General features: G+C 37.4%; 1 long non-coding RNA gene across 1 annotated transcript; it reads left to right on the forward strand.

Annotated features, from left to right (window-relative positions):
- The first annotated feature begins 2,269 nt into the window (after nucleotides 1-2,269).
- On the forward strand, nucleotides 2,270-58,015 carry LOC139360821 (uncharacterized). The gene is made up of 3 exons (XR_011618329.1): nucleotides 2,270-2,386; nucleotides 3,896-3,995; nucleotides 53,632-58,015. It is a non-coding gene; the product is annotated as an uncharacterized lncRNA (long non-coding RNA).
- Nucleotides 58,016-72,089: the final 14,074 nt, after the last annotated feature.

Here is a 72,089-nt window from a genome sequence, read left to right on the forward strand (position 1 = left end):
ATGAAAATACCTATTCACTGAAGTATGAAGTCAAACAAAAGAGGGGAAAGCTTAAGGAAGAGAAGATGATGAATTCGGTTGTTAATATGCTGAGATTGAAAAGCTTGTTGGACACCGTGTTTGGAGATGTTTAGTGGGATATTGGCTATTTATTCATTTATATGTGGACTATTTTTTGAAAGCTTCTTTGTGTCAGGCACTGAATACAAAATGGCCTGCATCCTTGAAAGTATTATTATGTAATGAAGGAGACAAACGGTGGACAGGTATAAACAATACATTGCTGAAAATATTATGTTATATAGGGCTGCAGCTTATTGTGGTGAGTAGTGAGAGAAACTTACATAGTGGTATCAGGGCTATAAGACGTCATCTGGCTTTAGAAATGGTCTGATCTGTTAAACATTAGTCTAATGTGCACTGCCTAAAGAAGCTGTGGCAAATTAGTTTACTAGAGACACCCAAATTAGCCAATCTGTCGAGAACAAGGGGAATATTATGGTTGGTTTGTTTCTCTCGACTTTACCAGATCTCTGGATATTGGCTAAGGGGATTGGGATGGGACCCAATCCTGGGGAGAAGTGACTGCACACAGCCAAGAAAGTTCCAAAAATTCCTATTGTCTTACTTTGGATTCTCCCAAATTAGACCCAGAGATAAGGATACATGTGTAGATAGTTTATCTGTGAGGCGATCTGAAGAAGTATGGTGAGAGACTGGGGAAATAAGAGAGGGAAAAAGGGGAAAGTCAATAAAATAGAGAGCCGGTGGTCAGTTGGGCTCAGACCAGGAGTTGGGGGGTCCTCTCAGAGCCGGCCCAGCAGGTGTCTACAACCAAAGAATGCCTGCAGGCAGGAAACACAGGATGCTGTTTATGGAGGAATTCACCTAGGAGAACTCCCAGGGACTGACAGCTTCTGCAATGCCTGTAAATACCTCCAGCAAGACTCCTGTTTCATTAAGGAAAAGGATTAAACAGAAATTATGCCAGAAATAGGAATGGTGAACACATTGGTGGTGGTGGGATTGGGATTTTGAGGGAAATTGCAGTTTGGTGAGTGTGTTGACCACAAGCATTCATTTTAGGCACACGTCTTACCTAACTCATAACAGCAAGACAAATTTCATTCTCCAGCATTCAAGGGTCTGAGTCTCTTGACTCAGTGGTCTATAATTGAATTGAGGCCAGAAACATAATTGATTTGTCTTTGTATTCTCAGTGCCTGATATATTCTCCGATACTTAATATGTGTTTGTTGAACTGAATTGTTACTGTCCTCTTGGTTAGAAAGCAGACGGGGCTATTATCTACTGACAGGAGTTGGGAAAAACTTGGGATGGCACATTTTTGTTATGACTACATACAGAGATGAATTGTCAATCGTATTTATACAAGACAGAGATCTTACCCAGAACTATGATTTGCCAATGATTAGCAAAGGATACCCAAAAGAAACCTCAGTGAATAGCACATTGATATTGAAATGCTCCAGGTCCATGAGCTGCAGCTTCCTAATCCCCTTTCCATGTCAGTATATGTTGGTGTGGAATAACAAGGACAACTCTGAGTGGTAAAAGTTAGCCCAAGAAATTAACTTAGTTTTGGGGCCTGTTGTTTCTGTATTTTGCTAGCCATATAGCCAGAAGGCCTAGGTTGCATTCTTCAGTCAGCTCATTAATATATAAACTAGTTATTTAGAAGAAACAATCCAAACAGATCAAGTATACCATGAGAAAAGAACTCCTTAGATAAGATCTGGAGGAGTTTATCTTCTAGCTAGTAAATTCTATCAGTGTTTTAATAAGGAGGTCTGGTTGAGATCAAAACCAATTAAAATATCCCTGAGGTGAAAGGCATCAAATTACAGACCCACTGTTAACCCTTTTATTCCCTACCGTGGATCCAGAATTCTGAAATACAATGTTGGCATACATAATGTTATTACATTAGAATCATTTTCCATTTTGACTGTAATTTCAGTGAAAATTGAGCTTGATAAGAGCAAAGACTTCATCTGCTTGCTTCACCAGTGCATCTCCACCAGTGCTGACAGAAGAGCTCAGCAAAAGTTTGTTGAATGAATACATTAATGAACCTAGGCATTATTTATGGTTTACCTTTGTAGTTTATCACATACTAAAATGTAAAATATCACATAACTATTTTAGTATATGCCAAAAGCCATACAAAACATCTATTATTAATTTAAACTGGAAATCAAATATTCACAGGTTGCATTTTTTTTTTTTTTTTTTTTTTGATACAGAGTTTCGCTCTTGTTACGCAGGCTGGAGTACAATGGTGCAATCTCGACTCGCTGCAACCTCCGCCTCCCGGGTTCAAGTGATTCTCCTGCCTCAGTCTCCCGAGTAGCTGGGATTACAGGTATGTGCCACCATGCCTGGCTAATTTTGTATTATTAGTAGAGACGGGGTTTCTCCATGTTGGTTAGGCTGGTCTTAAACTCCTGACCTCAGGTGATCCACCCAACCCGGCCTCCCAAAGTGCTGGGATTACAGGCATGAGCCACTCCGCCCAGCCTGCACAGATTGCATTTTAAACGAAGAAATGACGTGAAAAACAATGGAGTGGGTGAGGAAATGAAAAGGCTTTGAATTGGGACAAGAATCATGACTCTGATCATGGCTGTGTCATGCATTGATGGCATAACTTTGGGTATTTTATTTCATTTCTCTGAATCATTTGTTTCTTCATTTGGAAAAAGGAGTATTTCTGCCTTACACAAAGAGCTATTGATATTATATGAGATTATGTGACATGCTTAATAAACCATATGTAAACCATATTATTTATGTACATTCACAACTTATAATAATTATATATGTGAAAAACTGGAAGCTAGTGAATTATGGCAGAAGGAAGACAAATTTAATATATCTGGTTGGGAAAACTGGAAGGCAGTTTAGAGACTTATTAATGTAAACTCAAGCCAAACCTCAAACAATATACTGCGATGAATTTCGGTTGTAATGAAGAGTTAATATAAAGGAACATAAAATGGTTTAAAATGCCGTATTATATTTTTCCATGCTACTCAGAGTGGAGACGCATTTCTGATTATTGAAGAAATGGAGATTTTGATTACAGATCGAATTAAATGTATGACATTAAATACCTTTTGCCATTCAAAATGTAATACAACGAACACAAAAAGGAGAGGAGCAGAACAGGATAGGGGGTGCTCAATATGTGCCCAACATACCTGTTGGATAAAAATACCCACTAGTTTGAGAAGGACAAAATAATCTATGGTACATCAACACAAAAAATGATATGCAAATATTAAAATGACAAGCATGTAGATAGTGTTGATTCATGGAAATGTGTTTGTTAATTATTCGAACTAAAAAAGAATATCAAAAATTATAAAAACATTACATTAGTTAAAACTAGTAAAAATGGTTTATATATATAATATGAGACGTAACTTTGAAATTGGAGAAATAAAATATAATGTTCATAAGATTTTTTAAAGTCAATTGAATTCATAAAAATGCATTTTTACAAGCTAGCTCTAGGGAAACAAGGCTATTTCTTTTAATATATCCACAGAGTTTTTTTTTAACCTGGAAAAAAGCATTACTTAAATCTTTCGGTGTTGCTCTGGAGGCCAACTATTCAATTAAGAAACAAATATAGAGCAAATCGGAAAACTTTAAACATGTTGCAAAATGCTATGTTCCCAATAACCCAGCTTAAATCTGTATTTTCCTTTGCTTCACATTTGGAAGAAATCTGAACTATTGATTTGATTAAATAATTAAAGTTGAGTATTTTTTTTCCTCCCCAATGTAGCTAGGACTAAAAGCCCTGTTTGTATCTTGAAACTCTATTTTTGAATATGAGACAAATGGCAGAATTTTCCTTTTGCAGGGACAGTTTTGATACCATGATAACTACTTAAGAGTTCTAATGAGTCCTCCAAAATCATCCCTGGTGATCATCTCCACATATGAAGTACCACGTGTGAAAGGTAATTTAGCTGGAGCAACTATGACAAATTCTGATAACAAATGCACTGATTACTAAAATCGTACTGTGTAATTTCTTTAGAACCTATTACCGAACTGGTTCTATTATCTGCAGATAGTTCATAAGATAAATTGTCTACATTAAGTACATAGTTCTCAGAAGTTTGATGTAAAAAATAATAGTGTGATTAGAGCAAGAGAGTAATAATGGACGAAATTATGATATATTGTCAACAATTCTGATTTGCTTCCAAGGCATATATACAGACATCTCAGTAAGAAAATCTGGGGATACTTAGTACATGTTAGAAGGCACGTAAGTTGAACTATTTAGCGGAATCAGTTCTCTTTGAATTGAAGAATGTGCTGGCATTGTAGCACTATCTTAATGCCAGGGTTGGACCATCCTGAAGGATATTTTTGTGTTTACTTGGTGCCTTGTAGTGCTGTGATTGATGAGGGAGGGGAATGTCTGGCTGGCTGCAAATATTTGTCATTCATTCTTTCATCCATCTCTTCTTGCCGATGGCATTTACTGGGCCTCTGCTCTTTCTAGGCACTGAGATAAATGCTGGAGATAAATGTAAGCATGATATAGACATGGTCCTTGCCTTTGGGGAGCTCACAGTCAGGTGGGAGGGGAAAACAGATGATGTCAATGTAGTGCAATAAGACAAGTTCATGGAGGCAAGAACCAAGTGTCATGCATCCACAGAGGAGGGAACAAATATGGACTTCTCTAACAGGATGCTCTTGTACAAAAACAAGGACAGCACCATTTTCTGTACAAATCAACCAGTTTGGTCTCATGAGACTTCATTGTCCTCTTGAAATATTGTCCTCATTTGTCCCGTCCCGCGGGATCGTCAATGTAGGCCCTAGAAGAGGGAGTGGGAACTCGGGGGGACAAGAGACACGAGAAATGGAGACAAGACAGTATCCTGATCAAGTCTCGTTTATTGGTGGCAGTCTAATGCCTTATATAGACCGGCAGGGGCGGAGGTTGGGCCAGGGCGATGATGGTGGCCCTGCGGTGGGCGTGGCCAGGTAGGCCTCGGTTTCTTCGGTCGGACGTCATGTTGCGCCTGCGCCGTCGGTTGGTAATTTTCCCGGGTGCGGGATGGTGCCTGCGCTGTAAGTTGATCATTTTCCCGGGCGCGGGAAAATGGGTGATGAAGAACCAGGAAGAGCGCCATTTTGTACTGGCGTATGAGACAGCAGAACAGGGAAGAAAGTAAATCTAGGGAGGAGGCATAAAGTGGAAATGTATAGAGCTCAGGCGTCAGTCGTCAGTTATAATCGCTATGGCCGGGCCACGCAGCTCCGGACACTCATTTTGCTGTGTCAACTTAGACCCATAGTTCAAAGTCCAGGTTAGATTACATCTCTTCCTAAAGCTTCCTGTGTGGGTAAATCTTGCCTGAAGCTTGTGCTATTTTCTTGCCCCTGTCAGATTGTAGACTTTTGAAGGCAGGAACTCTCTCAGATTTGTGTTTGTTTTTCCTATAGCACTTAGTGCTCACCTGAAAAATATTAATATTCTTGGATCGTTCAAGTCATGTTTGGCCCAGATATCCACTCCTACCAGAAATAAAGAACTTCTGTTTCCAGTTGTAGGTATTAGATATTATATGTGGATTGTGAATATAGTCACTAACTTTTCTCATTCAAAAACAAAGAAATATTTGACTGTCACTGAGCCAGAATATAAAAAATTTGGTTTGCTTTATAAAATGTCGTTTTTGCCTGGGATTCATGCATAAGAATGTTGCAGTGCTCATTTTTTTTTTTCTCAGTAAATTGATTCAACAACTGAAAGCAATGGTTCATGTGTCACTTCTGATGAAATATTTTCCAGTTCCTAATTGCTTAATGAGTATTTTGCAGAATGAGTAAATGAAAGTTTTATACCATGTGAGAGGAAGTAATGAAGAGATTGTAAAGAATATATATACATGGAAAGAGAGATGTAGAAACAGAGAAGTGTATATATATATATATTAATATATATATGTAAAATTTGCTTTCTAGTAAATATATTATCTTAGTTATACACATTCATACATTATACATTTATTTGGGAAGTTAGTATAGCATTTATTCTCTCCTGGGTGCATGGACCTGCTGGCTTGTCTGAAGGGCAAGTTACCCATGTTGAGACCCGTTCCTTGGTGCAGAGTTCCACTTAACTCCTTTGATGCCAGCCCAAGAAAAACTTTCTCTTGCTCTGGCATTGCCTAATGATGTGACTCTTAGGCAATTTCTACCTTGGGAAAGATTGTGATTGTGACAAATCTGTAATGGGAGATGCCTCTGCCTTTGGTCCTCTGCAAATAATGATGACAACTGTAGTGTATTAGTTAAGGTGATGCCAGCTGCTGGAAGAGAAAGCTCCAACTTTCAGTTTCTTAACACAATAAAAATGTGTTTCTAACTCATAGTGCTCCCCAGTAGCAGGCAGTTTTACTGTTTGTGCTGCTTGGGATACCTGGGCTCCTTTCATCTGTGGCTCCATCATCTTCCATGCTTAGCTTTCAAGACCACACAGGAAAGGGAACAGGCCATGGAGGATCACATGTGGGAGGTCTTTTATGGGCCAAGCTTGGAAGTGGCATGTATCTCTTCTGCTCATATTTTATTGGATAAAAATCAGTCTATGGCCACACCTACCTGCAAGGACAGCTGAGAAATATAATTTAGCTGGGCATCTATGATGAAAAAATGGATATGGCTGTCAGCTAGCAGTTTCTGTTGGACATGACAGTACATCTTTCCAATTTAAACCCAGGGAAATCATAAACTCCTTAGCCTTTGTGAAGAGAACCTAAATTTACATCTGGAATTCTGGCTCAGCCAGATTGCTCCCTCATATTCAAAAATCATGTGATTGCACGTAAAGGGTTAACATTTGTCACCTTCTGGAAAGTGGCATGAGAGACAATCAGAACTATTTTGAAAGTCAGGCTTTCAGGAAATAGAGATTGGTTGAAAGATGCAATAGGATTTTCCTATTTCGTAACAAATACCTAAGAAGCAATTTTCTCCAGCTTGGATCAAAAGGGTGGTCGTCTATTAACTGATATTGAGTCAAGGCATATTTTTATACAGTGGTTATTTTTAGCTTATTCCTTCACTATTTTTGAATTATCTTATTCCCCTCTGGCACCCTTTCAAATGTTAACATATTGTGGTTAAGATTTACCTGATGTAAATGACGAGTTGATAGGTGCTGACGAGTAGATGGGTGCAGCACAGCAACATGGCACAAGTATACATATGTAACAAACCTGCACGTTATGCACATGTACCCTAGAACTTAAAGTATTAAAAAATAAAAAAAGATTCTTTTAAGTGACTGTTATCAATTTGTTTCTCTTTATTGTCTTGTAAACGTGGTTGCTTAGTTCCGTGCTTTATGTATATGGAAAAAGTATCAACACAGCATACCTTAGGGATACAAGGAAACCACAAGTAGGTTTTTTTCTAAGGCTCTGAAGTAAATACAAATGCATTTTGAAGTTGGATGATGTTAAATGAGGGGGAAATTGCTTTATAGGCCATTGGCCAGGGCTTTCCAATTTGATTAATACCTCACATTATTATTGTGAAACAATCATTACATACAGGCCTGATATAATGGGATTTCACTTTCTGGAAGAATGACCATGTAATTCCCATGTTCAACTCTTAAGTTTTATGAAATCAGGATCGTTGTGTAATGCCCAGTGTCAAAACCCTTTTGTGTATTTTTATTTTCAGTGTTTCGAACTTGTTTTTCCTTCTTAGTACACATATTAAAATAATTCTTCTATGACATAAAATAAACTCAAAGCAGAAGCTACATGGGAATTGCAATGTTGTGTGTGTGTGTGTGTGTGTGTGTGTGTTTTCAAAAAAACCCACAAAACATAGCAAAGATTACATTCTTAAATGTAATTGCAAGAGCCCCACCTTAGTTCTTGAACTCTGAGGAAAACATAAATAGTAAGAAATGTTAGGGAAGATGGGAGAGAGGGATGGAGAAAGTGATAGAAATAGATAAGAAGAAAGAGAGAGAGAGAGAGAGAGAGAGAGAGAAACCTAAGGCCAATTATGGCTCTATTTCTACTTCCATAGGCCTAATAGGAAGTGGCTATTTCTTCAGAGACAGCCAAGAAAGAATGGGGAAATATTGTCATCCTAACCGTTGTCCTTACCGAGAATATTTACTCAGGGTAAGTAAGAAGTTTTAGAAAATCTCCTGCTCAAAAATATCCCAAGAAGTCCTTTGATTCAAAGATCTGCTAGGATTAAGCAGGCTGGTTCATAACACCTTCTCTGACTCAAGTAAATCTCTGTATTTGGAGTTCCTAAATCATGTGATCTGTAAAAGTTTTGGTGACATGTTGGCTTGATTCTTTTAAATTAGAAATATATACCTATATAAAAGCCCCAGTCAGGAGGGAGGAAAACGCAGTAAAGAGTAAGGATAAAGGGAAGAATACAAAGCTCAGACCATCTGAAAAATGTGTTACCACCTGTCTTGTTGTTTTTTTTTTTTCCTAGTAGGTGGGGAAGCCATGGGGGAGCTACTGTGCTGGACTTAATTTTACCTACTGATGGTTATTGAAGGTACAGGAAATTTGAGAGAATAGGAATTACCATGGCATCTGAAAATTCGTTGACATGATTAGACAAGGAAAGATTTCCAAAAATCAAAGGAAAAAACCACACATATAACTTATATACAAAGCTGAAAAGGCAATATGGATAGAAGGGGATGGGAGACTCTGGAAGTGAATTTCCAATTTCATGATTGTGAATAATTCTTTCCGGGAGCGGAAGGGGGAGGGGGCATTTTAAAAAGCTAATGTGGATATCCTTAAATTTTGTCTGATGAGTGGAATTTAAAAATTGTATTCATTAAGATATTTTAATTTCAAAAACTCAAAATTTTAGACAAGTTGCAAGTTCAGTGCAAAGAATATTTTTTGTGAATATTTTGAGTAAATTGCCAATATGATGCCCCATCATCCCTGAACACTTTGTTTCCTAAAAACAAAGATATTATTCTACATATAGACTATAAAAACACCCAAATGATGAAATTCACACTAACACAGTACTATCATTTAATTCTTAGATCCCACTCATATTTCACCAATTGTCCCAAGGATATCTCTATAGCAGAAGTATCCAGTTCAGAGTCATGCAATTAATTTAATTGTCATGTGTCTTTAGTCTGATGAGTTCACATTTAAAAAGATATCTTCTAAAAGGTAAAAATAAGAATACAAGAACAAGGTCACATTCATAAGAGTGATCTGTCCCAAAAGGATAGTGTTAATGAAGATAAAATCTAGAAATGTAAGTTATCTTCTATGCAACATGAATGAGGAAGGAGTGCAGGAAGGTGACAGGATGATAACCCACGATGTGGAGAAAAGAGAGCTACGTAGCTTTGCAAATTGGAAAGGGTAAAATAGACTCCATTGGCAAGAGCAACTGCAACCTCAGCTATAAGAGAAGATAATTCCAGAGTACTTTCTGATTTTAGAAACTGTCAGATCCTGCATATTGGATGTATACCATCACTGTTTGTGTATTTTGAATAACTATAAAAAACAGCAGAGGCCAGGCATGGTGCAGCTTATGCCTGTAATCACAGCACTTTGGGAGGCTGAGGCAGGCGGATCATGCGGTCAGGAGTTCGAGACCAGCCTGGTCAACATGGCGAAACGCTGTCTCTACTAAAAATACAAAAATTAGCCAGGTGTGGTTGTGGGTGCCTGAAATCCCAGCTACTTGGGAGGCTGAGGCAGGAGAATCACTTGAAACTGGAAGGTGGAGGTTGCAGTGAATTGAGATCATGTCACTGCGCTCTGGTCTGGGCGAAAGAGCAAAACTCCATCCCAAAAAACAAACAACAACAACAACAACAACAACAACAAAAAACCAAGAAACAGCAGAAAAGTAAAAAAAACAACAACCCCAATTCTGGAATAAACATCGATCTGGAGGAAATTCCTAGTAGAATGTGTCAGAGCTCTGTCCATAGTATTAAACTATTCAACATGCTGCTTAATTATTTGTTGGAGAACATACCTATTAAATTATTGTTGACTCTGGGATAGAAGATATACTGACTGACAAAATGAAGACAGAAAACTATTTTGACAGAATGGAAGGATAGATCAAAATTAACAAGATACAATAGAAGATACAGTCAACTGAATTTTGACAAAGGTGCAAAGGCAATTTATGGAAGTAAGGATAGTGTTTTAAATGAATGGTGCTGGAACCATTGAACATCAATATGCAAAAAATAAAAATGAACCCAGACTCAAATCTTACACTTCACACAAAAATTAACTCAAAATGTATCACAGACTTAAATGTAAAATGCAAAACTATAATGTTTCTAAAAGAAAACATAGGAGAAAATCTATGTGAACTTCTATTTGGTGAAACATTTCTAGATACACCAAAAGCACGGTTCATGAAAGAAAAAAACTGCCAAGTCAGGCTTTACTAAAATTAAAAACGTTTGCTCTAACAAAAACACTGTTAAGAGAGTGAAAAGACAAATCAGCAACTGGGAGAAAATATTTGCAAATAACATACCAGATAAAGGACTTATATCTAAAAAATATAAAGAACTCTTAAAATGCAATAATAAGAAAACAAACAGCACCAATTAAAAAATGAGGAAATGATCTGAGCAGACACTTCATCGAAGAAGATAGCAAATAAGAAGGTGGCAAATAGGCACATGAAAAGATGTTTAACATCATTTGCATTATGGAATGCAAAATAAGCCCTGTTTAGGGGTTATTTAGAAAATAATTTAAGACGTCCAGGTACCCAGGATGGAATGCAGACCATGACAAAAGAATCCAACTATATCACAAATATAGGAAATAGCTTCACTGATGGGAATATGGGAAAAGGTGTGTGCCTAAATAACTTTAGAAATGACTGGAGATTGTAAAACAAAGGGCAAAAGAAACTGTATGGAAGCATTGTACTTTAGTTGATAAAGTTGTTTGCCATGGGGGGGTACAGATAATCAATTTTGATACTGCTAGACATGTATACTGGAATTGAATTATTAAGTAAATGAATGGCAGATGTTGAGAGCCAGGTTTCTTACTGTTGGAGTGGGAGGTTACAGACAAGCAAGTGGTGAAAGCTAAAATTAACTATGTGTTAAAGGATTAGATTTGGAGAAATCAGTATGAACTCACACATAGATATAGTTTGGTACATTTAGAAATATTTATAGATACGTGTATATGCACAGGTTACTATACAAACGTTTCCTTTCTCTGTTAGCTGAGAGGGTCTAGAAGATATAACACCTTGGTGGAAATGAACACAGCTAATGGCCAGCTCTTGGTTTCAAATACTGTTCTCTATTGAAAGGAACCAGGGCTCCCTGGAGAAGTGGCTGGTTCTAGGGCTGGATCAGGGAATATAAAGAATGAGTCTGTATCATTTCATAGTGCCAGAAACAAGGAGTGCTTTAAAAAATCCCATAATATGCCAACAAGTGACAACAATAACAACAACATGAATGATAGAAACATGTCAAAAGGACACGGGCCAACTAAAAGAGCTCTCAATGGCTAAAGCTGAAGTGATTTGAGCAAAATAATAAATAACATAATACTAGATTGTAACTAAAAGTAAAAAATAAATACCCATGAGCTCAAACGGATATAAATACGTGATTGAATAAATAAATAAATAAATAAAGAAGAAGAGACAGATCTCTCATGTAGAAGAATTTCAAATGATTTACATAGATACTTCCCGAGCAAGGAAGTAGGGCATAAATCCCCACCCCTTAAGTGTGGGTTGCACATCGTGACTTGCTTCCCATGAATGAAGTAGGAAGAGCAGGGACAAGCCTGCCAGATACTACCTCATCCCCAGTGATAAGTCATATTGATGACATGCACTCTTGATATGATAGAATGAAAATAGCATTTAACTTTCGTGGTCTTCCTCCCAAAAACCCATTGCTCCAATTTAATTATGAGTAAAACATCAAGCAAACTTTTAATGAGGGATTCCTACAAAAGCTCTGACCAGTACTCCTCAAAACAATCAAGGGGATTAAAAACAGGGCAAGTCTGAGAAACTGTCACAATCTAGAGTTGACTAGGGAAAGAGGATAACTAAATATAATATGGTATCCTGGGTGCGATCCTGGAATGGATAAAAAAAGGATGCTAGGGAAAAACTAAAGAAATCTGAATAAAGTATGGACTTCAGTTAGTATTTGCGTATCAATTTTGTTTCACTAGTTGTGACAGATTTACCATAGTAATGTAAAAAATGTTCACAACAGGGAAAAGAGAGTGTGGAATATACGGGACCTCTCTGTACTATCTTTGCAACTTTTCTCTATATCTAAAAACCCATTCTAAAATTTTTAGAAGCTTAATATAATAGGGATTGATAGAAAACCTCTATCCTTGGGTTAATACTAAGCTAAATACTCATTCTCTGTCACTGGATCTATTACAGAAGCTTTCTATTCAGTCTTCCTGCTTCCACTCTTGTTTCCTCTTCACAGAGTAGCCAGAGAAACTTTTTTGAAAATGTAAATCAGATAGCATCACTCTCCTGCTCAAAACCCTACGATGGCTTTCCATAATACCTGGAATAAAATCCTAATCCTATACTATGGTATACAAAGCCCTACATGATGTGGTCATTCCTTTCCTACCACTCATCTCCTATCACCCTCCGTGTATTCTCTCTTTGCTTGCCACAGTGGCCTCTTGTTCCTCAGATACTCCAGTTGTAGGGTGCACCATATGTAATTATTTTGCCTAGAAAGCTCTCTCTCTCTCTCTCTCTCTCTCTCTCTCCCCCTCCCTTATAGATTTGCATTGCTTGTTTCTTTGTATCTGTCAGGTATCTGTTCAAATGTCATCTCCTAAGAGAGATCTTCCTTTATACCTCAATTTATTGTGGCCTCTTCCTCATCCCTTTTTAAACTCCTTACCTTACTTTTTAATATCACTTATGATTGAGCATCGTAATATTTATGCATTTACTTATTTATTCACTGTCAGTTTTGTCTGTTAACACATTTTTATTTCAAAACAATCTCAAACTTTCAAAAATGTTGCATGTTCAGGGCAGGCCTTTGGCTTGTCTTATTCATTCTGTACTTCCATTGTCTACAACAGCCTGGGAAATAAGTTAGTGAATGAACAAATCAGCTAAAATGTGGTTATTTTAATTAAGCACAAGTTCTATTTAAGCCAATAGTGGGGTTATCAGACATGCTGACACATACTTAGATTCCATTACTAGAAATACAATACCTTAAATAAAGGAAAGAAAGAATAGTCCCATTTTGTCACTGTCTTGTCAACCCATTTCTAAAGCTATTTGTTCAGTCCTGATTATCACATTTTCAGATGGTCATGTACAAATTGAGTTTGTACAAATGAATGCAGTCAATTATAATATGTTTAGAAAGCATCACTTGAAGATGATTAAGGGAATTGGGCATGATTGTCCTAAAAAAGACCTAGGGAGGTCTTGATATATAGGTATCTTTAAATATTTTAGTCATTCAAATTATTTAATAACTTTGATAGCCTATTATGTGCAGGCACTGTGCTGAGTTGTGGAAATGAAATGAGTTAACACATAAAGGAGAGAAAAATTTGCTTGGAGTAGACTTCTTGCCTCTAAGAGTGGTATTGGCTCCAACTGGTGGGAGTTTTGGTTGTGCAGATTTTGATTCAGCACATGGAAACACATTTTTAGTAAGAAACACACTGTTATTAGAATATTTAAAACTCATATTAGGTTCTGTCAGACACTAGAAATACCTCAGCAGTGACTACTTGTTTATCTTTCCTAGATCTTAGAAGAAAGATTCTTTATTAGAAAAAATAAATACTGGACCAGTTGCTTCTGTATTTCTAAATATATGTCTGAAATTCTAAGATTCCTGGGGATTGCAGGTTTCACGCAGATAATAACATAAGCCATTAAATAGCATAATCCTAAAATACTACTTAGAAAAATGCCACATTCTTTTCTACTGCTTGGAGCAGAATTTTTTTTTTTTAATTGTTTCTTCTTCTTTTTTAAAAACATTTTATTTTTTTTTTCATTATACTTTAAGTTCTGGGATACATGTGCAGAATGTGCGGGTTTGTTACATAGGTATACACGTGCCATGGTGGTTTGCTGCACCCGTCAACCTGTCATCTACATGAGGTATTTCTCCTAATGCTGTCCCTCCCCTTGTCCCCCACCCCCTGACAGGCCCTGGTGTGTGATGTTCCCCTCCCTGTGTCCATGTGTTCTCATTGTTCAACTCTCACTTATGAGTGAGAGCATGTGGTGTTTGGTTTTCTGATCCTGTGTTAGTTTGCTGAGAATCATGGTTTCCAGCTTCATCCATGTCCCTGCACAGGACATGAACTCATCCTTTTTCATGGCTGCATAGTATTCTGTGGTGTATATGTGCCACATTTTCTTTAGCCAGTCTATCATTGATTGCGGTGGGGGGTAGAATTCTTAACCAATATTTTCTCTGTGTGGCACTCTGACAGCCTCAGGTGCATGCCATATTTCAGCAGAGATTAGATTAACTATTGTTAAAATTCTTTTTTTTTTGAGGCAGAGTCTCACTCTGTCGCCCAGGCTGGAGCGCAGTGGTGTGATCTCGGCTCACCGCAAGCTCCGCCTTCCGGGTTCACGCCATTCTCCTGCCTCAGCCTCCCGAGTAGCTGGGACTACAGGCGCCCACCACTGCGACCGGCTAATTTTTTTTTTTTTTTTTTTTTTTTTTTTTGTATTTTTAGTAGAGACGGGGTTTCACCGTGTTAGCCAGGATAGTCTTGATCTCCTGACTTCGTGATCCGCCCGCCTCGGCCTCCCAAAGTGCTGGGATTACAGGCGTGAGCCACTGCGCCCGGCCTGTTAAAATTCTTTATAAGGAAGTAGAGGAAGTCCAAGACTTGATTTACAGTCTGTTCTCCTTTTCAAAAAATGAGTGACAGAGAAAAAAAAGAAATATCTTTAAATACTCTATTCATGCTCTGATTAGAGCTGCAGTTCTCTCTTCAAATTGTAAAAATAACTGCAAAAGATAATAACTTGAATTAGTGTCCAATCCCTTTAACATCCACTCTTACACAATAGGGCAAAAAGTATAGGAGAAAATTCTAAGCATTTATACAGTTATGTTTTAAAGAATTTGGGGGCAGTCGGGAAGGGAAATAGGACATATGCCTGAAAAGTGTGAGTGGAAAGAGTTTGTATTTTGATGCTCATTCTTTTTATATTGATAAGGAGCTCAGCAGGAAACAGGAAGCAGGTAGCATACTCCAAGGAGTAACTGAAGATTTTTTTTTTTTTTTTAAATGAAACTGACTATTTATAGAGGGATAGGCAGGGTTAAGGGAATCAAAGGATGGTAAAGTATGCAGTGTTGGTAACAGCAAGAAGCTATTGCCACCCCTAGGCTGAAAGAGAAAGGGGAGGAAATTATGACTAGAACCAAGAAAGAACTATCACTATGCCTGAGATCCTTCCTAAGAGGGCCTGTGATCCTAGATAGATGAAGTCAGCGACTACTAAACTGCAGCCAAGCAGAGAGGAAGCAGGAGAATAAACACTCCAAACTCTCTCTTTTCTATGATCTCCTGCTCATTCTTCCCACTAGCCAAACTTACCTGGAAGCCAGAGGGTAAGGAGGCCTGGTTGATATAATCCATAAAGACCAGCATCTCGGGACACGAAGCTTCTTTGAGCCTTACTCCCCTGCTCATCTCTGCAATGGCTTCCCATTTCACTCAGAGTAACAGCAAAAGTATGCTTAATGTATAGTTATATAATATAAATATATACCATAAAATGTGGTATAAATCATCATAATAATGTCTGACTTGTGGGATTAAAATCTGTATAGAATCATAATATTGGATGATATTAGCAGAATTTTAAAAGTAAGTGGTTGGAGTTGAAGTATTTTAGAATCTTTGCATTGTTCAGGAGGAAGGTAAAAATACCGTTTAATTTTAGACATTGGAAAATTTAGTATGTTTGCTAAATTATTCAAAACGACCACTGAACAAATAGACAGACTTTAATTTCCAAAAAAGTAGAAAGACAAAAAAATGGATTGAGTTATAAGAGCACCTTAATCAACTTTTAACAAAAAATGGCAAAGGGGAGAAGGGGAGGAATTAGAGAAGCAGGAAAACTAGTAAGGAAAACGTAAAATTGTGAAATTAAAATGGACTAATCTTTTCAGTTACAAGAAATATAGGTCAAAATTGAAAAATTCAGCTAAATGATGTTATGAGAGTCATATCTAACTCAAAAATACAGAGTATTGAAAGTGAAAGAATGGAAAAACATGTGCCATGCAAATACCAACCACAAGAAAACTGATACAGTTCTATAAATAATGGCCAAAATAGATTTTAAAGTAAAAAGTATTATTAGGGATGAATAGATCTACTACATAAAATATAATATTCAAAACTGAAGAATGTACGTTGCTTTTGTAGACATTGCTAAATCAGTAGTTAGATGAACCTGTATAACCTTAAGTATGTATAGCAGAAGAGAATAACATGCTGAAATGAGCTAAGCCTCTAACTTAAGATGTTAGTAAAAGAACAGACTAAACTCAAAGAATGAAGGAAGGAAATTTATATATATATATACAATATATAAAATATATATATTCAGAATTGATTAAATAGAAAACAGAGATAGTAGTCAAAAGCCATATAGCTTATTTTTGATAAGAATAAGAAAATTTACAAACTTCTGCCGGGATTAATGAAGAAAGAAAAAGAAGGTACAAACAAGCAATAAATAGGAGACATAATTACAGATGCCCGCAAGTTTGAAATGGACAAATTGCTTGAAAAATATTATCAAAACTAAGTCAAGAAACACAACAGTCGTCCTATAACCATTGTAAATGTTGAATCATTCAACGTAAAAATTCTTCCTGCAAAGAATATGCAAGGCCTAGATGATTTACCAAACGCTGCAGTAGCTGATAAATCTAATCTTTCACAAGTAGTCCCCAGATTCTCCAACTTATTTTATGTGGCAAATATGACCTGGATACCCATACTAAATAAGGACAGAAGAAGAAAGGAAAATCACAGGGCAACCTCACTCATGAATATGGATATAAAAATCATCAACACATTGTTAGCAAATGAAACCAACAATGCACAATATTCCTATGTCATGACTAAGTTTGGCTATTTTAGGATTGTAAGGTTGTTTTGACATTGGAAACATCTAATAATGTAATTCACCACACTAACATGTAAAAGATGAAAAAACATAATCATGTCAGCAGATGCAGAAAATAGATTTAATAAAATTCAACAATTTATGATAAAAAAACTCTTAGCAAAATAGATATCAAAGTGAATTTCCTAACCTGATAAAGGGTATTACAAAATGGCAAGGCCTTATTTAGTAAACATTATCCAGACAAGACTGCCCATTTTTATGACTTCTATTTGGTATTGTCATAGGAAACTCAACCAGTGCCTAAGTTTGGCTTTAGCTGCCTAGACAGTTAAAGCAAAAGAAGCTGTAGGGATTATGGCTGGGCGCGGTGGCTCACGCCTGTGATCCCAGCACTTTGGGAGGCTGAGACGGGTGGATCACCTGAGTTCGAGATCAGCCTGGCCAACATGATGAAACCCTGTCTCTACTAAAAATACAAAAAAATTAGCCAGGCGTGGTGGTGCAGGTCTGTAATCACAGCTACTTGGGAGGCTGAGGCAGGAGAATCGTTTGAACCTGGGAGGCAGAGATTGCAGTGAGCTGAGATCATGCCACTGCACTCCAGCCTGGGCAACAAGAGCGAAACTCTGTCTCAAAACAAACAAACAAACAAGCAAACAAACAACAACAAAAACAGCTGTAGGGTTATAATCAAAGAAGCAAAACTACCATTCTCAGATGATACAATTATCTACATGGAAAGAACCCGAAATAATCTACAGACATATTACTGAAATAAACAAGAATGTTTAGCGGGGTGACAGTTGTTTTTAAATAAACTGCAACAAACAGTAAGAAAATACAATAATATGAAAGAAAAGATAACAAGTCCTTAATTTTCGAATTTAGTGAAGGAGCACAGGTGGCTAACTGCCTCGCCCAAGATCAGCCCTATAGAAACCACGAAAAAGGAAGCAAGCATACATTAGAGTAAGTAACATACAATCTGAGGAATACTCCTGGCCAAGACCGAAGGCTGTTAGTTGGGTGTTGGCAGGCTGAACCACAGTCAGCGGGTGCAGTGGTGGGTTTCTATTTTTTAGGGAAAGCTTTTAAATTCACTTCTTGCCTCTCTCTCATATTGCTTGAGAGGACTGTTGCTCACTCCATTTCCCCTGAGACAAAAATCAGCAGTAGCTAGTCATGCGTGGCCTTCGTGAGGAGGTATTGTTGCAGTACCATAGCACCGCTGGGGCATAAAGAGCTGATGAAAATAATTGCAGCTCTCCCAGAATCTCTTGGGGAAACTTCTCCACTGCTACCCTGCCAAGCCATAGCACTGATTCTTCAAAGTGGTTCTAGGAGTGGCTATAGGAGAGCCTGGTGAAGAGGCAATAGTGGTAGTTGGTGGAGAAAATGAGGGTGGTGGGGAATCACCTCACCTTTCCCTTGTTCTTTCCTTATGGAATTGCCTCTGGATACATTTGGACCTCCTAGCTATATATTCTGTGCCTTTTACCCATTCATATTTTCTATTCGTTTATGTCTCCGTATTGCTTGGTGACTTAGTTAAATCTTGATCTAACTTCCCATACGCAATTTTGTCTTTAGTATTTATTCTAAACAAATGCTCTTTACTCCTCTTTTGACTAATTTCAAAAACTATTTTTCATTTCTGGAAGTCCCAATTAGTTCCTTTTCAAATGCGCATTTTTGTCATGATATTTTATTTTGTGTTATGGCTTTGATTTTTTCTTTTATGACTTTATCATCTTATTTTATTTTATTTTTTCAACTTTTATTTTAGAACCAGAGGGTTCACGTGCATGTTTGTTACAAAGATATATGGCATGATGCTGAGGTTTGGGATACAAGTGAACCTGTTACCCGGGTAGTGAGCATGGACCCAATAGGTAGTTTTTTAGCCCTTACCTCCCTCCCTCCCTTCACCTTCTAGGAGTCCCCAGCATCTGTTGTTCCCCTATTTATGTTCATGTGTACTCAATGTTTAGGCCCACTTATAAGTGAGAACATGAAGTATTTGGTTTTCTGGTTCTGCATTAGTTTGCTTAGGATGCTAGACTCTAGCCATATCCATGTTGCTGCAAAGGACATGATTTCATTCTTTTTTATCGCTACATAGTATTCCATGGTGTGTATGTACCACATTTCTTTATCCAGTCTACCATTCATGGGCATTTAGGTTGATTCCCTGTCTCTGCTGTTGTGAATGGTGCTGCAATGAACATATATATGCATGTGTCTTTATGATAGCATGATTTCTATTCCTTTGGGTATATGCCCAATAATGGCATTGCTGGGTCGAATGGTAGTTCTGTTTTAAGTTCTTTGAGAAATCTCCAAACTGCTTTTTTCAGGGGCTGAACTAATTTACACTCCCACCAACAGTATGTAAGTATTCCCTTTTCTCGGCAACCTTGTCAGTATCTGTTATTTTTTGATTTTTTAATGATAACCATTCTGACTAGTGTGAGATAGTATCTCATTGTGGTTTTAATTTGAATTTCTCTAACGATTAGTGAGGTTGAGCATTTTTTCATATGCTTGTTGGCTGTGTGTATGTCTTGAAAAGTGTCTGTCCATGTCCTTTATCCGTTTTTTAATGGAGCTGTTTGTGTTTTGCTTGTCGATTTGTTTAAGTTCCTTATAGATTCTGAATATTAGACCTTCGTTGGTTACATAGTTTGCAAATATTTTCTTCCATTCTGTAGGCTGTCTGGTTCCTCGGCTAATAGTTTTCTTTGTTATGCAGAAGCTCTTTAGTTTAAATAGGTCTCACTTGTCAGTTTTCGTTTTTGTCACAATTGCTTTTGGAGACTTCATCATGAACTCTTTGCCAAGGCCTACATCCAGAATGGTATTTCTTGTTTTCTTCTAGGGTTTTTATAGTTTTAGGTCTTCTATTTATGTTTTTAATCCATCTCGAGTTTATTTTTGTATATGGTGAAAGGAAGGGGTCCAGTTTCACTCTTATGCATATGGCTAGCCAGTTATCCCAGCACCATTTATTAAATAGGAAGTTCTTTCCCCGTTGCTGGTTATTGTCAACTTTTTGGAAGATCAGATGGTTGTAGGTGAAGATCAAATGGTTCTACGCTTTATTTCTGGACACTTTATTCTGATCCATTGGTCTATTTGTCTGCTTTTGTACCAGTACCATGCTGTTTTGGTTACTGTAGCCTTGTAGTATAGTTTGAAGTTGGATAATGTGATGCCTCCACCTTTGTTCTTTTTGCTTAGGATTGCATGGGCTATTCAGGCTCTTTTAGTTCCATACGAATTTTAGAAAAGTTTTATCTGATTCTGTGAAAAGTGATGTTGGTAGTTTGATAGGAATAGCATTGCAGCTAGGTTGCTTTGGGCAGTATAGCCATTTTTAATTATATTTATTCTTCCTATTCATGAACATGGAATGTGTTTCCACTTGTTTGTGTCATTTCTGATTTCTTTTAGCAGTGTTTTGTAATTCCCATTACAGAGATCTTTCACCTCCTTGGTTAGATGTATTCCTAAATATTTTATTGTTCTCGTAACTCTAGTAAATGGGATTGCATTTTTGATTTGGCTCTCAACTTGAGTGTTAATGGTGTATAGAAATGTTATTAATTTTTGGACATTGATTTTTTATTCTGAATCTTTACTGAAGTTACTTATCAATTTTAGGAGTCTTTTGATGGAGTCTTTAGGGCTTTCTAAGTATAGAATCATATGGTAAGCAAAGAGAGATGATTTAACTTGTTCTTTTCCTATTTGGATGCCTTTTATTTCTTTCTCTAGCCTGATTGCTCTGGCTAGGACTTCCAGTACTATGTTGAATAGGAGTGGTGAGAGTAGACATCCTTGTATTGTTCTAGTTCTCAGGGGGAATGCTTCCAGCTTTTGCCCATTCAGTACAATGTTTGTCATGGATGGCTCTCATTATTTTGAAGAATGTTCATTCAATACCTAGTTTGTTGAGCATTTTTCTCATGAGATGTTGGATTTCATTAAAAGGTTTTACTGTGTCTATTGAGATGATCACATGGTTTTTGTTTTTAATTGTTTATGTGATGAATGACGTTGATTTGCATAGGTTGAACCAACCTTGCATCCCATAAATAAATCCTACTTGATCATAGTGAATTAACTTTTTGATGTTCTGCTGGATTGGGTTTACAAGTATTTAGTTGAGCATTTTTGTATCTATGTTCATTAGAGATATTGGCCTGTGTAGTTTTCTTTTTCCATTGTGTCTTTGCCAGATTTTGGTATCAGTAGGATGCTGGCTTTGTAGACTTAATTAGGGAGGAGTCCTTCCTCCTCGATTTTTTGGAATACTTTCAGTAGGATTGGTACCAAGTCTTCTTTGTACATGTGGTAGAATTAAGCTGTGAATACATCTGATACAGGACCTTTTTTGTTTCATAGGATTTTTATTACTGATTCAATTATGGAACTTCTTATTAGTCTGTTCAAGGTTTCAGTTTCTTCCTGATTCAATCTTGGGAGGTTGTATGTTTCCAGGAATTTATCTATATCCTCTAGATTTTCTGTTTTTCTTTTTTTTTGAGACGGAGTTTCACTCTTGTTGCCCAGGCTGGAGTGCAATGGTGTGATCTCGGTTCACTGCAACCTCTGCCTTCTGGGTTCAAGCAATTCTCCTGCCTCAGCCTCCTGAGTAGCTGGGATTACAGGTGCCCACCCCCATGCCTGGCTAATTTTTGTACTTGCAGTAGAGATGGGGTTTCACCATGTTGGCCAGGCTGGTCTCGAACTCCTGACCTCAGGTGGTCTGCCCGCCTTGGCCTCCCAAAGTGTTGGAATTACAGGCATGAACCACCGTGCCCGGCCTACCTCTAGATTTTCTAGTTTGTGTACATAGAGGTGTTCATAATCTGAGGATCTTTTGTATTTCTCTGAGATTGGTTGTAATGTCACCTTTGTCTTTTCTGATTGTGTTTATTTGAGTCTTCTCTCTTTTTTCTTTGTTATTCTAGTTATTGTTGTATTGATTTTGTTTATCCTTTCAAAAAACAAATTTTTCATTTCATTGATCTTTTGTATGGATTTTTGTATCTCGATTTCTTTTAGTGCTAGTCTCATTTTAATAATTTCTTTCTTCTGGTAGCTTTAGAGGTAGTTCTTGTTTTTCTAGTTCCTCTAGGCAAAATGTTTGGTTGCTAATTTGATATCTTTCTAACATTGATTTAGTGTTTAGCACTATAAACTTTCCTCTTAACACTGCTTTTACTGCATCCCAAAAACTTTGGTATGTTGTGCATCTGTTATCATTCATTTCAAATAATGTTTTGACTTTTGGCTTAATTTCATTTTTTACCCAAGTGTCATTCAGGAGCAAGTTGTTTAGTTTTTGAGACGAAGTCTTGCACTGTCACCCAGGCTGGAGTGCAGTGGTGCAATCTCGGCTCACTGCAGCCTCCGCCTCCCAGGTTCAAGCAATTCTCCTGCCTCAGCCTCCCATGTAGCTGGGACTACAGGCACCTGCACCATGCCTGGCTAATTTTTTTTGTATTTTTAGTAGAGATGGGGTTTCACCATGTTGGTCAGGCTGGTCTTGAACTCCCGACCTCAGGTGATCTGCCTGTCTCAGCCTCCCCAAGTGCTGGGATGACAGGCGTGAGCCACCGTGCCTGGCTAAGTTGTTTAGTTTTTAATGTAATAGTGTAGTTTTGAGAGTACTTCTTGATATTGATTTCTACTTTTAGTCCACTGTGGTCCAAGAGTATTTGTAGTGTGATTTCAGTTTTTTGAGTTTATTGAGACTTGCTTTATGGTTGAACATGTGGTCAATCTTGGAGTATGTTTCCATGTCCAGAGAAGAATGTATATTCTGTATTTGTGGGGTGAAGTATTCTGTACATGTCTGTTAGGTCCAATGGGTCAAGTGTTGAATTTAAGTCCAGAATTTCTTTGTTAGTTTTGGTGTCGATGATCTGAGCTGGTGTAGCACTCATGGTCCAGTGTTTTTTATCCCAGCACGTGGCTGTGGGGTCTGCTAAACTCACACTCCCCTAACTGAATCCTGTCTGTTACCTGCCTCAGGAGCAGGCCTGACCAGCTTGATTTGTTCTAAGCCTTCCGTACCCAGATCACTGGGCTATTCCAGGTTTTTGGGGCTGCAGGCCTCTCTTGGGTAGTAGCTGTGGCTGGATAACAGGCTGCTCCCTTCCCAGGCCAGCCTTGTGGAAGGAGGGATGCCCAGCTCCCATGCTGGCACATAAACCGAGCTCCCATGCTGGCACACATCTGAGCGTTCTTTTCTTCCACCTATGTTTTAACCTTTAATTTTTTGTAAGTCTATACTTTATACAAGTATTCTGTTGATAAATATTAATTTCAAGTCATCTAAAGCTAGAACTTGGGGTATTAAACAATGTATTCCAGTTATACTACATGGAAAAAATAACTCCTATCCAATTAAAATGGCATTGTTTGTAAAAATTTATTTTACGTACTTTATTTTTTTTTTCTGTTTGTAAACTTGACTTTGCTCCAAACAACACTGATAAAACACACATGCGTATTCGTGGCGTTCATTATTTCTAAGGTATTTATGCCTCTAGGAAAGCAGCCATGCTAAAATAATGTAGCTTGAGACTAAGGTTAGCTATGACTTAACTAAGGCCTGGATTGCTGCCAATGTATAGATTTTTATAAAATTTATATCCTCCTTTCTATTTATCTCTCAGGTGACTATGCATTAGGTTAGTAAGCAGGCTTTGGATGGCTACGGTTGTGACTCTGAATCCTATCAGTCAAGCTTTCCTGAATTGGTTGGGATTAGCAAACAATTCTAGAGTAAGAATATCACTATGTAGCTGGCATGGTTTAGCTATCTGTGTTTCATTAGTATGTAGGAAAGGGAAACAGCCCTAGAAACCAGAAAGAATATGTCAAATGGCCTGTTGTGTTCTTGTTGTTGGGGAAGGTAATCCTCATTGGCTGAAAATAGCTTATTTGGTGGGTCAGTGGTATGATGATTTCAAGGGCTTGTGTGTTTGCAATGTCTGAATAGAATAGCTCATTGATGTAGAGTTGTTTTAGCACTTGCTATTTCGTCATGGGCTTTGCTTATAATTTCTGGGATAAGTGAGAAGAGATCTGTAAATTGACACCAGCCCTAATGGCAGCTGTTAACTTTGATCCTAACGGGGAAATGATTTGGGGGTTGTGGTTCTGTTAAGAATTTTTAGCAAGTCAACATACTTTATCTTCCAAATTAGACCAACATATATTGTTCTACTATTTTAAAAAAAAAATCATAAAAAATGGCTGTCTTAATAATAGCTAGGGTTTGCTCCTCTGTGAATCAAGGGTTTTCTGTTGGTCGTTGGTTGTTCATTGGATTAAAGAGCATTGTGATCAGTTAGTAATTCCTTACTGGGATCCTGAGTCCATTCCTTTTTCTTTTACTGAATTAAGCCACTGATGCTCATAAGTAAACAATAATGCCTTTGAAGTACTTAAGTCTTACATATCGGGGAAGGAGCCCAGAATTACTGAGCATTTTCAAGTACTGATGCCTATAAACATAATTTATTTAACACAATTTAGGTCATTGACCTGTGATACTTTGACTAGTTTATATATGTTAGTATTTGTAACTTTTGTAGATTCTCTCTCATCTCATATTGTCTATCATCTTTCAAAGAAAATTTGAAATTCTTAAGAATTAACTAGACATATTAGAAGATATATGAGGGTAAAAAAGTCAGAAAAATTTTAAGTGATCATGTAGAATAACAACTAAAGGTCACTGTGATCCTTGTGTGCAGTAGGCTGCCTTTAGAGTAATACAGTTTTTGTAAAATTTTACAAAAATTGGACTCCCCCTTTGAAACACTGTACTTTGAAAGAAACTTCAAAGTCAGCATATTTTAAAAAAATCTGGATGATGACTCCTTTTCTTTCTTTCAAATCTTTTAACTTCGACAACATTTAGCATAAGGGAAATTTTGTCTTTGTTATGGCTGTTTCAAACAAATTTGAAATGCAATTTAAAAAATGGCATTTAGCAAGCAGTTGTCTTTTCAACCTTAACCATGGAGCCTCTTCCATGGATTCCACTGTATTTTATTAACTTACGTTAAAATAGGAGTGTTCTGGGTTTCACAAGGATTAAAGTTCCTATCTAATGTGCATTTAACTAAATGCACATTTACCTACATAATAGCTATTGGTCACAGTATGTATGATGGTCTTTCGGCCAGAAAACAGGGCTGCAGTTCTCATAGTAGTCCTTGAATAACGACATTACATTCAACATCTTTTCATTATTGCATTAATGAGAAAAAAAAATTGATTCCAGGTGCGTGCTACCGTCGGCGTGGAATTTGCACATTCTCCTCAAGTCTGGGTTTTCTCTGGATACTACAGTTTTCTCCCACATCACAAACACATGCATCACATGTTAGGTGTATCGGCTTGTTTAAATGGTCCTACTTTTGAGCAAGTGAGCTGTGTGTATGTGTGTGTGTTAGTGCACCTGCGATGGGATGGCATCCTGGCCAGGGTTGGTTCCTCCTTTGTGCCCTGAGCTTCTGGGAGGGGCTCTGGCAACCCATAATCCTGAACTGGAATAAGCAAGTAAATAATTATTTTGCTTTATTTATTTTTCTTAAATGTATGTATAGCTCACATGCTTACATGTACTTCATTGATATTAGAAGTGTTTTTGTCTTTATTTAGAAGTTTGGTGATATTTCTGTAACTAGAAATAAGCCATAAGAACTTAACTCTTGTTTATTACATCAATTAGCCTACGGCAAAATTGGTTTCATTATACTACATCATTTCTCTTAAAGTCACAGTTTCCAAGAACCTATCAAGGATGTTAGGTGAGGACTTGCTGTATGCTAGTTCAGATATCGTTGGGCTGGTATTAAGACTACCCCCTCAGTCAGCAGTGTGGGGCTCTTCAGGCGCAGCTCTCAGCAAGCCTTGCTGCTTGTTCCTTCAATAGGCTGCTTCAGATTCCATGCAATTGACAAGTTTGTTTTCAGAGAGGAAGGCCTTTTAACCGAAAACTGCAATCAAAACCGTTCCTTACATTGCGCAAAAACAGCATTTTAAGAGTGCAATAGTCATTCAAATTGAGGACTACATCCTGTAACCTTTTCCAGCTGGACTAAATTAAATATGTAACATCCCCAGGAGCAATTTTTGAGAACAGCACTCGGCTTTACCTTGACTACTGAATCATTAAAAGACCTGTGGAAACATTCCACATTCCTTCCATCTGACCCTTTGGCGATAAATGGCCACCTCCTGGCAACTTATACTGAAGTCTGTTTCTAAACAAATAATGTACGCCCACCTGGTCTGCCCTTAGGCACTTTGCTGGGTGCCTGAAAACACTGACATGTGTTCCTGGATTTATAAAATATCCACATTCTCCTTTGAGTCTGCTGATGCCAATTTCTTATTCTTTTATCTGCATAATAGCTTAATGTTAATGACTTGAAAACTTCAGTTCTATGGATTTAAAGAGGGGAATATAAGTTGATTGCCCTTTAATTATTGAACTTTTAAATATTCCTCTTTTGTCTGTTTCCTAAATGAGCAGAGAATCAAAATGGCATAGTTTTCAATAGTCCTGGCTTAGAGGAAAACTAATTGCAGACATTCTTTTCTTTCTAGAAACCTTCTTTATTACTTAGAGTGTAGAATTCCATATTTAATATGTATTTCTAAACATATACTCCTCAAAATGAACAAAGCAATCATGTAAATACTAGACTTGGATCAAATAAAATGCTATGAATGTAGTATATATGGATTTCAGCCTCTTTTTTGATAAAGTCTCTGATGATATTTCTGTTGTAAGAAGATGAAATATGGCCTGTCGCTAAGGACAGCAAAATGCACTGGACGTCTTGGTGGCGGTTAACAACCTCCTATTCCCTGTCTAGGTTATTGTTAGGTTCTCTAATAATCTCTGGTTTCCTGCTCTCCCGCTGACTCCTCATTTTGAGACTCTCACTGTCTTATTTCAAACAATTTCTTACTTAAAGTATTACAAATAAAAAACAAAAAGAAGTACAACATGTAAAAAATACAAAGGAGCATTATTGAACTGTAGGATGGCTCAGGATAAAGTGTATACAGTGAAACACAGAAAGAAAAAAATGGAATATAAAGATAAAAGTGTAAGAGGCACATAGGATATGGTGAAATGCGCCAACATAGATACAACTGGGGTCAGACAAGGAATAATTGATTAATTATTTTGATATGCCATTTATATTTTTAGTATTTTGTAATTTAATTTGGTATAAGATATGAGATGAGTGATGGGCTTTTTAAAAAAATCATTCGTTTTTCTAACATAATTGATTATATAATTTTTTCCTCATGATTTAAAATGCCATCTTTATAATATATAAATTTTAGAGTTTTAGAGTTTCTCTTCAGTTTCATTGACCCACGTGTATAATCTGGCAATAGTTGGATTTTTAATTAAAGTGGTTTTAGGTTTTAATATTCAGCAGAACAAGTTCATTCTTATTATTCTTCCCTATCAAGAGATTGTTAGCTTTTATTGTATATTTGTTCTCTGAAATGATCTTTAAAGTCATTTTGTCAATAATCAAATATACTGTTGGAATTTTGACTGTAATTATATTAACCTTACAGACTCATTTATGAAAAATGATAATTTTGAAACTATGAGTATTCCTTTCAAGGAACACGATACAACTTTCTATTTAGTATTCATTTGTACCCCTAAGTCAAGTGTTGTATTTCCTTTTATATACATTCTATATATTTTTGTTAAATCTCTTTCTAAGTGTTGTATATATTTTATTGCTATGTAAAATTTAATGTTATTTCCATAATTTCTAACTAGTTATTTCTGGTATATGGGAAATATACTAGTTTTTAAATGACTTGTAACTTGCTACCTTATTGAATCTCTTGTAAGTTTTGTTTTTAGATGGCTCTCTTGTAATGTGTAGAAAAATAATCATATAATTTGCAGCTAATTGCAATTTTGTCTTTGCAATATTTAAATATCTGGGGCTTTTATATATCATATGGCATTTTCTAGAACTTCTGAGACAATATGGAATAAAAGTAATAATTGTTAACTCTGTATTCTTCATAAATTCCCTCATTTGCTATTCAAAAGATTTATTAAGTACCTGCTATATTCCAGTCTATAAGGTTAATGCAATTCCAATAAAAATTTCAACAATTTTTATATATTGACAAAATGGCTTTAAAGGTCATTTCAAAGAATAAATGCACGAGACCATGGAGAAACTTCACTGATTAAAATGCACAAATCCTTGCAGTCACACATGCATTACCTTCAAATGAACATATTCCAGCAGATGGAGACCATCAACAAATAGATAAAGAAATACAGTTTTGCATAGTAATGAGTGATAAGATTATGAAGAAAATATAGTTGAGAAATGCAATAGAAAAGGACTATGGACTGGGGATGCCAGTATAAAATTGAAAAATACCTTTCAGAGGAGGAGACTTTTAAGATGAAATTTATAAGGGGAAAAGGCCATCATACAAATCTGGTGGGAGACCATTGCTAGAAAAAGAGCAGTAAGTGCAAGTACTCTGTGATAGAAGAAGCACATCATGTTCAAGGGACAAGAAGGTGACTGTGACTGGAGTGTGGTTGGTGGGCGTGAAAAAGATTGACTTTGAGGTAAGAAAAAGGTAGAATGCAGGTGCTCTACTAACTACAAAATGAAGCTACTGGAGAATTTTAAGCAAGAGAAAGATACATAATTTGGGTTTTAAGTATACTTTGGCTGCTGGTTGGAATGGGCAACAGAGGATTGAGAGTGGAAACAGGGAAACTAATTTGAAGTTTTGGCAGTTATCTGACTGAAAGGAATTGGTGGCTTGGACCAGGTAGTAAGCAATGCGAATGTGAACAATGGTCACACTCGTTAAACATTTTGGCCGTAGTGCCAATGAGACTTGCTGATCTATGGCTAGTTACAGTTAGTAGGTGGCAAATTAGGGTGAAAATAAGAAGACGTTTCGATCCCTGTCCTGAGAACTGGTTGAACAGTGGCACAATGTACTGAGAATGGGGGTGTGGGGGACTCGAGGAGGAGCAGATTTTTTTTTTTTTTTTTTTTTTTGAGACGGAGTCTCGCTCTGTCGCCCAGGCTGGAGTGCAGTGGCCGGATCTCGCTCACTGCAAGCTCCGCCTCCCGGGTTCACGCCATTCTCCTGCCTCAGCCTCCCGAGCAGCTGGGACTACAGGCGTCCGCCACCTCGCCCGGCTAGTTTTTTTGTATTTTTTAGTAGACACCGGGTTTCACCGGGTTAGCAAGGATGGTCTCGATCTCCTGACCTCGTGATCCGCCCGTCTCAGCCTCCCAAAGTGCTGGGATTACAGGCTTGAGCCACCGCGCCCGGCCAGGAGCAGATTTTAAGAGCAAAGGTCAATAGTTCTGTTTACCAGATGTTAAGCAGCAAAATCTAAAGATAGAGAAGACTATGAGTCATCAGCATACAAATGATCTTTAAGCCATAGTACTGGATGAAGTTACCTGGGAAGTGAGTAGTACAAAGAGCAGAAAGAAGTATTCCAAGACAACCTTTAGAAGTTGCGAAGATGAAGAGAAGCCAACAAAAGAAAATGAGAAAGAGAAGCTAGTGAGAAAGAAGAAAAATTAGGAGCATCTGGCACTGTGCTAGGCACTAGAGATGCGGTGGTGAGCAAAACCCAACTTAGCCCTCCTACTCTCATAAGTGCTTTATAGTCTAAATGTATTTTAAGTAATTATGGTAATGTCGCTAATATTTCACTATTAAGTATAACAATGTGGGTGGATGTCTTTAAAAAAAAAGTTAAGCATGTACCCTCCTATTTCTAATTTTACTCAATTTTATCAGATTCCCTGTCAACTTCTATCAGGCTGATAATACATTACTGGGCATCCAAAAGTTAAACCAATTTTGCATTTCTGAAAGAAACCATTTTTGGTCATGGTCAATTACTTTAAAATCCTCTCATAGACTGGCTTTGCTATTAGTTTATTTAAGATGTTTTGCTTCTGGGCTTGTATGTGATTTGGCTTCAGTTTATGTTACTATCCTTTTAAGGATTTGGAATTATGGTTTTGCAGGCTTCATTAAATAAATTAGAGGACTCATTTCTTTATGTTTTGGAGTAGTTTAAATTACACAGGGATTATTTTTTCTTTTTCTTTTTCTTTTTTTTTTTGAGACGGAGTCTTGCTCTGTCGCCCGGGCTGGAGTGCAGTGGCCGGATCTCCGCTCACTGCAAGCTCCGCCTCCCAGGTTTTCACCATTCTCCTGCCTCAGCCTCCCGTGCAGCTGGGACTACAGGCGCCCGCCACCTCGCCCAGCTAGTTTTTTGTATTTTTTAGTAGAGACGGGGTTTCACCGTGTTAGCCAGGATGGTCTGGATCTCCAGATCTCGTGATCCGCCCGTCTCGGCCTCCCAAAGTGCTGGGATTACAGGCTTGAGCCACCGCGCCCGGCCTATTTTTTCTTTTATATTTTAACAGATCGTCCCCCAATTCTCTCATAAAACATTTAGGTCCCAAACTTTTTCTTTGACGAGTATTGTTTTATTTATTTTTTTTTACCTTTGCTTGGTCTTTTTTGCTCATTCATATTTTCCTTTGAAAAATCATCCATTTAATTAAGATTTTCAAATTTATTAGAATGAATGTAGTATTAATATATTTTTAAAATCTCCATTGTTTGACTTCTCTCTTCTCTTTCAGATTTCCCAGAGGTTGGCAAGTTTACTGGTCCTTTAAAAGTATTAGCTCTTGGTTTTAATTGTCAGTTCTAGTCCTTGTTACTTTATTTTGCTTTCTAGTTAAAAAAAAAAATCCTTTCTCTTACTTTATTTTACTTTATTTTGCTGTGATATTTCTCAGTTTTTGAGTTGACTATGTAGTTCATTTCTTTTTCACATTTTTATATAGAAATAAAAATTTAAGGCTATAAATAGTCATCTGAGCAAGCCTTTTTATATTCTTTTATTTCATGTATAGGCTTACTAGTACCATTAATTTGCAAAAAGTTTGCTTATGTGGTTTTGGTTCTATTTTAATTGCAGTTACTCCAAATCAAAGTTTTACATTTTTAAGTGGCTTTAATCTCTTATTCTTTGTTATTAGTGTTCAGTTCTATAGAAGCTCTACAGCAGATTTCTTAAGGTCCTATTTAATCATTATTTTTGGTAAATATCCCATACATTTTGGAAGAAATAAAAGAATATTCCTTGTTTGTAGGGTAGGGTGTGGAATTTTTCACACTGATACTTTAAACTAATCTAATTATTTATAGTATTTAAGATCACTGTTATACTTACCATTTTTCTCCTTATTTGATATGACAATTTCTCTCTTTCTTTTCTTTTCTTTTTTTTGAGACAGGGTCTCACTCTCTTGCCCAGGCTGGAGTGCAGTGGTACAGTCATGGCTCACTGAAACCTTGACCTCCCAGGCTCAGGTCATCCTCCCACCTTGACCTCCCAAGTAGCTGGGACTACAGGTGCACCCCACCTGCCTGGCTAATTTTTTTTGTTGTTCGTTTGAGATGGAGTTTTGCTCTTGTTGCCCAGGCTGGAGTGCAATGGCGTGATCTCAGCTCACCACAACTTCTGCCTCCTGGATTCAAGCGATTTTCCTGCCTCAGCCTTCTCTAGTAGCTGGGATTACAGGCATGTGCCACCAAACCCAGCTAAGTTTGTATTTTTTTAGTAGAGATGGGGTTTCTCCATGTTGGTCAGGCTGGTCTCAAACTCCCGACCTCAGGTGATCTGCTCACCTCGGCCTCCCAAAGTGCTGGGATTACAGGCGGGAGCCACTGCACCCAGCTGATCTTCCAGTTTCTTAACGGGGTATATTGAATTCTTCCATCATAACTGTATTTTATTTTTAAAATATTCATCGTGTTGGTAACGTTTTTGCTTTATATATATTGAAATATTCAACCCTAATTTTTCAGTGGTTGACTACAAAAGGAAAACGGTGTTTAGTTTTGGTTTTTACTTTCAAGAAAAACAATGATAAACTGGATTGTGGCTCAAGAAGAGTGATCAGAGTGGTCAAAGGACTCAAAGCGATGTCACCTGGTGACTAGTAAAGAGAACTGGGAACATTTGATCTGGATGTTGAAAGTTATAGCTGTTCCACATACTATTTTGAAGAGAGATTAAAATTGTTCTGAATAACTTCAAAGAGCAGAACTAAAAAAAGGAGAAATAGTAAGCACGCTGATTTTCGCTTAGTATAAGGAGAATACTCAATTAAAATAGCTCCAAAATTGAACTGAAAGCTGCTGGAGGTAGTAAAATTCCCATCACTGAGCTGGTCCAGGAAAGGCTACATGACAACTTGCCAGGCTACTGTGGAAGAATTCAAGCATCAGCTCAAAGGTAGCATTAGATGGTTATCACTCTGTCTCTGAGGAGACCTGTGCTTTGTCATCTTGTTTCTCATTCACACTTTTTTGTATGTAAATGGTTAGATATTTTAAAAGGCTAAATGTAGCTAGGGTGGGCTGGTCAAAGCTCTGTTGCCTCATGTCTGCAACCCTTTGGGACAACACACAAGGGCAAAACTTATACAGAACGTCTCCATTTATTTAGCATGATTGGCAGAATCTGAAAACGGTGGTCACTCTAAGTGTGCAATCAAAGAATGACAACATTAAATTGGATTTTAAAGACCTTCCAAATTCCCCTCCTAATCAGGCAGCTCACAGACCTCAAAGCTATATTTTTCATTATAAAAGCCATATTCAGTTTACTTTCAAATATGCCTTTTATTTTTTTCATAGAACATTGTTCTTATAATGTCTAATATGTATTTTAATACTTAAAAATATTTTTCTATTAACGCAAAGATTTTATGGTCTATTGCTAGTTTTGTGTATCATATGAAGCTTTTCAAGATAGATCATTTCTTCCTTTTTTTTTCTTTTAAATTATCTCAACTTTTTTTTTTTTTTTTTGAGGTGGAGTTTTGCTCTTGTTGCCCAGGCTGCTGGAGTGCAATGGCACGATCTTGGCTCACTGCAACCTCCACCTCCCGGGTTCAAGCAATTCTCTTGCCTCAGCCTCCCAAGTAGCTGAGATTACAGGCATGCACTGCCATGCCCGACTAATTTTTTGTATTTAGTAGAGACAGGGTTTCACCATGTTGGTCTGACTGGTCTCTAACTCCTGAGCTCAGGTGATCCATCCTCCTCAGCCTCCCTAAGTGCTGGGATTACAGGCGTGTACCACCACGCCTGGCCTAATTATCTCAACGTCTTTAGTGGGGATTTCTTTATGGGGGAATTAATAATATGCCTGGGCTATTGAAACATAGAAATAGTGGTTTTCTGGTTGCTTCTGCTAGTCACCCCAAGGATATTACCAGCTCGGAGCTAATTTTGTTGCTATTTCAACTTGGAAAATCCACCATCACTAGGGAGGGCACATTTGGATTCAAAATCCATGTGTTACACTATCTTGAGGTTGCACTTTCTCATGAGATTTTTTTTTTTTTTAATTTAGAGACAAAAAGCTGAGGCAATTTTTTTTTTTTTTTTTTTTTTTTTGCCATTTTCCAGAGATGGTTGTGAGGGTCTTAATTAGAGATACAGCCCTTCTCAAAGGTTCTGGTTTTATGAAGAATGTCTCAACACCAAATTCTTGCCTTGCACCACCTATCCAAGCCTTCATTTCATGTCTTTTTTATGGATTAAAACCAAAGTTCCATATCAAAAATATTTAAGAAAATATTGCACATCAATAATAAAAGCTAAACAGCCCATTGTAAAAAATAGGCAAAATATTTGATCAGACACTTTACAAAAGGAGATATATTGATGGTCTATGAAATGATGCTCAACATCGTTACTCATTAGGGAAATGCAAATTAAGGTCACACCTACTAGAATGGCTAAAATTCAAAAGGCTGACAATATCAAAGGTTGATAAAGATATGAAACAACTGGAAGTCTCACTTATTGCTCGTACAATATGAAATAATATAACTACTTTAGAAAACAGTCTAGCAGTTTCTTAAAAAGGTAAATGTACACTTATACAACAACTCAGCAATCCCATTCCTTGGTATTCTTTCCAGGATAAATAAAAACATCTAGCTTTATAAAAAAAACTTTATGTGTAATAGAAAAAAAACGGGAACCACCCAAATGTTCATCAACTGGTGAATGGATAAACAAAGTATTGTGTATTCCTACAATGGAATATTACTCAGCAATAAAAAGAATGCACTACTGATGCATTCTTGATTAATGAATTTAAAAACACATACTAAGTGAAAGAAGCCAGACACAAAAGCAAAAGAAGCCAGATATGCTATATGACTCCATTTATGTAATTTTAGAAATGGAAAGCTAGGTTGTCGTGATATAAAGCAGATCAGTGGTTGTCTGGGCTGGGGATGGGAAGAGGAATTGATCAGGTGGGGGCAGATGGGCACTTTTTGGGAATTTGGAAATGTTCTATGTCTTGAATGTGATGGAGGCTAGTGTGTACATTTACCAAAATACATTGGATGGCACACCAAAATTTATACATAAATAATGGTGTACCATAATTTATATATAATTTATCATATACTTATAATTATGTAATATCTCAATTATATATTATATAACATATAATATATAATTTTATTTTATTTTATTTATTTATTTTTTTTTTGAGACGGAGTCTCGCTGTGTTTTCCAGGCTGGAGTGCAGTGGCAGGATCTCGGCTCACTGCAAGCCCCGCCTCCTGGGTTCACGCCATTCTCCTGCCTCAGCCTCCCAAGTAGCTGAGACTACAGGCGCCCGCCACCACGCCCGGCTAGTTTTTTGTATTTTTAGTAGAGACGGGGTTTCACCATGTTAGCCAGGATGGTCTCGATCTCCTGACCTCGTGATCCACCCGCCTCAGCCTCCCAAAGTGCTGGGATTACAGGCTTGAGCCACCGCGCCCGGCCATAATTTTAATTATATGTAATAAATCACATATAATTTATATTTAAATTATATCTCAATAAACTTGATTATAGATACAAAACAAAACAACATATACTTTATTTTTAATATCAGCCCCTGGGGTAGCTGCTATATTAAGTAGTGAGAATTTTGCTTTGAGGATTTGTAAGATTTCTAGTTTGCTTATAATACTTTGACTTTGAAATCCACATTTCTAGCATATAAATCTTTTTTGCTTGTGAACTGACTACATAGTTTTAAATGTTTAATCTTTGTTGAGCAGTGCTAGATGTTATGGCAAGAGCAGTTTCACATTAGCCATGTTGTAGTTCTAGAAATTGCAGAGTTCTGTGCTTTTTGTCTTTGTTTTTCTAAATGGTGAATTTATTATGGGAATTAACTTCTACTCCTGAAAAATATCCTAGCTGATGAATATTTGATGTTTGAGGAATACAGAGAAGACATTAATATTTATTCTGTGCTTATTGTGTGTTGGGCACTATTCTAGATGCCTTCATATCTGTTGGCTAGTTCAATTCTAATACCAACATTTAGACTGAGTATTTTTATCCACATTTTATATGTGAGGAAACTGAATTAATAGATTAACTTGCTTTGGTTCCTGCTGGCAGCAAATTGCAATCGGAATATAAACCAAACCTTCCACGTCTGGTTGCTTTTATTTAAGGTTGCAGAAGTATCATGCCCTTAACCTTTATCTATGGTTTTAAAAATGTAAATACAAACATAACATACAACAGATCGCTAGAACTTATTCATCCTGCATAATTAGAATTTAAACACATGGAGCAACAATTCCCTTTTTCCCATTCCCCACATCCCCTGGAAACCACCAGTCTATTCTCTGCTACTGTGAGTTTGATTATTTATGATAGTTCGTTTAAATGGAATCATGTGTATCTGTACATCTATGACTGGCTTATTTCACTTAGCATAATGTCCTACAGGTTCATCCATGTTGTGGGTAAGATTTCCTCCTTTTTAAAGGCTGAATGATATTCCATTGTATGTATGTATATACTACATTTTATTTATCCATTTATCTCACAAATATTTAAATTGTTTCCATATCCTGACTATTGTAAATAATGCTGCAATAAACTTGGGAGTGCAGATATTGCTTCAAAATCCTGATTTTGATTCTTTTGGATACATGTCCAGAAGTTGGATTGCAGGATCATATGTTCTAGTTTTTTTTTGAGAAACTTCCATACAGTTTTCCATAGTGGCTACACCATTTTACATTCCCACCAACAGTGAATAAAAGTTTCTGTTTCTCTACATTCTGGCCAACACTTATCTTTTGTTTTTCTGATAATAGCTATGCTACGAGGTGTGAGGTGATTGTGGTTTTTATTTTCACTTTCCTGATGATTAGTGATGCTTGATGCCTTTTCATTCACCTGGTGGCCATTTATACAATTTTTAATGAAAAAATGTCTACTCAAGTCCTTTGTCCATTTTAACATTGGGCATTTGTAGACTGTTAAATTATAGGAGTTTATTATATATTTTGGATATTAACTTTTTATCAGATAAATGGTTTGCAAATGTTTTCTTGCATTCCATATTCACCTTTTCACTGTGGATTATTTGCTTTGCTTTTAAGTTTGCTGTAGTCCTACTTGGCTATTTTTGATTTGTTGCCTGTGCATATTTAACAATATGGTATTGTGAACTTAAAAATTTGTTGAGGGGGTAGATCTCATATTAAGTGTTTTTATCACACACAAACACACACATGCACACACACACACACACAACGACAGGGGCACAAGTAAACTTTTCGAAGTGATGGAAATATTTATTACCTTGATTGTAGTGATGGTATCACATATGTGTATGCATATGCCCAAACTCACCAATAAAATTTGCAGATTTTTGAACATCAATTATACCTCAACAAAGCTATTTTTAAAAAGAAAATATACAAACAATGTATTTATTGTTGAAAAATCCTTTTAAAGATATTGTACATAATGTTATTTGATTTTCCTTATATCATGGCTCAGGTAAGAAAGTCATCCAAAATTGAATACCAGAAATACCTTCATCTCTTAAAAAATTTGATCATAAAATGATAATTGTATGATTTGCCCTCCTTTTTGGTGCTATGGTTTGAATGTGGCCCCCACAATTTAGGTGTGGGAAACTTAATATCCAATGCAACAGTTTTGAGAGATGGGGCCTAATAGGAGGTGTTTAGATTATGGGGGCTCTGGACTCAATTATGGATTAATGCTACTATTAGAAAAGACTTACGGGAATTGGTTCTCCCCCTTCTGCTCTTCTGCTATGTGAAGGCATAGAGTTCACTCCTGTCTTGCCCTTCCCCCTTTTGCCATGTCAGCATGCAGCAGGAAATCCTACATCAGATGCTGGCACCTTGATCTTGGACTTCACAGCCTCCAGAACTGTGAGAAATAAATGTCTATTCTTAATAAATGACCCACTCCCAGGTATTCCTTCACAGCAGAACAAAACAGACTAAGGTATTCTGGATGGGTTCTCATGGCTCCTGCCTTCAATAAAGTTCCTTGTTGGGGCTAGGTGTGGTAAGGGACAGGACTGATTTATGACTTCAGTGTTCAAGAAAAAGAGCAACTGTTGTCTATATGCCAGATAAAGGATATCTGGAAATTAAGGGACAGTCTTGAACATAACAATTCAGGTTTTTAACAGAGGATTACCATCCTTGCACTAGCTTATGGGCTAGATCCTGCAAATAACCCAGGATACATAGTACTTCGAGAGAAGGCCCTTTTGTGGCCTTTTAACCTGCTGTTAAATCCAGAGTAGCAAATGAAAATTTTAATGCACCAGACTTTTAAAGATAAAGATTATGTAACCCTCATGTCCTTTATGAGTTGATTGACTGGAAGTTTAGTACTAGATTTAATGCTCAAATTACAGTAACTATATTAGGCCAGTATATTTGCAAGAAGATAAGCAGATACCAGATCATGGATGAGCTCATGGTACTAGACTAAGTATTAGGAATTTGTCTTAAAGTTGTTGGATAACCACTGTATTATTTAAGTGAGGAACAGTATGGTAGTTTGTACTTCAAGAACTGCTCTGTGTCATTTTGGAGCTTAAATTGGGGCAGGAAGACCCAGAAGTCAGTGATACCAGTGAAAAAGTTATTGCAATTATCTTTTGTAAAGGATACAGACCTACACTATGGCACTGGCAGAGAATCATAGAGATTGTCAATGGCGAGTAATAGAGAGAGGAGTCTAGATTTTTGGCTTAAAGAGTTTGGTAGATCTAGGTGCTATGTAAGAGGATTAGGAATTACGGGCAATGGATATGGGCACCCACCCAAATACGAGTACCTAGGAATGCATTTTAAAAGTCTTCATTATGGTGACACATGCTCTAAAGAAGAAAGAAAAACGTTTCTTAAACTTTAATGTGTATACTTAAGAACTGGAGATCTTGCTTCTGTGACTTGTAATTCAGTAGGTCTGTATTTCTAACACTCTCTCAAGTGATGCTGATACTACCGGTCCTCAGAACTCACTTTGTGTACCTACGCCGTTTCCATCTCCTGTACTCTGAATGTTTAATGTATACTTTTGCCTCTCTGGTTCTCTTATGTTTGCTTGGTTCCATAGTTTGGTTTTCACTTCTCTCTTCTTGGTTCCTTTAATCAACAGCTCATTTTAGATGGCACTTTATAGTTTCACAATGGAATCTGACTTTCAATATTATCCTTTTGCTGAAGCTATAGATTTGGGAGTTGTGCACATATGTTGTAACAGATTCTGTAATTGTCCTACCTATGTGTGTATGGGCTTTATCAGCATAGGGCAGACTTGCAATTGCATTTTTATGACTAAATATTTTTCCTAGTGTCACAGCCTTCTCTACCCATGTACGTATGTACCTAGAGGAGGCAGGTTAGCAGCCATTGACCAATGGCTGACTGAAATTGGTGTATTAATACATGAGCTTCCTCACCTATCAAGTTGGGTAACTCTGAGGCATGTCTTCTGTATAGTTTACCAGACTTCCCCAGTGAATTTTAGCTCTCTTTACCCACAGTGGTAACTTGCTTGGAAATTCACCCTTTATAGGCTACTTGCCCTTCCCTATATTATTTTTCAACTCCTCTTTTGGTGTTTCCCAGGATCATCTCCCAAATACAGTGGTTTTGTGAGGAACCCAAACATTTCTGGTCATTAACACTGAGTGTGTATGTGAAATCCATGGGGAAGAGTGTGTAGAGTGAAAGAGAATGTGTATGAGGATGGAATCATTAGAAATAAGGTCTATATCTGTGTGTCAAATAAAACAAGTTCAAAGAAGCAGTGGCCAGAGAGGTAGAATAGAAACCAGAGTAGACCTACCTTCCAAACTAGTTCTTTCTCCTGAGCTCTGGACCTATATATCCACCTGCCTTCTGGGCAACTTAGCTTGAACATGAGGGTCTCTATGAAGAAACTTGAGGCTCATCCTTTACTTTTTTCCTCTCTGTTACTACTCACATTCAGCAGACCACTAAACACCACAAAAACCTCTTGCTTCTGCATCCTGAATAGCTGCGAAATCTAGCCATCTACTTCTCTTTGTGCTTTACTGACACCATTCTAGTTCAAGCTGCCATCATCTCATGCCTACAATGGCCTCCCCATATTTTCCTCTGCCTCTGATTTTGATCCCTTTAATCAGTACTCCACAAGGCAGTCACACCGATCACATGTCTCTGTGTTGAAAGTGGTTCAAGATACTCCGTTATTCTTCAAATGAGTTCCAAGCTCTTTAGCATGACAAATGTATTCAGACCTCTGTCCTCTTCTCTCACTACTTTGCCCCTGATTCTTTTTTTTTTTTCTTGAGGTGGAGTCTCTCTCTGTCACCAAGGCTGGAGTGCAGTGGCGCGATCTCGGCTCACTGCAAGCTCTGTCTCCCAGGTTCACGCCATTCTCCTGCCTCAGCCTCCCGAGTAGCTGGGACTACAGGCACCCGCCACCATGCCCAGCTAAGTTTTGGTATTTTCAGTAGAGACAGGGTTTCACCATGTTAGCCAGGATGGTCTCGATCTCCTGACCTCGTGATCCGCCCGCCTCAGCCTCCCAAAGTGCTGGGATTACAGGTGTGAGCCACCGTGCTCGGCCCTGACTTTTAAGCTCTAGCCATCCTGAGCTGCTTGAAGTTCTCCAAATTCTCCGGTCTTTCTTGCTTCTGGGATCATGTATATACTAATATATCTCGGGAACTCCATTTCCCTAAATCCTTCCCCTGGATGACGACTAATTCTTCCAGACTCAACTTGAATGCAATCTCCTATGGGAGCTTTTCCTAACCCCCAAAGTCTGGGGCTGGAGCCCCTATTATTGCAATATTTTCTCACTGTTTTATGACATTACCACTCTGAATTATAATTATCTGGTAATTACTCTGTTTTGCCACTAGATTGTAAACTCCTTTGAGCTTTGAGATGGTTTTAAAAATTATTATTAATTATTGTATTCCCACTGCTTGGAATAACATAAGTGCACAGTATTTTTTTTAGTTAATGAAAGGAATGACTCAGCAGCTTCAAGTGCTTGAGTAAGTGTTCCAACAAGATGGAAAATAACTGAAGATGATTTTTGCAATGAGGAAGTTATCAATGTCTTCAACAAGATCAGCTATACTTCAATATGTGGTATACATAGTATTTGTGTTGCTTTGGAGGTCAGCTTTCCATCGTAAGTTAACAGAAAACATGGAATTTTAGGAAAAAACATTAGGAATGTGGGAGATGTTTAAGAAATACTCCAAGTATTCATTATATTCCAATTACAGTTCAATTTGGGGTGAATGATAATGTTAAGCTTTTGTGCACTGATGGTTTATTTTGCAAACGTGTATTATTATCCTTTAGCAGATGATCAAAAACTAGGAATAAGTTAAGTCAGACAATCCTCCTCTCTTACATTACACTACTAGTAATGTAACTGGGGATATACCTTCATACTTAATACAGTGTGAGAACTCTTAGTTGGTGTCACAACATCACCAAAAGGCAAAAAGGTTTTGCTTGAGGGGCCATTAGCAGATTTTAACTTTTGAAAATGTCGTGTGTGGGAAGGGAGCAACCTTAGCCCAATCATTTTAGGAACATGGCACAGAAGCTTAGGGAATTTTCCCTTCCTGTCTATGGAGGTTTTCCAGCTTGCTGATATACAAGATGAAAAAGGCCTCTGGAGTATGAATTATTACAAGTGTGAAGTGTCAAAAATGTGCTCTATTTCAAGTATGCCTGAGGTATTCTTCTTACAAATTTTACAGGCACTGATACATTTTATTCATGAAGTGCTTCTCACCAGAATGCTTAGAGCATATCACATGAGTGATAAAAATGTTGGGAATATAATGAAAAGGTTGTAAATTATATACAGAAAGGAACTATGGCTTTTGAAAAGTTCTGAATCTGCATGCCTCTCCCTGTTTTTAAAAGAACTAAAATGAATTAGAAACAAAGATGCACATTGAGCAATTGTATCTCTCATTTAGATTATCTTGATAATGAGTTTTATAAAGAACAACTTCTGCTGCTCTAGAGCAAGTTTGAGTAGAAATGTATTTCTTAGGGACATTATTACATTGAAATGAGACAAAATTACAACTAGACTCAAAGTAGTAATACTTTTAAATGCCAATTATAAAGGCTTTTGAATAGATATGATATTAAAGATCACTAGGAATTTTAACTAGATGCAATTTATAATGCATTATATGTAACATAATGCTATGATGTTTAGTGTATCTCCTTAGTATACATGATGATATCTCTTTACAAGTGAAAAACAATTTGTTAATTTATTCATTCAACAAGTATTAATTGAGTATATATTATATGTAGGCACAGTTGTGGCTATGAGGTTTATAATGGAAAACAAGACAAAATCCTTGTCCTCAAGGAATTTATATTGGAGGCAAAAGGATGTAAACAAATGGATATAGTATATAATGTAATATCAGATTATGATAGGTATTTTGGAGAAAAATAAAGCCTAAGAAGGAGATAGAAAATAACAAGGGGGAAGGTTGTGGATATTGTGTGGTTAAAAAGGTCAGGGAATCACTTTATGCCCCAAATAAGTCAAAACATCCACAATTCCAAGTGATGAGTCAAACAAAGGAAGTATATTTAGAGGAAACCAGAAATTACTACTTTGGTAGGATTTATGATTGACAGCATTTTTAGAGTCGGTATTTTTTTTTATTTCCTTTTTCTTTCTTTTCTTATTTTTCCCTCCCTCCCTCCCTTCCTTCCCTCCCTTCTTTTTTGTTTTTGTGAGACAGAGTCTTGCTCTGTCTCTCAGGCTGGAGTGCAATGGCGCATTCTGGGGTCACTGCAACCTCTCTTCCCAGGTTCGAGCGATTCTTCTGCCTCAGCCTCTCTAGTAGCTGGGGTTACAGGCACCTGCCACCACGCCAGGCTAATTTTTGTATTTTTAGCAGAGACAGGGTTTCACCATGTTGGCCAGGCTGGTCCCGAACTCCTGACTTCAGGCAATCCACCCGACTTGGTCTCCCAAAGTGCTGGGATTGCAGGTGTGAGCCACCGCGCCTAGCTACTTTTTTGTTTTCAACTTTTATTTTAGGTTCAGAAGATACATATGCAGGTTTGTTACATGGGTAAATTGCATGTCACTAGGGTTTGGTGTACAGATGATTTTATCACCAGGTAGTCAGCATAGTACCCAATAGGTAATTTTTCAACCCTCACCCTCCTCCCACTGTGTACCCTCAAGTAGGCCCCAGTGTCTATTGTTTTCATCTTTGTATCCATGTGTATTCAGTTTTTAGCTCTTACTTATAAAGTAAGAATATGCAGTATTTGATTTTCTGTTCCTGTGTTAATTCACTTAGGATGATGGCCTCCAGCTGCATGTATGTTGCTGCAAAGGCTATTATCTCGTTCTTTTTCTGGTTGTGTAGTATTCCATGGTATATATGTACCACAGTTTCCTTATCCAGCTCACTGTTCATGGGCATCTAGGTGGTTTCCATGTCTTTACTATTGTGAATAGTGCCATGATGAACATAGGAATGCATGTGTGTTTTGGTAAAATGATTGATTATATTCCTTTGGGTTTATGCCCAGTAGTGGGATTATTAAGTTGAATGGTAGTTCTTTTTTAAATTCTTTCAGAAATCACCAAACTTCTTTCAACAGTGGCTGAACTAATTTCCATTCCCACCAGCATTCCATTCCCATAAGCCTTCCCGTTTCTCTGCAACCTTGCCAGCATCTGTTACTTTTTTTTCAAGCTTTTTAGTGATAGTCATTCTGCCTGGTGTGAGATGGTATCTCATTGTGGTTTTGATTTGTATTTCTCTAATGATTAGTGATGTTGAGCATTTTTTCATATACTTGTTAGACATGTATATGTCTTCATTTGAGAAGTATCTGTTCATATCCCTTGCCCATTTTTTAATGGGGTTGTTGGTTTTTTGGTTGTTAATTGGTTTAAGTTTTTATAGATGGTGGATATTAGACCTTTGTCAGATGCATAGTTTGCAAATATTTTCTCTCATTCTGTGGATCGTCTGTTTACTCTGTTGATAGTTTCTTTTGCTGTGCAGAAGCTCTTTAATTAGGTCCCACTCGTCAATTTTTGTTTTTGTTGCAATTGTTTTTGGAGACTTTGTCGTGAAATCTTGGCCAGGGTGTATGTCCAGAATGATATTTCCTGGATTTTCTTCTAGAGTGTTTTAGTCTGAGCTCTTGCATTTAACTCTTTAATCCATCTTGAGTTGATTTTTGTATGTGGTGAAAGGTCCGGTTTCAGTCTTTTGCATATGGCTAGCCAGTTATTCCAGCACCATTTACTGAATAGGAAGTCCTTTCCCCATTGATTTTGTTGACTTTGTCAAAGGTCAGATGGTTGTAGGTGTGAAGCTTTATTTCTGGATTCTCTAACCGTTCCTTTGGTCTATGTGTCTTTTGTTGTACTAGTATCATGCCGTTTTGGTTATTGTAGCCTTACAGTTTGAAGTCAGGTAATGTGAAGCCTCCAGCTTTGTTCTTTTTGCATAGGATTGATTTGGCTATTCAGGCTCTTTTTTGGTTCCATATGAATTTTAGAAAGGTTATTTCTAATTCTGTGAAAAATTATGTTGGTAGTTTGAAAAGAATAGCGTTGAATCTGTAAATGGCTTTGGGCAGTATGGCCATTGTAACAAAATCGATTTTTCCAATCCTTGAGCATGGAATGTGTTTCCATTTGTCTGTGTCATCTGTGATTTCTTTCAGCAGTGTTTTGTAATTCTCATTGTAGTAGAGATCTTTCACCTCTCTGGCTAACTGCACTTCTAGGTATTTTATTCTTTTGTGACTTTTGTGAATGGGATTGCATTTTTGATTTGGCTCTCAGCTTGGATGTTATTGCTGTATAGAAATGCTACTGGGGCTGGGCATGGTGGCTTACACCTATAATCCCAGCACTTTGGGAGGCCAAAGTGGGAGGATCACTTGAGCTCAGGAGTTCGAGACCAGCCTGGCCAACATAGTGAGTCCTCATCTCTATAAATACATACATACATACAAACATACATACATAGAAATGTTACTGATTTTTGTAAATTGATTTTTATGCTGAAACTTTGCTGAAGTTGTTTATCAGTTCTAGGAGCCTTTGGGCAGAGAAAAAGGGGTTTCTAGGTATGGAATCATATCATCTGCAAATAGCGATAGATTGACTTCCTCTCTCCTATTTGGATGACTTTTCTTTCTCTTTCCTGATTGCTCTGGCTAGTTCTTCCACTACTATCTTGAATAGGAGTGGTGAGAGTGGACATCCTTGTCTTTTTATGGTTCTCAGGGGGAATGCTTCCAGCTTTTGCCCATTCATTGAGATGTTGGCTGTGAGTCCGTCATAGATGGCTTTTATTATTTTGTGGTATGTTCCACTGATGCCTAGTTTGTTGAGGGTTTTTAGCATGAAGGGATGTTGAATTTTATTGAAGCTTTTCCTGCATCTATTGAGATGAGCATGTGGGTTTTGGTGGTGTTGTTGTTGTTGTTCTATTTATGTGATGGATCACATTTATTGATTTTTACGTGTTGAGCCAACCTTGCCTCCTTGGAATAAAGCCTACTTGATCATGGTGAATTAGCTTTCTGATGTGCTGCTGGGTTGGATTTGCTAGTATTTTGTGGAGGATTTTTGCATCTGTGCTCATCAAGGACGTTGACCTGAAATTTTCTTTTTTTGTTGTGTATCTTCCAGGTTTTGGTATCAGAATCATGCTGTTCTCATAGAATGAGTTAGGAAGGAGTCCGTCCTCTAGTTTTTGAAATAGTTTCAATAGGATTAGTACCAGGTCCTCTTTGTACATGTGGTAGAATTCACCTGTAAATATATATCATGGAGGACTTTTTTTGGTTGGTAGGTTTTTTATTACTGATTCAGTTATGGAACTCGTTATTGGTCTGTTCAGGGTTTAAATTTCCTGCTGGTTCAATCTTTGGAGGTTGTGTGTTTTCATGAATTTATCTACTTCTAGGTTTTCTAGTTTGTATGCATAGAAGTATTCATAACAGTCTCTGAGGGTTTTTTTGTGGTTCTGTGGGATCAGTGATAATGTCCTCTTTTTCATTTCTGATTGGATTTTTTGCTCTTCTCTCTTTTCTTCTTTATTAATCTAGGTATTGGTCTATCAATCTTTTCTGTTCTTTCAGCTAAACAACTTTTGGTTTAGTTGATCTTTTGTATGGATTTTCTTGTCTCAATTTCATTCAGTTCAGCTCGATTTTGGTTATTTCTTTCCTTCTGTTAGCTTTGAGGTTGGTTTGCACTTGTTTTTCTTGTTCCCCCAGGTGTTGTTAATTTTAAATCTTTAGGTTGTGATTTTAAAATTTAGATTAGTTTAAAATCTTTAGGTTGTTATTTTAAATTTTAGGTTAGTTTAAAATCTCTAGGTTGTTAATTTAAAATCTTTCTAAATTTTTAATGTAGGCATTTAACATCATAAACTTTCCTCTTAACACTGCTTTTGCTGTGTCCCAGAGATTCTGGTACATTGTGTCTTTGTTTTCAGTAGGTTCTATGAATTTTTAAAAATTTCTGCCTTGATTTCATTCTTTTTCCAAAAGTCATTTATTTATTTTTATTTTTAATTTTTCTTGAGACAGAAACTCGCTCTGTCACTCAGGCTGGAGTGCAGTGGTGCTATCTCGGCTCACTGCAAGCTCCGCCTCCCAGGTTCATGCCATTCTCCTGCCTCAGCCTCCGGAGTAGCTGGGACTACAGGCATCCACCACCACGCCCGGCTAATTTTTTTTATTTTTAGTAGGGATGGGGTTTCACCATGTTAGCCAGGATGGTCTCGATCTCCTGACCTCGTGATCCGCCCGCCTCGGCCTCCCAAAGTGCTGGGATTACAGTCATGAGCCACTGCACCTGGCCCCAAATATCATTTATTATTTTTCATTTTCACATTGAAAATCAGGCTCTTCAGCCTCAAAGAATGTGTCTATATAAAATTAAATGAGCATTGACCGCGAGCTGCACTTTTTTTCTAAATGGGAAAAGGTTAAGGATGGTGAATTTTGTTTAATTTTCATATAATTATGTGATTTTGAGAGTTCTTCTTGGAATTGAGTTCTATTTTTATTGTGTTGGGGCCATTATTGTGGTTGATGTGATTTCAGTGTTTTGAAATTGTTGAGAATTGCTTTATGACTGAGCATATGGTCAATCATAGAGTCTGTGCCATGTGCAGATGAGAAGAATGTATATTCTGTTGTTGTTGGGTGGAGTGTTCTGTAGATGTCTATTAGGTCAATTTGGTCAAATGTTGAGTCTAGATCCCAAATATCTTTGTTAGTTTTCTGCCTGGATAATCTGTCTAACACTGTCAGCGGGGTGTTGTAGTGTTCCACTATTATTGTGTTGTCATCTAACTCTCTTTGTGGGTCTCTAAGAACTTGTTTTATGAATCTGGATGCTCCAGTGTTGGGTGCATATACCTTTAGGATAGTTAAGTTTTCTTGTTGAATTGAACCCTTTATCATCATGTAATGCCTTTCTTTGTCTTTTTTGATTGTTGTTCGTTTAAAGTGTGTTTTGTCTGAAATAAGAATAGAAACCCCTGATCTTTTTTTGTTTTCCATTTGGTTGATACATCTTTCTCCATCCCTTTACTTTGAGCCTATGGGTGTCATTGCATGTGACATGGATCTCTTGAAGACAACTGTGATGATTAATATTAGGGGTCAACTTGATTGAAATTAGGGATACCTTGATGGCTTGTAAAGTATTGTTTCTGCATGTGTTTGTGACGCTATAGCTAGAGGAGACTGACATTTGATTCAGTGGACTAGGAGAGGAAAACCCACCCTCAATGTGGGTGGGCACCATCCATTCAGCTGCCAGGGCAGCTTGAACAAAGCAGGTGGAAGAAGGTGGGATAAGTTTATTTACTGAGTCTTCTGGCTCTCTTTCTTCTTCCCGTGCTGGATGCTTGATTCCACTGTTCCTCCTCCTGCCCTTGGACATCAGAATGTAAGTTCTTCAGCCTTTAGACTCTGGGACTTGTACCAGCAGCTTCCCAGGTACTTTCAGGCTTTTGGGCATAGGTCAAAGGCTACACTGTTGGCTTCCCCGGTTTTTAAGCTTTCGAAACTGAATGAGCCACTGATGGCTTCTTTCTTTTCCCCTGTTGTGGGACTTTGCCTTGTAATTGTGTGAGCCAATTCTCCCTAATAAACTCCCTTTTATATATACATATATCATTTTTGTTCTGTCCCTCTGAAGAACCCTGACTAATAACACCTATAGTTGAGTCTTGCTTTTTTTATCCTACTTGCCACTCTGTATCTTTTAAGTGGAGGTGTTTAGCCCATTTACATTCAGGCTTAATATTGATATGTGAGTATTTGATCCTGTCATCATGTTGTTAGCTGGCTGTTATATAGACTTGATTGTATAGTTGCTTTGTAGTATCAGTGGGCTGTGTACTTACGTGTGTTTTTATGGTGGCAGGTACCAGTCTTTCATTTCCATGTTTAGCACTACCTTAAGAACCTCTGGTAAGACAGGTCTGGTGGAAACAAAGTCCCTTAGCATTTGCTTGTGTGAAAAGGATTTTATTTCTCCTTCACTTATGAAGGTTAGTTTGGCTGGATATAAAATTCTTGGTTAGAATTTCTTTTCTTTAACCCTTTTCCCATATACCCCAAGAATACTTGCAGGAAGCTGCAGCATTTACTCTGAGATAAATTTGCCACAAAATATCCCACTTTTATTATTATTTTTGCATTGCTCTAGTATATCAACTAAGAAACAAAAGACATTATTGTGTTTGTAGCATTCTGTTTATAGTCTTGGTATTTGCATTTACAAAATATAGTAATTCTTGATCACTGAGAATGTCTCATTTTAGAAAACGTAGCATTCCTGTGCATGATGTTAACATTGTTCTCAAATAGTTATTGGCCAAAGATTAATTTGATGAATCTGATTTTCCTGAAATAGATGATTCTAATAATTCAGATGATTCTGATGTTAGTTGTGTTTAGAAATAACTCCAAGAACAGTTTTTATATTTTATTTTCACATTGAAAATCAGTCAGATTTGCTTCAGCCTCAAAGAGTGTGTATTTAATATTAAATGAGCATTGGCAGTAAGCTGCACTTTTTTTTTTTTCCCTAAGTGGTAAAAAGGTTAAGGATGCTGAATATAGGCCCCCAATCTCTTCTGGATTATAAGGTTTCTGCTGAAAGGTCAACTGTTAATGTCATTCTCTTTTTATGTGACCTGTGTGTTCTCTCTGGCTGCTTTTAAGATTTTTTTCTTTCATGTTGACTTTTGAGCTGTGTATCTGGGGATGGTCATCTTGTATAGTATCTTGCAAGGGTTCTCAATTTTCTGAATTTGCATGTTGACTTCTCTAGCAAGCTTAGGAAAAGTTTTGTGGACAATATCCTCAATTAAGTTTTCCAAATGTCTTTCTCTCTCTCCATCTCTTTTAGGAATGCCAGTGACTTGTAGGTTTGCTTTCTTTAAATAATACCATATTTCTTGGAAGTTTTGTTCATTTAAAAAATTCTCACCGGGTGCGGTGGCTCATGTCTGTAATCCTAGCACTTTGGGAGGCCGAGGCAGGTGGATCATGAGGTCAGGAGATCGAGACCATCCTGGCTAACATGGTGAAACCCCGTCTCTACAAAAATACCAAAAATTAGCCTGGTGTGGTGGCAGGCACCTGTAGTCCCAGCTACTCGGGAGGCTGAGGCAGGAGAATGGTGTGAAACCAGGAGGCGGAGCTTGCAGTGAGCCAATATCATGCCACTTCACTCCAGCCTGGGTGACAGAGCGAGACTATGTCTCAAAAAAAAAATTCTCGTATCTTTATTTTTTCTGCCTGCATTGATTAGAAGGAACTGTCTTTGAACTCTGATATTCTTTAATCAGCTTGGTCTATTGTGTTATTAATGCTACCAATTGCATTCTGAAATTCCTGTAGTAAATTTTTCATTTCCAGAAGTTCAGTTTGGTTCTTTCTTAAAATGGCTATGTCATTTTTAAACTCTTGGACCATTTTACTGTTTTCCTTGGATTGGGTTTTAACCTTATCCTGTGTGTTGATGAGCTTCCTTGCCATCCAGATTCTGAATTTTATGTCATTTCAGCCATTTCAGTCTGGTTAAGAAGCATTGATGGGGAGTTAGTGCCGTAGTTTGGAGGTAAGAAGACACTTTGCTTTTAGAGTTGCACTGATTCTTTCTCATTTGTGTGGGCTGATGTTCCTTTAATCTTGGAAGTTGCTGTCTTTTGTATGAGCCTTTTTGCTTTTATATTCCTTGAGGTCCTTGGGGGTTTGACTGCAGTGTAAGTTGGGCTTAGTCAATTGACTTCATTTCTGGATGGTTTCAGGAGGCCAAGACTCAACTCAGCACTGCTAGGCTACATGCTGTAAACTCAGGAGGCTGGTACCAAACCCACAGCTTTATTCTCTGGCCTTTTGAGGTTTAAGCACCTGATATGCTGGAGAGGTCCGAGTGTTCCAAGTCTGCTAGCAATAACACTCTGATGGCGCTGCTGGGAAAAGCACTCCGGTGGTGCAGTGGCGGGCTCCCGTGCACATCTGTGCTGGCAAGGTGATGGCAGGTCTGCACACACATGTATGCTGGCAGGGCAGCGGGGGAGGTTGCAGGTGATTGCACACTGGTTGGGGAAGGCTGTGGGTCGGTGTCTGCTGGTGGATGTCCATTTGCAGAAGCACTCCAGTGATTAGGTGGGGTATGCTGGTGAAAGAGCTATGGCACTGGTTGTGCTGCAAGTGGCTTCAGCCAGGCAGGAATCCTGGGAGAGGCCAGAAGACAGGGGGTTTTCAGATCAGATTGTTTCTTTCACGTGGGCAAGACAGCCTTGCTCTGTCCAGTTCTGGCAGCTATTAATAACAAAGCCTAAAGTCACCTAGAGGAGTATGGAGAGTCTTGGGGGATGGACGCCCATGGCCATGCTCCACTGCAGCCAGTCCCAGGCCAAACCCTCTGGGCTCCACACAGGCTGGAGTTCTGTCTCTGCCAACTTGCTAGACAGTTCTCGCTGCCAGCTCAAATGTGCTTGGGAATTGTGGGGTCTCCCATAGCTAGGCTCATGGAGGTCCATGGTGAAAGTGGGCCACTCCACACCCATTTCACTCACCCCTTTCCTAGGAGCTTCTCAGGGCCAGGAACAAGTCCTGGTGCTTGGCAACCAACCACAGCGTTCCCACACTCCTCCCCTATAATCCTAGGATTTGCATCTGTTGTATGTCTTCTTTCTAAAATGCCTTATTTTCTAAAAATCTGTTCAGAATATCCTGGTCTACTTGATGGTCTGGTCTCTGTTGGTGGTCGAAGCTCTTCCTGGTTGCATCTAGTTGGCCATCTTGGCTCTAATTGCTTTTTTTTTTTTCCCTTAAAGCTAGACTAGGACTGGATCACAAACATTGGAGAACATGCATAACAGCATTGAAGTCGAAAATGAGTGAGGAGAAAGATAAACTGTTCTTATATTTTTACTATACAAATGAAATCTGTTGGCATACCATAATTAGCTAAAGGTTAACTATAAATTGTTTTAGAATAGTGACTTAAAGGATAGTTTCTGCTCAGAGATGTTTGGGTTTACTTTTACTTTCCATATTTACAACTTTCTAGCAAGGTAAATTTCTTCACTTTCATGTCTCGGTTTCATTATTTGTAAAATAAATTACTATAGTAATAGTGTTTATTTTATAGGCTTCTTTTTAGGATTATATAAACTAATACATATAAAATGTGAATCAAATAGCTTAGTATTATTTTTTCATGTTTTGATTTGGAATTGATAATTATGTTTTTTCACTTCTATTCTATTCATTTTTTCATAACTTAAATAGTCATGGACATATATTTTCACGTTATTATGCAAATGAATTTTAAGTAAATCTTTATATTTCCTTAGCATAGTTCTCAGTTTCTGTCCACTCTCTAAGCACAGTATGAAGCCATATCATCTTATTTTTTTTTCTAGTTAGGAGATTGGTAAAATGAGTACGATAAATTTTTCCTATCATAGATTTTAAGATGCATTATACAAAGTGGAGGAAAAAATTCACATTGTTGATATGCTGTAGTGTTGGCATGTTGAAGCAACAGAACTTAATTAAGAATTCTAAAGTATAATCTTCAAATTGTCCTGGGAAAATGTCATTATTAGAAACTGTTCATCAAAGTCTTGACAAAGAAAGTCAGTTTTAGGAAAAAGTTATAATTTTCCTCTATTATATGGTAAGGAGTTTCCATTATTTCAAACTTCCAGTATTTCATTAAGGGTAATGCCAACTTTCAAGGAGAATTTCAAGTCGTAATAATCTAAACATGGTACAAAGATTAATCAATGTTAGAAATTGTAGAAATTTTCAAAGATGCATCTAGGTTCTTTATTCATGTTTTAGTAGACTAAAGAATAAGAGGAATCATTTACGTCAGTGCTAACATTCGATTTAATCATGCTTTATGAAATAATTAGAAAGCAAACATTTCCCTTTGCAATTAAATATATTAAAAACAACCATGTAAAGAAAGACAAGAATTGCATGCTGTAATTTGTGAACTATCATACCTCAGAAGTGACAGAAATATCCTATATTATTTATCTTTAAAATTTTGAAATGTATTTTTATATTTTAAATTTATTTTAAAATTTTCATTACATTTTGAATGCAGAAAAATATGTCCGCTTATTATTTCTGTGCAAATTATACAGAAAACTACAATGATCTTTTAGCTATATCTGAGTATTTATCTTCATTTCCCTAAATAATATGCTTTTATTTTTACTTCTTGATTTTCTGTGTATAAATATTATTGATTGACATTCCAGAAAGAAAAATGAAAATTCCGTTCTCTTTTTTCCTCCATCCTCACATATTCAGACTTCCTCTTGTAAGTTAGTGCGATCTTCAATCTTCACTATTTACATTAGTATAACCGTGTAAACACTATCTATAACTGAGCTGCATCATATATTGTGATTGTTTTTCGCAAAATATTTTTTCTGATACTAATAATTGCCTTATGTTATAGTTACCTAGTTTTATACATACTTATCACTAACTCAACTTCTCTCCCTAATTAATTATCTCAGTTTTCCCTAATGCATTCAGGTATTTCATTTTTTTCTGAAGAATTCTCTCTGAATCGGACTGGTTATTTTCCCTGCATGGTGCATATGGGTCATTCTGGCATATGTTTGTCTCTGAGTTTTATGTTTCCTGTATTCTACTTCCTCCTCTATTCTGGTTTACACCCTTCATTTTGATATAACACATTTTTCAGTAACCAAATGCGAAAGAGATGCTAGGAGATACAATTGTGAGTTTTTGCATATCTGAAAAAGTCTTTTAATTGATAACTTGGCTAAGTGTAGAATTATAGGTTGGGTATTGTGTTCCTTCAAAAGTTTGGTGGTATTGCTCCATTGCCTACAGGCTTCTTATTTTGCTGTTAGAAAGTCAGAAATAGTCTCATTTCTGATCCTTTGTGCATGACCTGTTTTTTCTTCCTCTCTGGAAGCTCACAGTATCTTCATTTTGTCTCCATGCTGTTAAATTCTATGGTAAAGTTCCCTTGGTGAGGGCCTGATTTAATCTATTGTGCTGCATAGTTGGCAGGTCTTTCCAATCTGGAAATCCATCTGGAAAGTTTTGCTGAATTTTATTTTTTGATGATTTCTTCTCCTTCATTATCACCCTTCATGTTCTGGGACTCTATAACTGTTTATTCATGTTGGAACTGTTGGCTTCATCCTCACTTTTCTTATCCTCTGATTTTTCATTTCTTTGTCTTTTTGCTTTACATTAAGTATTTTTTTCTCAATTTAGTCTTCCAATATTTAATCTAGTTTTTCATTTCTTTTTCATCCCCTAGAGATGAACCATGCAATCTCCTGCCTGGAGTATTGAAGCCTGGCTACTGTGACTGTGGGGAAGGGATTAATGATCTCAGCATTCAGTAAGTGAATGTTCCCTCAACTCTCCTACTTCCTATATGTTACCTATACCTGCCAGTGTGCCCAGTGCTCTTTTCACAGCCTTACAAGTTCTATCTGCATGCTTCTCTATGCTTTGTGTTTAGAAGCATAGAGAAGCTGCTCTCCTGCTTTGTGTTTCAGGAGTCTGACCTCTACTGACATTGTCAATTCAGGGTTTGGTTTGGCCAAACCTGGAAGGGAAGGGAAGTGGCTATATTCCTGTGTCCAAGGGCACGGGGTGTCTTTTTCCTATAACCACAGGTCTTTCTGGATTCTAGATAATGGATCTCTCCATTATCTTTCAGCCCTACTACTAGTAGCCACCTACTGCTCTTGCTAGCCCCAGATCCTTCACCAATCTCACGGGTGTTAGTTTCCCTTTGTCAATTAAACAAAACACAAGTACTTAAAGTGATGCATAAAGTGAAAGTACAGAGATATTCTGCTTTAAAATAATGAGATAAGAACTTGAAACATTTGTTCACAGATATTTGGGGAATGATTGTTTACAAAGAATGATTTATTTCTTTATATAGAATCCATCACAAAAAGTAATTTTTGTTAAGTGCACTTAAAATATAATTTTCCTCATGAAATTTACTTTATCCACAACTTTATACAGCATATCAACTGATGAAGGTAGGGAAGGGAACTGAGAAAGAAAGAGGATTAGTGAGAAGGGGACAATGAGAGGGAAGACTTTCAAACTGAGTGTGAGAGTCTTCCGGTTTTCAGTACTGCCATGGCAGAATGTGTGCTGTCTAGGAAGTATAGTTCTTCTATCATTTAGTTTAAAATTTCAACTCTTGAATGCTCAGCCAAAATAAGTAATGTTAGTGGCATGGAGAATGGATTGATGAGGAAGCAGTTTTATAACTCTAGGGCATGGCTAAACTCTAATATGGCAAGCGCTGGAAAAGACAACTTCTTTTACTTTTAAGGTGCTTCAATTTGTCATTACTGATTAAGGGCTGTCTGGATTGGCTCTCCTGGCCAGTTAAATTATCCCAAGAGCTATCTCATTACTAGGAAATGCTCACATGAGATGAGAATCCCTTTTATTCCCATGGTGAGCCATAGAAAACGGACTTTTTGAAGAAAAAAAAATGTAGCTTCAATATAATTTACCTCATCTGCTAAGGACATTATCATTTCTTAATCATTACATAAGCCACATTTTGCATAGTGGTTAAATTCGGACTTAACTGAAAGCTTCAGTGTTTCAAGGCTGTTTATTAAAGCTGTTATTCTGTTAAGTAAAAGGTGTGAAGTGGAAAATTTTCATAACCACTGACATAGGGGAAACACAGTGGTAGATGACTTTAAAAAATTTCACCGATAGTGAATTTGTAAAAATCGCCATGTCTATGATAACTTTGTTACTCAATATGTGGTTTGCAGATCAGCAGCTGGGCATCACCTGGAAAATTGTTGGAAATGTTAAAAAGTCAGAAATTGTCTTATTTCTGAACCTTTGTACATGACCTGGATCCACTGGTTTTTTTTTTTTTTTTTTTTTTTGAGGCGGAGTCTCGCTCTGTCACCCAGGCTGGAGTGCAGTGGCCGGATCTCAGCTCACTGCAAGCTCCGCCTCCTGGGTTCACGCCATTCTCCTGCCTCAGCCTCCCGAGTAGCTGGGACTACAGGCGCCCGCCACCTCGCCCGGCTAGTTTTTTGTATTTTTTTTAGTAGAGACGGGGTTTCACCGTGTTAGCCAGGATGGTCTCGATCGCCTAACCTCGTGATCCACCCGTCTCGGCCTCCCAAAGTGCTGGGATTACAGGCTTGAGCCACCGCGCCCGGCCGACCTGGATCCACTGAATCATACCCACTGAATCAGAATCTGCATTTCCACAAGACTCTCAGGGGTACATGTCAACATTTGTGATGCATGACTGAAGCGCAGTAGAGTAGTCACTGAAGCCCTGATCTGTTACCTAACCCAGGAGAATCATGTTTTCCAATGGTAGCAGTGCCTTAAAAAGTGTATGCAATAGCACAGAATTTTCATTGGCATTTAATCCAAGGGTTACTTGGGCTAATTTTAAACTTAAATATCGAGGAAGATTACCAAGAAGGGATTATATGATATCAAGATAGGTGATGTAATTATTTGAAAGTGTTATTATTTAAAATTCTTATAGGAACAGTTTTCCAAATGAGAAAATTTCCTCCCTCTCTGATCTTCCTTCTCACAAACACATCTATATTCTATATGTAATGCAGGATTTTTCTCTAAATACAACTTAAGCTCTCTCTTTCTCCAGAAGGCACAGGACATTCAAGAGCTGAGAGGTTCAAATAAACTGCTGCTTCTCTCACGTATCTCTAATGTGAAGTGTTTGGAATAATTAGCCTAATTTATATTGCATTTACAAACAACTGATAACACCTTTGAAACATGCTATAGAAAAGTAAACTGGAGATTTTTGGAAAGAATGGTTTTTCTTTATTTTGCTTCTCCTTTATTTGAAATTCCTGCATACCTAAAATATGCTAGAGCAGTGTAGCGATTTAAGGGCTAATTTCCCCTATAGTGTGGATCTCCTTCTACTCCCTCCTTTATTTTTACTTATTTATTTATTTTGAGATGGAGTTTCACTCTTGTTGCCCAGGCTGGAGTGCAATGGCACGATCTCGGCTCACTGCAACCTCCGCCTCTGGGGTTCAAGCAATTCTCCTGCCTCAGCCTCCTGAGTAGCTGGGATTACAGGCTTGTGCCACCATGCCCGGCTAATGTTTTGTATTTTTAGTAGGGACAGGGTTTCTCCATGTTAGCTAGGATGGTCTTGAACTCCCAGTCTCAGGTGATCCGCCCACCTCAGCCTCCCAGTGTGCTGGGATTACAGGCATGAGCCAATGCACCCAGCTCTCCCTCCTTTATTTTAATAAACATGTATTGGCTATCTACTGTGTGCCATGAATGAGAATACAAAGACTAAATCTCTACCCTAGAGTTGCTCACAATCTCTTGTAGAAGGTCAAATACACCATTATAATGCCATTTTATAAATGCTATCACAGGGTTGGCAACATATGATGGAAAATAGAAGAAGAAGGGGCTAATTCAGTCTTGAGAATCAATGACTGATTCATAAAAGAGGTGACTGCTTTTGGCATCTTGTTAGCATATGATTTATGATACAGATATACACAAATGTTGGCTTGTGCTTTCAGAGAAGGTGGTTGAATGAATCTTTAAGTAGAGCCAAGCTGATATTGGCAGGTTCGGTCAGACTGAGTTCTGTCCAAAATGTAACTTGATAGATAGGATTAGAATAAAATAACCTCTGCTAATATGATAAAACGAAAGTGAATGGTCTTTTGAATGAATCTGAATGATTAGCTTTATAATATTCACCCCTCACCCTGAACAGTAGTAATATTTGCTGCAGTGGAGACAGGGGGGCATTAGTAGGATAATCATAATGATAACAGCTGATACATGCATTTTACGTAGTGCTTTCATACTCATTCCCTTATTTAATTTTCACAACAACCCCGTGAGGTAGGTGTTATTTGCATTTCCTAGTTGAAAAAACAGTCAAAGTAGGCGGCAGAGCCTAAAAACGAAACCACGTCTTTAAATCTCTAAGACCAATATTCTTTCTACTTGAACCAGAACCACAACTTTCAAAAGTCTCCCTTCATTCCAGAGATTATAAAGAACCTTCTCCCCTGACCTGAGGGTGCTTCATTGGCAAGGGTTGCTGAATGTCTAGGGGTAAAAAGTGGGCCTTTTCTCTAAAACAGAAGCTGTTATTTCCCCTGCCAAGCCAGTCATCCTTCTCTGTTGGTTCCATGGTGATCAGCACAATATGGTGATTTGAAGTTGGGGATAAAGGCAGAGTGGAATTGAAAATTCCACTCTTTTAACTCTCCTGGAGCTAAAAGTCTTGCATTATGATTGACATTGTCCATCTCAGTTTGAGGAAGACCTGACCACTGCCTGGAATATAAATGCAGTAGGGGGGATCGGTAAGAGTCAGAGATGACCACTTTGCAGCTAAAATTCTAGTCAATGTTAGGGGACTGAAAGGCAAATCATAAAACCAAGGCAGAGGCCCAGTCAAGTGGCCTGATCTAACATGGCAAGGGCAGGGACAGCACTTCAGTTCAATGACATGTAGGAATCCTATTTTTAGGCAGGAGCCAAGAATGCACAGTATGTCTTCAAAATGGAGAATTCCTTCAAGATATGCCAGGCTTATGATAAAAAGACTTATTTTTAATGTTTTTAATTTTAGGTAAGAGTCTTTGAAAACTGCTGGCATTATTTAGGACTGGCTTGAGCATTAGTAATTCTTTTTTTTTTTTTTTTTTTTTTGAGGCGGAGTCTTGCTCTCTTGCCCAGGCTGGAGTGCAGTGGCCGGATCTCAGCTCACTGCAAGCTCCGTCTCCCGGGTTTACGCCATTCTCCTGCCTCAGCCTCCTGAGTAGCTGGGACTACAGGCGCCCGCCACCTCGCCCGGCTAGTTTTTTGTATTTTTTAGTAGAGACGGGGTTTCACCGTGTTAGCCAGGATGGTCTCGATCTCCTGACCTCGTGATCCGCCCGTCTCGGCCTCCCAAAGTGCTGGGATTACAGGCTTGAGCCACCAGGCCTGGCCAGTAATTCTCAAATCTATAGGTTTGAGCAAAGCTAGGAAAAATGTAGCGATTAATGGATTATCACACACATTAATTTATAATTTTATGTATAAATAATTTATTATTTATATCATATATTGACTCACTAGAAGTATGATCCATTGGCAAAGATCAAATTCATCAGATTTAGTATAAAATTCTATGATGGTATTTGTGGTAGACAGAATAATATCCCCCAAAAGATGCCCATGTTCTACTCTCTGGCGCTTGTGAATATGTTACCTTACATGACAAAACAGACTTTTCAAATGTGACTAAAGTTATCTTGAGATGGGGAGATTATACTGAATTATCCAAGTAGGCCGAATTTAAGGACCCAATCACATGGCTCCTTAAAATTGAAGAACATTTCCTGGTTGTAGTCAGAAAGAAAGATGGAAGCAGGAGAATGATTCAATACCCAGTTGCTAGTTCTGAGATACTGGGAGTATCTGAGATACTGGGAGTGTTTAGAGAATGAATTCTGCCAAGAACCATAATAAGCGAGGAAACAAATCTTCCACTAGATCCTCCAACAAGGAACACAGCCCTGCTAATGCCTTCATTTTTGCCTGGTGAGACTGATGTTGGACTTCTTGCCTACAGAACAGTGAGATAACAGAATTGTGTTGTTTTAAGCCAGCATGTTTGTGGTAATTTGTTATGGCAGCAATATGAAACCCATATAATTATGCTATATGAGTTGGAGATTTATAAATTGTAAGCTCCTCACAGGCAAGGATTTCTGTTTTGTTCAGTGACATATATCAAGTGATTATAACAGTGCCTAGGACATAGTTGATGCCCAATAAGTGTTAGTTGAATTAATTTATTTATTGGTCATTCCATCAACATATATTTGTTGAGTGCCTATGCATACATGGTTGGTGTGCTAGATGTTGCATGGGGATGTAAAGATATAAAAGACATTTTTTCATGAAATCTCTGTCAAGAAGCTTAGATCAGTCTTGAGCAAGAATAGGAGTCAGGAAATTATAGCTTGCAGGCCAAATCTTACCCACTGCTTATTTTTGTAAATAAAGTTTTGTTGAAGCACAGTCATGCTCGTTAGTTTATATATCGTCTTTGGCCACTTTCATGCTACAGTGGCAGAGTAGAGTACTTGTGTAGTTGTGACAGAGACCATATGACCCACAAAGCCAAAATTGTTTACTATCTGGTGCTTTACAGAAAACAGTAACAACAAACCTGTCAACGCCTGAGTTAGAACCCCATCTTCGTGGGTTGCTAGCTGTGTACTTCAGGAAAAGTGTATAACCTCTTTAAGCTTCTCTCTTCTATGAAATTGAGGTGGTAGTATTTTTCTCATAGGGTGGTTGTGAGAATTAAATGTTGAGTGAGAATTAAATGATGGCTTCCAGTCCTCAGTATAGAGGAATAATTCAGTAAACGGTAGTTAAGATTTTTTTTAAAAGACAATTTTGAGAGCAGTTTTAGGTTCACAACAAAATTGGAAGGAAGATACAGACATACCCCATAAACCTTATATCCTATACTTTCATAGTCTCCCCGCTTATAAACATCCACCACCACTGCTACATTGGTTACAACCGATGAACTTCACTGAAACATCGTTATCACTGAGAGTCCACAGTTTACATGGGTGTTGTGCATTCTATGCCTTTGAACAAATGTATTAATGGCATGTATCCACCATTATACTAGCATACAGAGTATTTTCACTGCCCTAGAATTCCTCCGTACTCGACCTATTCATTCCTCCCTTTCCCCTAACACCTGGAAACCCACTGATCTTTTTACTGCTTCCATAGTTTTGCCTTTTCTAGAATGTCATATAGTTGGAATAATATAGTCTGTCGCCTTTTAATATTGGCTTCTTTCACTTAGTAATATGAATTTAAGTTTCCTCAATGTCTTTCCATAGCTTGATAGCTCATTTCTTTTTAACATATGAATAATATTCCATTGTCTCAATGTATCACAGTTTATTCATTCACATACTAAAGGATGTCTTGGTAGCTTCCAAGTTTTGGCAATTAATAAAGCGGCTATAAACATCTGTGTACAAATTTCTGTGTGGATATAGGTTTTCAACTCCTTTGGGTAAATAACAAGGAGGTGATTGCTGGATTCTATAGTAAAGTATGTTTAGTTTTGGAAGAAACCACCAAACTGTCTTCCAAAGTGGCTGTGCCATTTTACATTTCTACCAGCAAAGAATGAGAATTCCTGTGCCTCCACATCATTGCGAGCATTTACTGTTTTCACTGTTCTGGGTTATGGCCATCCTAATAGATGTATAGTGGTATCACATTGTTGTTTTAATTTGCCTTTCCCTAATGACACATGAGGTGGAGCATATTTTCAATATCATACTCCGGCCTCCCAAAGTGCTGGGATTACAGGTGTGAGCCACTGTGTCTGGCCTCTTTTCTTAAACCTCATGAACCAACTTCTGCTAGCTTCACACTTTTCTTCTCAGCTTCCTCACCTCTCTCAGCCTTCATAGAATTGAAGAGAGTTGGGCCCTTCTTATGGATTAGGCCTTTGCTTAAGGGAATGTTGTGGCTAGTTTGATCTTCTATCCAGACCATTCAAACTTTCTCCATATCAGCCATAAGGCTGTTTTGCTTCCTTATCATTTATGTGTTCATTGGAGTAGTACTTTTAATGTCATTCAAGAACTTTCCCTTTGCATTCACAACTTGGCCAACTGTTTGGCACAAGAGTCCTATCTTTTGGCTTATCTTGGCTTTTGACGTGCCTTCCTCACTAAGTGTAATCATTTCTAGCTTTGGAATTAAAGTGAGAGACATATGACTCTGCCTTTCACTTGAACACTTAGAGGCCATTGTAGGGTTATTAATTGTCCTAATTTCAATATTTTTGTTTGTTAGGGAATAGGGAGGCCCAAGGAAAGAGAAAGAGATGGGTGAATGGCCGTTGGTGAAGCAGTCAGAACGTATACAAAATTTATCTGTTATTTGCCATCTTATATGGGCATGGTTCATGGCACCCCAAAACAATTACAAGAGTAACATAAAAGGTCACTGATGACAGATCATCATAGCAGATATAATAATAATGAACAATTTTGAAATATTATGAGAATTAGCAAAATGCGACTCAAAGACATAAAGTGAGTACATGCTGTTGAAAAAATGGCACCGATGGATTTGCTTAATGCAGGGTTACCACAGACTTTCAATTGGTAAAAAAATGCAATTTTTTTTTTTACAAATGGAATGCAATTTGTAATAAAATGGAATGCAATAAAATGAGCTATGCCTGTATATACACACACACCACACACACACTATATATATTTAGATATATACACATATATATGTATACATACACATACAAGTATGTGTAATGAAATACATTGTTGCTAGTATGATTTTGATCTGTTAGATGTTAGATCAATTAAGAATCACAAAAGTAACAGTTTTTATTTTACTGGCACTCATTCCTTCTTCAATGCCCTTTCTTTATATAGATATGTTTCTGACCTGTATTTCTTTCTTTCTCTCTAAAGAACTTCATATTTATTGCAAAGCAGGTCTATTGGTAACAAATTACTTCAATTTTTGTTTGTCTAAGAAAGACTTGATTTCTGCCTTATTTTCGAAGGATAATTTTGTAGACTATGGACTTTTACGTTGGTGGGCCTTTTTTTCTCTCAGCACTAAGTATTTCATTCTACTCTCTTCTTGCTTGCATGGTTTCTGAAGAGAAGTCAGATGTATTTCTTATCTTTGTTTCTCTGTATATAAGGTGTTTTTCCCCTCTGGCTTCTCTTAGGATTTTTTTAAAAAAGTCTTTGACTTCCTGTAGTTTGAAAATGATATGCCTAGGTGTAGTTTTTTTTTTTTTTGACATTTATTCTGCTTGGTGTTTTCTGAACTTCATGTATGTGTGGTTAGGTTTCTGACATTAATTTGGAAAAATTCTCAGTCATTATTTTTTCAAATACTTTTTTCTGTTCCTTTCTCTTTGTCTTCTTTTTCTAGTATTCCCAATATATGTATGTTACACCTTTTACAGTTGTCCCACAGTTCTTGAATATTGTGTTCTGATTTTTAAATTCAGTCTTATCTTTTTCTTAAATTCTTTTTATCTTTTTATTTTATTTTTATGTTTAGTCTTTGTTATCTTTGCTTTTCACTTTTAAAAATTTCTATTGGTATATTCTCAAGCTTGGAGATTCTTTTCACAGCTGTTTTCAGTCTACTAATAGCCCATCAAAGGCATTCTTCATTTCTGTTACAGTGTTGTTGATTTTAGCACTTCTTTTTGGTTCTTTCTTAGGATTTGTATTTCTCTATGCTTACATTGCCCATCTGTTTTTTGCATGCTCTCTATTTTAACCAATAGAGCCTCTAGCGTATTTGATTTTATGATTAATGTTTTAAATTCCTTGTTTGATAATTCCAACATCCCTGCCATATCTGGTTCTGATGTTTACTCTGTCTCTTCAACCTGTGTTTTTTTTGTTTTGTTTTGTTTTGTTTTTTTAGTATGCCTTGTATTTTTTTTAATCGACAGCCAGATATTGAGAACTAGGTAAAAGGAACTGTTGTAAATAGGACTTTAGTAATGTGGTGGTAAAGTGTATGGGGAGGAAGTGTTCTATAATCCTATGATTATATCTCAGTCTTTTAATGAGCCTATGCCTCTGGACTGTGAACTTCACAAATGTTTCTCAGTTTTGTTTTCTCCTCTTAGATTGGGCAGGATGGTCAGAGTGGACCAGAGTTGAGTATTTTCCTTCTCCCAGGTCAGTTAGGTACTGATAAAACCCCTGCTTCCTAGGACTGGGTCCCCTTGGGTTTTTTTTTTTGGTTTTGGTTTTTGTTTTTTGTTTCTTTTTGAGATGAAGTCTCACTCTGTCGCCCAGGCTGGAGTACAATGGCATGGTCTTGGCTCACTGCAACCTCCGCCTCCTGGGTTCAAGTGATTCTCCTGCCTCAGCCTCCCGAGTAGCTGGGACTACAGGTGCGTGCCACCACACCCGGCTAATTTTTGTATTTTTAGTAGAGATGTTTCACTATGTTGGCCATGCTGGTCTCGAACTCCTGACCTTATGATCCAACCGCCTCAGCCTCCCAAAGTGCTGGGATTACAGGTGTGAGCCACCACACCTGGCCCACCTTGGAGCTTTTAACTCCAAGGTGTCCATGCCTTGCCTACCGCAATTTGTCAATTTGTGTTTGTCCATGCCCTGCCTACAGCAATTTGTCAATTTCAGTCCAGATTTTCCTGTATCAGTTTTGGTTCCCAAAGAGGTTTGTGATGTTGTGATTCTTTGTATCTACCTATCTGTCTCTTCAATTTTGGGGGCAGCAGTTTGCCTTGTGACCACACTTCTCTTATGGATCTAAGAAGAATTGTTGGTTTTTCAGTTTGTTCAGGTTTTTACTTGTCAGGAAAAAGTGATGACTTTCAAATTCCTTAATGTTATGATTTAAAAAAATGGATTATACTATTTTCCTCCTGCTTGCTATCACCACTGCTACCATAATCAAGTTGAATAAGAAAGACATGACCATGAAAGGTGTTGTGGAAAATTATATATATGTATATATATAATGTTTTCTAGAAATTATATATAAATATTTAATATATATATTAAGTAAATATATATATTTACTTATGAAAACTCACATCCACTTTGCTTCCTTGGAATTATTATGGTCCAGCACCTATTGTTTAGCTGACAACATTGCAGCTGGTTTTATCTAAATCTATTATCCCGTTCCGACGAAGAGTAGTAAAGATCTTTACCTTCTCAGTCTGGGCTAATTTTCGATTCCTCATTATACTTTAAGATGATTTTTAAATGTTTTAATTTATATAATTTTGTACAATATTTTCATCACATTCACTGCTAACCCCTGAAGTCCCCACGTATTGGTTAATGGCTAGACTTCTGTGTGTATGGTACATTGTGTTTTCAAAGATGGCCATAACTATATTTCCCATCCCACATACTGTTTTGCAATGTAATCTTGCCACTCCTTTATGAAAAGGTGGAGTCTACCTTTTTTCCCTGTTGAATCTGGCTCATTCCTCTGACCTGTTTGGAATGGAATGCATCTCAAGTGATACTGCATAACATCCAAGGATGAGCATGAAAAGATCTGTAACTTACTCATCCACCTTTTTGAATGGTCATTCTTTGAACCCATCTACCCTATTGTGAAGGAACCCAAGTAGATGTGGAGAGTCCCACCTGCAGGAGAACTAAAGCCTCCAGTTGAGCTGGATAACCATTCCAGTAGCCAGCCATGTGAGTGTAGCCATTCTGAACTTTTTAGGTATCCCTGTATCTTAGCCAATACCATGTGAGGCAGAAGAAACACCTGGTTAATAAACAGAATCGTGAAAGATAATAAATTGATTTTAGAAGGCACTAAATTTTTGGATGCATGTTACACAGCAATGGGTAACTGAAATACTAAATTTATGTGACAACTTATTTTTTTTTCAAGATCTCTAACTGTTCATGGGAATCTATGACATAGAGTTTTTAAATGTCACATAAGGACTAGTAATACAGATGTTAAGCCATCATTTAGAATCATTTTCAAAAATTTCAAGTTTTCTTCTGAAGAGAAGTGAAGGCTGAAGAGGGTTGAGGAGCAATATGGATGTTTCCAATCAGAAATCCATTACTGGAGGAGGCATCATCTGGAAAATACTCTAAATAAAAGTAAAATTTCCTTATCTTAGTGTTAAGTCGCCACAATTAGGCAGTGTATTACTTTGTCATCTTGGCGTCTTTACGACTCACCTTTTGCTTTCTTTTCATGATTCCGTCACTCATGTGGTTTCTCCTGTTTGGAAGAACTTTCTACTTTTGAATTACTTGACGAATACCTCCTTATTTTATGAAGGCCAGCTCAAATACCACCTCTTCCAGAAAGACATTCCTGATGCTCTTAGCCAAAAATTCTGTATATCCCTGGATATGAGATGTTGTCCAAGTTCGTGAGTGGACAGAATAAAAATATTGGCCAACTGGCATATATTTCAAAGATATTTGAATATATTTGAATGTATTTCGAATATACTTTTGAAGATGATTCTGAACGATGGCTTCACATCTGTATTGCTAGTACTCAATACATTTGACCAATCTACATTTCATATATATATATATATATATACACACACACACACACACACACACACACAGTCTACTGATAATATCAAATATATCAATAGAGTTACACATGCATATTTAAAATCACATTTATAAAACCTCAGTTATATTAGAAATAGTGCTTTGTTCTATTTTCACTTTTTTTGAATAATGTTATTCAAACTTGGCACCTATGCTTTCAGTATCATTCTCTTTATGATCACTAAAGTCAGTCCTTTTGGTTCTCCAACATGGTTTTGCAGAAGATACCATCTTTACTTTCACTTATGTTGTTCGAAATATACCACTTCCTATAATGTTGCTACTAGAAGCTTTAACCCAAGCTGCAAAAATTCATACCTGTGTGATTAGAAGAGTGTTTCATTTCTTTATTTTCCTTTCTTTGGGCATATATTAGTGATTTCCACAAATTAACCATGTATCATCATTTGCACATGTAAAGCCACATGCCCCAGGATTATTTACTGAGTTTAGGCCAAATGTGTTTTCCTCTTTAAAAAACAGATTATTATTTTTTGCTTGGTGACTTGTAATATAGAAAAAAAAAACCCTGATTATTTTAGCTGAAATTGGTTGATATTGATTTGAAACAGGTGGTTTCAACCCTGGCTGTAGCCTAGAATTACCTGAAGAGCATTAAAAACTACAAGCAGGGCACACTGAGGTCCTCTCTCCAGTGTTCTAATTTAATTGATCTGGGATGGAGCCTTGGAATTTTAGTTTGTGAAATCTCCCCAGATGATTCTAATGTGCAACAAGAGTTGTAGAAACACTGATCTAAAACCAATATTAGTAGAGAAGTGGTTTTCAAAATCAGGTCCTCAGACCAGCAGCATGAGCATTACTTGAGTATTTGTTAGAACTATACGTGTTTCGGCCCCGCCCTAGACCTCAGAAAGTTTTAGGATGGGGCTCAGCAATCTGTGTTTTAACAAACCCTCCAGTTCATTCTGATGTACACTGAAGTAAGAGACCCACTGGTTTAGGCTAATAGATTTTTCTGGAATAGTAGTTTGTTGTTCAAAGTATATTTATTGATAAAACATGTATTATGGAAAAATGTGTAAGGAATGCAATATAAGGGAGAGGTCATTTGTAGAAAAATGACTTGCCTTTTATTCAAGCATATATAGTAACCTCTCCTCTGAATTCCTATATGTAGCGCTTTAAGTGTGCGTCTTTTAGGTATTGACCACATTCCACATTGCAATATATTTAATTGCTTAAGCTTTTTCTCTAAAGCTAGGCTAAGTATTCTGAGAAGGATCCAGGATCAAGCAAGAGTATAAAGAATAGGGATCATGAACAGATTCACAAACCAGAAGGTGACAGATTAAATGGCATTGATCGGAGGATGCCTCAAAACAGTTATTCTGTCACCTTTCCTCTGTCCTGAAGCCTAGCTTTTATTTTATGCTTCCTCTAGCCTCCTATTTTGCCCTAATTTCTAGAAATGTAATGGAGAAAGATAAGGCAGTATTCTAATTATTTCAGGGTTGGTTCCAAGAAATGAGAAGTGGGTTGGCCGAATAATTCTTCTACAAGGCATGGCTAGTTCTGTGCATCTTCAAAGGGCAAGCAAGTGGAGGGAAGCACCCATTAACTCTAGAGCCATATGGATAGATGCATACATAATACAAGAATTTTGGCCTTATTGGCTGTACAACACAGTGCCTATAGTTAACAATAAGGTATTGTGTACCTAAAATTTGTTAGCAGGGTAAATTTCATAGTAAGTGTTCTTACTCCCCGCCATGCACAAAACCACAAAGGCACACAAGAAAACTTTCGGAGGTGGTGAATATGTTTATAACTTGGATTGTGAAGGTAACATGAGTTTATACATATGTACAAAATTGCCAAATTGTATATATTAACTTTGTGCAGTTTCTGTATAACAATTATAACTAGAAAAGTATTCCTTAACAATTATAGCTGGTAAAAATAGTTTTTTAGAGGGTGCCATTCACCATGATATCTTAGGGCTCAAACAGAGGCAAGTGAGACTCCTAAAGCATAAATCTTCTTTTCAGTGGTAATTTTAGGAGTCAGCCACATAAGTGGCCGATAAATATACAATGTCCAGTTGTACAGATAAATATACAATGTTCTAATGTTACCTCAAGGCCTTAATTTAGGAATTGTAAGCCTTTGGTTTTTCACACTGGTGAATAAATCAGTAGTAACTTTAAAATACCCTTGAGTTTCCCTCTCCTCATTTATCTTCCAAATCTATAGTTCATGTTTTCTTTCTGTGATATCCTCTTCCTTCTAATAATTGGTTTCAGAGATTAATAAATTCTTGAAAGCATAGGAAAAAATGCAAATTTTCTCTTTGAGAGCAGGGACAAGTTTTTTTAAGAGAGAAAAATGAAAAGATGCAGTTATTGTTTTTAAAGCCAGAGGCAGATTGTGCTGGCAATAAAGGAGAATTTGTGAGATGCTTTGTGGAATTGAAAGTTCTGCTTTGCTTTCTCTGCCACACTTAGAGAGCCTATTCATCTGTCCTTTCAACACCACCAGTAATTTTGTAAACATGAAAAACACAACCAAATAACCTCAAGCTCTTAATTGCTGTGGAAACAAGCTGTAGGAAAAATACAAGACTGATGACGTATACCCTGAGCATTCATTGCTCTGTAACAATATTAGAAGAGAACAAACACCTTGAGATGGTACTCGTTTTGAACATCTTTCCTTGGGGAATGCACTCAGGAATAATCTCATGAGTTTGCAGAAGACGTGAATTGAATTTCTTTAAAAGGATGGGAATCTAGAAAGTAGTTCCCTGCTATGTATCACCAAGCAGACAAGCTCAACACCATTCTTATCTGCTTCTAGGTGCTCTCCAGTGCCCCCAAAACAGGGATGTTAAATGCTGCATTACCCAGATTCCTTTGTAGCTGGTGTTCTTCATGTCTGCCAAGGGCATATATTAACACTGGAGATTGGGAATGCAGAAGCAAGCACCATATAGCATGGCCAAGCAGCTCTTCTGAAAGGCAAGGTAGTGGAAGCATTTGGTTCTTCCGAGGCATGTGTGGAGAAGTCGTGTGCACTCCTAGCTTTATGGGTGTCAAGTAGAGGGCAACTGTAAGAATAGCAACTAGGGACTTTGTGGAACACTCATATACGGTGATTGAAATGTCTCATGGCTGCATGGCTTCTGGCTATGTATCATCTAAGCTCATTCTGTTGGTCCTTCCCAAACTTCTTAAGCCCTCTGGTCTCTAAAGGTATGTGACCTTTGGCTAGCTACCATTTCTCTCTGAGTCCACATTGCAAAACTATACCTTTCCTGTTCGTATCTATATACACTCATGTTTCTGTTAAATTGATCGGTTAAAATAAATAGGTATCTTAATTTATTTGAGTTGTCCTACTTGGCCATTGAGACAAAACTAACATTACCATCTCACACATGGACACACACAAACACACACACACACACACACACATATATACAACTAACCAGCTCTGTCAGGTTCCTTGGTTCTCTGTTGAGGCTAGCAAAAATCGTGTTTGGAATCTCCATCTCACAAGCAATTACAAGTAGGGTTAACCCCAGTTCCTTCATGATCTCATCACTGGGTTTCAGAAGGGGCCAGTGTCACCTGAGGAATTGATGTTTAGCATGCAGGCTGTTAAAAACGGACCTATGAAGACATGGCAAGGCCAGTGGAGAACCAAGGGACTTGATGGAGTCAGGGTGTGTGTGTGTCTTTATGTGTGTGCACACATGTGTGTAGGAGGCGACTGAGTTTGTTTTATTTTGATGGAAAATCAGGGCATCTCAAATAAATTAAGATTCCAACTTGTTTTAACTGATTCATTGTGTATGAATTGTGCAAAAATATGAGTGGGGAAGGTGTAGTTTTATAATGTTAAAAATAGGAGAATAAACTTTTCTTTAAATAAAGAAGATCATTATGTATTCCAAAAATGTTGACAAAAACAAAAAGAAAAGTTTCATTTCATTACCAGTGGTTTTAAAATAGAGTTGAAATATAAGTGGAAAGAGATGGGATGTACAACATGTTGCTGGAGGGGCAGCCACAAACAAAAACGATTGTGGCTGCAAAGGGAGAACTCCCATCAGTATGGATTTTTACAGGGTATTCACAAAAGAAAGCTGGATTACGGAAGAAACAGTCATCAAAATTACCCAATTATTGTGTTAGATTTTTTTTATTTTGAGGAAAATGGGACTAAAAACAGAGAGAGTAGATAAAAATAATCAAGAGGGAAGTAAATGCTGAGATATGTAAGGAATAAGGCATGCCTACCTATTTTAAATGAATCCATCTTCAGAACTACATGAATTACCTACGAGGGTAAGGAAAACGTGTTTGCATATGATAAACATGTATAAAATATTCTTGAGAATTTGGGGAAAATGTGTCTAACAGTCTCTAATGACAGAATGCATATGCTACTAATGACTATAACATGAATTCTTGTTTGTTGAAATTACAAAATAGTTTGTTAACAAATTGTGATTGAACGCTTAGAAAAGAAAATGGTGATTACTAGGAGATAGCTTAGGTTCACCGAGGATACCTTATGCAAAACTAATCTTGTTTCACTTTTTATTTTGAATTTTAGATGGAAAGATAAAATTCCATAGGCATAATGTGTTTTGATTTAATTCATCAATGTCGCAGGATTATTTTATGGAATCTATAGAGGGAAAAATGGAGAAATGTAGACTGGATAATATTCAGTTAAATAGATTCGTAGTTTGTCAAACAATCTCAGCTTCTCCTCCCTACCCCATGAATAGTCTTTCCTTCAAAACAAATAAAATGTAGAATATCTCAGCCATTGGTCTTGTCCTACTCAACATTTTAATGATATATATAATGACATAGAAGGCATACTTACCAAATTTGCAGATGACATAAAGCTTGGGGCAATGGCTAATACATTGAGTAGCTGAATCTTAATTCAAAACAATCTTGACAGGCTGGAATGCTGGCCAAAGCTAACAAGATGAAATTTAATAGTTATAAATGTTAAATCCTGTATTTAGGTTCAGAAAAAAATCAAATGTACAAATGCTAGATGAGAGGATATTTTAAAATTGCCTAGGAGCCATTTCTATTTTAAAAATGTCAGTTCTTTCTGACTATAAATTCAATATGAACTGCCAACTTCCATTGATAAAAGGCCATTCATTGAGATAAAATTTATTACATTCCTACTATGTGCCAACACGTTAATTATCTTATTTAACTCTTAAAAAATCTCTCCAAGACAGTTATATTTATCTCTACTTTATAGATAAGAAAACCAATTAAGTTGTTCACCTGTATGCTGTTGGTAAATGTTAAGGCTTCAAATCAAACTAGATTCTCTTTTTTCCAGGTTCAGCACTCCAGTAGAGCTTTGCTACTCAAAATAATGCCTGTAGACCAGCATCTTACTAGAAATAGTTGAGTCTTGGGCTTCTCTCCAAACCAACTGAATCAGAATTTTCATTTTAAGAAAGGTTTGATGTCGCTGCCAGTCATTTTACAGAAGGGTTGAAATATATCTGAGAAGGAAGGGACAGGGATCCTAAGGGGAAGTGTCTGAATAGCAAAATTTGAGAAGCACTGCATTGTATCACACCTTCCTCAGATTACTACTGTAGAGAGAAGGTAGTACCACATCTGCCTCAGTTTACCACTGTAGAAACAAGGTAGTATTTCAGGAGGGTGGCTGGTTGACTAGTGGCTTGAGCAGGCCTCACAGGATGAAGTTATTTTGATCATGTCTGTCAGTAACCATATCTGCACTGGTTATATCACATTGGAAAACTCTGACTTGGTTCTTTATGCCAGATTTTAAGATGAAATATTAATAAACTGAGAGGTCCAAGACAGATAAAGAAGTGTTCAGATATGTTGAAAATAGGTCTAAGAAGAAGAATTGAAGAAATTATGAATGCATATCTTTGAGAAGAGTTGCAAATAAGGCAGGATAATTTTCTTCAAGTATTTGGAGGGATACCACTTGGAAAGGGGCTGTTTGATTGATTCGATTCATCTTTTCCATTTCTTTTTTCTCATTTATCAGATATTTGTGGAGAATCTAATGCGTATCTATCATTGAAATATACACATCTTCAAAGTATACACATCTGTCAAAGTATTACCTTTTATTTGTTTTGGGGGAAAGACTGCATGGTGTTGGAGAAGGAGATAAGCATTAAGATTATTGTTGAGAATAAGAAAGACAAGGTGACTGTTCTCAAGGAGATAATAACCCAGGGGTTATATGGCACTCAGCACATTATGTGTACAGGTAATATACATGCAAATAAACACATGCCAATATTATTTCAGAAAATGGTAAGTGCTCTCCAGGTGATAGAGACTTGGAGGGAACTCATTTGGTTCTTGGAGTCAGGCGGTCAGGGAAGTCTTCTCTGAAATGACATTTGAGCTAAATCCTGAGTGACAGGATGGAATCAGCTATGTAAAGGACAGAGGGAGAGCATTCCAGATAGGAGGAAGAGTAAATGCAAAGGCTCTGGGGAAGAATTAAGCCTGGCGTGGTCTAGGACAATCCTAAATGGGGCAATAAAAGGATG

Source organism: Macaca nemestrina, chromosome X (genome assembly GCF_043159975.1).
Source record: "Macaca nemestrina isolate mMacNem1 chromosome X, mMacNem.hap1, whole genome shotgun sequence".
Classification (NCBI taxonomy): Eukaryota; Metazoa; Chordata; class Mammalia; order Primates; family Cercopithecidae; genus Macaca; species Macaca nemestrina.